The following is a 72,089-nucleotide window of genomic DNA, read 5'->3' as shown; positions in this document are numbered from 1 at the left end:
GTAAAATAAAATTAAAAATCTGTTTTCTCTGTCCTCTACTCACAGATTTAAGCCACATTAAACATTACAAAATCGCCTAATGTTGATGCAATTGCTGATCATAGTTGTGTTAGCTGTTTTAAGGAACCAGACCCACAACTTTGATTTGGAGTCACTGAATCAGACAAATCCAAACACAAATTCAGCCTTGGTTGCTTTATGCTGGAAATGTGGCTCAGGAAGTCACCTCAATAACCTTGTCTATTCATTCGTTTGGCTTTTGTGAATGGAAATCAGAGATCTGGTCTATTTTTTATAGAGGGCTGATTGGTTTGGTGTGGGTGTTTTGTTGGGTTTTTTTATTCTGAACAGAATACTGCATTTCCTACTGTGGACATTTATCTGATTTTATATAACCTGATGTTATTCAGATTAGGTCAGAGTATCCTGAATTTGTCTGTAAGCTGACCAACATAAAATTACACAGAGATTCAAGACCATGCTTTGGTATCTTTCCATGTGTACTTTGTGCAGATAAATATCGTCTAAGAGAAGGACAACCAACTTCTACAGAATTACAACATCTAAGGTTTTACTAGAAATGGAAACTGTGTTTCAAATAGCCTGGTTTAGTTTTACAGAAAGTTGTGTGTTTATATGTTATTGTTCAGTTACTTATTTCCCTGTTGTCAGGCATTTTATTTTTTATTGATAACATCTGCAATTGAACCCACATCTGTTTATCAAAAGACTACTTTCTTTCATGTTGTCTGTTCATAAGAATTTCATCCCATTTTGCAAGTTATGGTGTATTTTACACACAAAGTCAAGAGCTTTATCTACTTGCAGGAGAAAATATCTATTCCGCTACGTGAAGGGACTTACCTAAAAACCACAAATATTACCCTTCAACCAGACTGCTGCAAAATGAGTTCTCCTTCACATTGTCTCCTCTTGTATTTGAATATTTCATTCACAGTCACACAGTCTTGACAGAGGGAAGTATCTTTCAGCCGATCTCTTCCCTTCCCATTGCTCTAGCTCAAAACCAGACAGGGTTCAGCCTGGTCATTTTCATGTGGGAGATGGGAAATAAGTCAGACACAGGACTATCGATCTGCACTTCTCAACTCTCCCCCATTATCATTCCTGACTATCAGAGATTTTATATAATAATTATGCATCATTTTAGCTATTCTAGTCACTCCTAACAAAGCAGATTTTGACTACTGGGAAAGCCAAGGTTTAGGGTCTGAGGATAGGCTTTTTCTCACCTAGCTTAGCTGCTGAAGAATTAGGCACTTTCTTTAAATGATCACTCAGGTTCCTCATGAAAGACTCATCCAGACAACCTTAGGAAGGGATGAACGGTCATCAGCAGTGTCTACATTTCTCTGTTGAATAGTGAGGGAGAGTTTAAGTGACCATCTTAGATTCAAAACCTAATATTACATATACAAAATTAGGAGAGATGAACTCAAGTGTGAGAAGCATATGCCAAAACTACTTAGCAGCTTTTGAAATCATAATTATACAAGTAGCATGAAAACCTTCCCCTAGATGTAGATTAAAACAGCTATCACTTTTCTGTAAATCTACATCTAAAAAAGTTAGAAATAAATATCTAACCTAGGATGTTAAAAATCAGTGTGCCAGGTGTATATTTAGACATCTAAAGAAGTGGTAAGAACTTTTTTTAAAGTGTGATACTGAGTAGAGCCGTATGGGCTGGAGGAGAGCTACTAGTGTTTGGTGCTTTTGAAATGCAGCTATGTGTTGGAAACTTCAAACTGATGGAGAAATCTATTTTATGCCATTACTATTATTGTTATTGATTTTGGTCTAAAGGGGTTCTTTTGTCCTCACATAGGTCCACAGAAGAAGAACAAATTTTGTTGCTTTGTTTTATATTAAAATCAAAGGACAAGATTCAGATATCCTGAAATCTTGCCTTAGGTGGGACATACAGAGTCAAGCACCTCAGCCCAGGCATTCATGCTTATGTTTGGACAGGCAATTCTCCAGCACCATTACACTGTCAAGAGATAAAATTCACTGTGCAACTCACTTGTATGTGCTCAGAAACACCCCAGCCTGCAATGACTGTATCTGAATTTTGCCTCTGTTCATCTGCATACTCTGAACTCTGCAAGAAGCTGTGGGAGCACCTTGTACAAGTACGTGTGCTCTGAATAGCCCTAATAAATAGTAACATCAAGGGAGGATGTTGGCAGGAGGGCAGCTGGTGGAAGTGGGAATCAGCCCTATCTCATCCATGCTCTTGAGTAACACTAGAACTTTCACTTGAAAATCTCAAAACCAATAATGGATTATTTTTGTCAGCTTCCAACCAGTTGTGTAGAACAGCCTTCATGAGGAAGAACACAAAACATATTAAATGTTTTTGCATGTGTGTGAGCATGTACCCATGTTAGAAGTAGCATTTATGGTCTGTGTGGAGCTGGACTAGGTGTTCTGAGGTGTTTTTTCTGGGCTTCCTCATAGAAAACAGGGAAAGAAAAGAATGAAGAAACCCATTCAGTGCTCTTTACCTGCCAGGTGATTAAAAATTGCACATCTATCCAGGCAGATAGTAGATGCCTGTCCCAGGAAGCATGCTTCTTAAAGCATGAATTTGGAAATACCATGAACCATTGAGGCTCCCGGAGAGCCTTATAATGTAGTCTTATAATGTATGTAGTATAGAGAAATAGAGAATTGTCTAGAGACAGAGCAAGAGTTTTCTGTTCTTGATACTACCAAAGGTTTGGATCTCTTAAACGATAGCCAGTGACAGGAGCCAACTTAACTTGGATGATAAAACCCTGCACTACCAGAAAAAACACCAAAACAACAAGCACGACACTCTTAGGACCAAAAAATAAAAATAAAGTATAACAGGGTAGATGGGGAGAGGTATTTGCCACCTCCTAAGAAGGTTTTTAAATCAAAGGGGGACACTGTGATTAGATTAAGGCCCCAGAATGACAACAACTCAGCTTTCTCTTTGAACTCAGAGCAGCTCCCAGGATGAAGTGGTGTTCAAAGACAATTCCTTTGCATGAATAATATGGGGGAGGGTTTAATTACCACCTCCTCCTCTCATTCTTCATCTTCTCTAGCCAGAAAGCTCAGGTTTCAGCAGTTTTGTTTCTCATTGACACTGTGGCAGACTGGGGGAAGGGAGGGAAGGGAGGAAACACTACAAGGCTGGGAAAAAAGGGCAGTAGCCAGTGAGTTGTAGCAAAAAAGGACAGAAAACAGAATAAAAGGATACTACCCAATCCAAGAAAGAAAGGAAGGAAGAAGGAAAGAAGGGAAGAAGGAAAGAAGGAAAGAAGGAAAGAAAGAAAGCAAGCTATCCCACTGGTAAATCTCTGGAAAAGGTAGTGATAGAAAGTGCAACTTTTTTGAAAAACAATCCTGCAGCTCAAAACTCATCTCACTCAAAGGTATCACAACATAGCTATATGGGAGCCATGGTATATACTGAGCAGAGATGCTTCGAACCTGATTCACTCTGCCTAAGTCAGCTTAAGTAAAGTTATGACAGATCCAGACTAAGAGTGAGTAAATATTAACATTTTCCTGTGGGAATAAAGACAAAATTCTTGTTGTCTTTACATTTGTTTGTCACTTATCCAATTTTTAGTGGATATGATACGCATTGCTAATGTTATTGGCCAGTAACACTGAACAAAGAGAGAAATGTGAGTCTGTTTTTGCCAGATTTCAGATCTTTTCAAATACGATTTACGTGAGCTCATATAATATTCACAGCTTAGAGCAGAGGTAAGAAATTGTCTTAGTGAATATGATTAATAATTTATGATCAGCCGCGTTATCCCTTTTCTCTCCAGACCTCTTAGTATATCTGCAATAAGAGTGCCCCCTCTGGACAAAAAGGTAAGCTGTCCACATGTGTTGGATAGAGGGAGATCTGGTTGCATTTCCTCACTCCAACCAGCTCAGAGCTCTCTGTAACACTTGGTGAAAAATCGCTTCTTGCCGCTCTCTTCCCGGCTCTTTTGCCAGCTGAGGACCTCTGAAATGTGGTGTCCCCCATGGTAGGAGCCACACGCCCTTCCTGAAGTGAACTTTCCCTTGCCAAGGCTCTGCCGTGAGTCAGTTGGAACCAATTACTGTGTTGTGCAAAGCTCACGTTAGGCAATAGCAGCTGCGTGATGAAGCAGATTCCTCCCAGGTTGCTCCGTTTCCAGTGATTTCTGACTAACCTCCCCTGTTCATGCCAGGCACTGATGGGACATCCCACCAGAGGGAATGGCTTCATTTGCTCTCTTCCAGCATCTCTCTTGGGTGGAGGTGAAAGGGAGCAGAGTAGGCAGTTAGAGTGCACTTGGTTGTGTCCACCCAACCTGAGGGCACCCAAGGACACCTGAGACCAGGAGAAAAGATTGTCAAATGCCTGATGTATAAATTACTGAGTAGAAGCAGCCTAGAGTGTCAAGGACACTCTCAGGACCTCAGTCTGAGCTCAGGTTTCCACATCCTATCTGATCTTGTGCTAAACAGCAACGAGTACTCCTAGAAAAGCCCTCGGGCAGCTTTGCCTGCTGAGCAGAGGTCATATGAAGACTCAGCACAGGGACATTGAAGCTTTTAGCCAGGCACAAAGTGCTGGAGTCGATCTGCATGGTAGGCAAGTCCTTCCCCAGCCCTCCAGGGCTTACCTGGAGAAGCACATGGGTCAAGCCAGAAAGAGTCCCACAAGCGGTCATAGAGGCAAGAAACGGGCAGAAAAAGAACTGACTCTCAAGCCTGGTGTTGGGACTATTATTATCCTGTAGAAGTGGCCTGTGAGCCCCTTCTGGGTTTATATAACAAGGCAAGCCTAACCGTGCACCACACAAGGTGCTGCTTGGGTGATTATCTCCCCAGCAGAAGGGTGAAGGGTAAGCGGGAAATATTCAGTGGGGCTGCTGGTTTCTGTAGGAATAGAGGAAGACAGAAAGTTAAAAAAAAACCAAACAAAACAAAACTGTAAAAAACCATTTACATGTTACTTCAATGAAAGATTTCTCTCCGTTTCTGAGAAAGAATTAGAGATGAGCTGGTATAACACATCACCATGAACAAGCTCTGCTCAGCTCCACACTTTGGGGGATTCAGTTGTTGATTCACATTTACTGAAACATTCCCTGGCTGCTGAGGGGTTTGATAAGCCACCCAGAAGATGACGAAACAAATAACACCAGAGGAGACGGAGGTTTCCAGTGGCAGACACTTTGCCGCCACGTCCTCCCTGCTGCGGCCAGTTCGAGCAGCCCACACAACTGCTGAGCTGCTTTGGGGAACACTGGCTCCTGGAAGAGAGAAAAAGATAAAGAAAGAGATGTGAACAGATCATCAAAGATTAATAGCGGAAAAAAAAATGAAAGCACTTGTAAGGGGAAGTTTTTGCTATGCCAGAATCATTATTAATCCCCTGCAACTCCCTATGACTAAGAGCTGTTAAACGTCATTGGCATTTAAAAACATAGTTATTCCACTGCACAGGCAAAAAGTGGCTAAGATATTGGAATATGCAAAGGAGATTAACTGTAGTGGGCTTTCTCATTCATGTTTTAGAGTATTATTTCAAAAGTGTTTATTACATTGTCTCTTTAATGTCTGGCAAGATGTTCTTACCTCAGCTATTTTCAACTTTTTTAAAAAAAATCTGTCAGTGTTTCTTAGCTCCCATGCCAATTTCTATGAAATTAATCAGAGAGAGAGAGAGGTTTCAAAAATACGAAGGTATTCCAAGCACTCGGTAAATAAGTGTCAAAAAAAGACCAAAATAAATTCCTTCACTGAGATAAACATGAGCATAACCCCTAGTAGAAGCAAGCCTTGACAGCTTCGGCATCGATTTTTTGATACAAACTGATACTTATAGAATTTTAATTTTAACCTCTTTACGACCTTTTCTCTTTGGGGTCCTGTTCACAGGTAAATCTAATGTGGCATCTTTGTCTCTCATTGCTTTGCACAGCACGTCGTTATTTGAGCTACCTGTGCAAAACAAGACTGGCATTCAGGTTTCTCATTTGTTCAGCTGTAAACAGAGACCACAGGGACAAGGATCAAATCTTTTGCCTACTGGGGATAATATTAAACAGTAGGCACTACCAGGTTGCTTCTACACTACATGCTCCCAACTCAGGCATCCCCAGCAGCTCTCGGCTGAAAGGCCCACCCTGCTTTTGGGTGCAGAACTGTCCCTGTGGCTGTACAGGGCCACCAAAGCACCAGAGTGTGGCAAACCCTGTGCAGCTTTGGCTTGGTGATGGGCAAAAAGCTAAAGCCCCGGGAGAGGCAAAAGGCTGAAAGGTCCATCTGTGGCCTCAGACACCCATGTATGAATTGTCATAACTCCAAGCTTCCTCAGCTTTGGTGTGCTCCTGCAAACTCCCTTTGAACACGCAGGTGATGGTTTCTGATTTCTTTGCTACCTCCTGTAGGTAACACATGATACTGCCTCGTGAATCTTCACACTTACATTAACCTTAAAATGTTTGTCTGAAATAGGGTTAAGAGGTACAAATCCATCTCTTCCAAAGCAAATGCTGCCAGTTCATTGTAACACACGGCCCTTTACTTCCTCCATAAGAGAGGATCTAGAGCAGCTAAGCAAACTCAAAGGCAGGATACAAGATAAAGGCAGCTTTGAGAAGAAGGATTTGAGGTTTCGTTTTTCCATTGCCCCATTCTAGAAATAACAATCAGACCTCAAGAAGGGGTGAGGTGGCACCCCTCGTTATGGACTGTGAGTGTAGGTGCACAGATGCTACGGAGATACCCTCAGCTGGGGTGTGGACATGAGCTCAAGCAGGGAAAGCCCCTCAGGAATGGTTCTGTTCTTCCCAAGGAAGCAACAAAAATTGTATAAGTCTCTGCAACAACTGATGTTTGCCTGCTTTTACAAATCATTTCTTGACATTCACATCAATGCTCACATTTCTTGAACACACGAAACAAGCAACATCCTCTTTTTTTCATTGTTCTGAGGATTTGAACTAAGGGACAGAGACAAATTCCTTCTGTCCTAGGTTCCAGGAGAGAGAAAGCTTCAGTATATGACTGATATGGGGACACGAGAGAGCGTGGATCTAGGAAAAAACCACCAACCCTGCAGATGAGTCTGGAAGAGAAGTGGGAAATGAAATGTCTGTTAGCTGTGACTTCCCTTGGGCCAGGATGCAAAGAGCATCAGCAAAATTTTCTCTTGAGAACAGAGATTTATGAGAAGCCCTGCCCTAATGTAGTTCTGCTTTTCTCTGCCTCCACTCAGGACAGGTCTCCTTCCAGTGAGGAGTGCAAATCACACAGATGAATAAAACCCCCGATCTTCGAAGGGCTCCAGCACATCACCACAGTGCCGTCATAGCATGGCTTAGCCCCATCTATACAGGCAAGATCAAACAGTATCCTGCAGCGTCAGGATGCTATTGCATTACAACATGATTCTTCTCCATGACAGATTTGGCAAAAAGCCAGGCAGCAAAATGGGTCTGCTCAGAGTGAGTGGACTTGGAGTGTTAGATAGCAGTTAGAGATTTATGCTACTGCAGTTGCTTCAATCTCCAACGTACATCAGAAATCAGATCAAGACACTGTCCCCCAGTATTTCAGGCTTACCCAGCCATCTGCAAACCAGGAGTATGAGCTTTGTGCCTTGAATATCATCACTGAAGCTAAACATCTTGCACTTTTCCTTTCAAAAATGTATACTTCAAGTAAATTAATCAATAATAATTAATATCAGTTAATATTAAACTGCAGAAAATGGAGGGGGGGAAATCCTTTGGGAATATCGCTATGCGAGCATATGAAGAAATCATGCTATGCTCTCATTTTCCAATGTAACTGTTCATTCAATGACAGCTTGATAGAAAATTGCGTAGATCTTTTTGGTGGCACTCGGCTGTCAAGATGTTTTAGTGAAAAGGAATCAGCAGGAGCCAGTAATCTGAATTACCAAGCAATGCCACAAAATACAGAGGTTTTGTGAAGAGATTTTATCTGTCCTTCTTCATACATGTGTACCCTTGATTTTGGCCTGGAAGTCATAAATGTATTTCTTATTCCTTGCAGGATGCAGGGTGGATCCACCAACACTGTGGATAGGAGAGGGGAGAGCAAGAGAAATGAGACCCTTAGGGCTTGGTGAACCTAGCAGGACTAGCACAGGGACTAAGGCCCTTAATACATCTATGTTAAAAGGCCTTGTGTCTGCTGTAATCTGGAATATGCCAAATGTTTGCTGCCTGTATGTAGGACCAAATACAACAAAGTTTGTGCTGCATACCCAGCCACCACGTCTGAGATGAGTCACAGCACATATGCTTGAACCCATTGCAATGAAAAAACACCAAGGGATTTATGCAAAAACATACATTAGCATGGCCTGAATGAGTGCATTTGCTTGAGTCAAGCGATGGGCTGCAAAATCTTAAAATGCTGTAACTCAGGTTCCAGCAATCATATGCCTAATATATTACGAAGTCTGTGTCTATCCCAGTAAATGAAATTTATTAGTCTGCCCACTGGTTCTGAAGGGCCATGTTATGGTTTGTGTTCTCATGATTGGGCTGGAGCCTGCAGCTGGTTCTGCCTGGTTTGACACAGTGGACAAAGCCTGACGTTGTCAGGTGAGTGTGTTTAAAAGAAAAAAAAAATCTTTCTTGAGCTCAGAAAACTGAGACCTCTGCAGGTGCCTTTAAATATCATGGGAGGACAGTACTGTCTCCAGTAACGACTTGTGAAGTGTCATGCCCAACAGGACCCTGAGTTCCAGCTGGATAGCAGGTGGAAGGTGGCACTTTTTACCACCAGTCACAGAACATGAGTGATCACAGAAATCACTGTTTAAACAAAAGTATCAGAGCATTATGCTAAATCGTGTGTTTGTCTGCACAGACCATTGTGTGAGACGCAGAGGGTTACTCCAAAAGATTAATAAAATCAGCAGCGTAAGTTATGTTTAACTTCTAGAAACAGGCATGTGCCAGAAGCACTGAAGATTCTTTAATAGCCAGATCCCTGTTGTGTCCTCCAGCCACAGCAGGGAAAAGCCACTAAATAGAACACAAGGAGATGTGATGGTGGGATGTCTCTTTAGCCATGATGCTCCTTTAAGAGTCAGTCCACTATAGCTCTGAGTTACACCCTGTAGGAAGCTGCTATCCTCCACTGACTATGGAAAGGGCTTGGAAAAACCATCCAGCCTTCGCACACCCTCCCCTCCTGCCCAGCTCGGGGGTCAGAGACACGGTGGAGGCCAGCAGCCCCCAGTGGGGACAGCAGGGTGACAAGGCTCATGGATCTCCCTGGCAGATGAACATGGAAGTTCATGCTGCTTCTAATGGCATTGTTTCCACTTCTATGTTGATCCAGAGGATTTCCTCTTCCCGTGGCCAGCAATGGAAAGACTTTCTCTCGCCATAGGCCAGGCAGTCGATATCACTTTAGACCGCAGCAAGTAGCAGCAGGAAAAGCTGAACTCTGCATCGGCGCACGTTAATGCTGCCAAATCTCTGTCAATTCACTGCTAGCTCTGAAATGTCACCTATTCCTGTGACTGTGGTTAGGAAAAAGACCACCTAATTGTCAGGGCTTCGGTCTGACAACAGGCATCGAAGAGCAGTGTCTTTGAAATCTGCCCTTGTAACTAGAACTGAAAACAACATTTTCAGTAAAAGATTAGGAGAGTAAGTTGAGTCAGCAGGCTCTGCAGCCTGTCATCACCCGCAGGTTCGCTTTGTTATCAGCACGTACATTCAAACACATGTTTGCAAAAGGTCTATGGCACAGTTGCTGTGTTCAAATCATGGAGGAAAGCAAGAAAATTATTTGGTTTGTGTTTGCCTGTGATGAGGTCTTGCCTTCTTTGTGTGCAAGCTGCTGGGGATCATTAGTACTCTCTGATATTAGTTCTTTGCAAGCAGTCCTGCTCTCTTCAGGTTCATTTCCTGCTCCTCAGTGCAACACCACTGGACATTTTCACACACTCTGGATGCATTGCGTGACATGGGGCAAAAATCTTCAGCCACCAAGTGACTGCCTGACAATCCAATGAATCAAACAGTTCAGCTGCTGTATGCAGCAACCCAGATTCCTACTCAGGCCGCATGCTGAGAAAAATCCATGAAGGCCAGAGAGCTCCACAAAGTGCAACCTGCACCCTTCCCACAGCCTAACAGCACATCCCAGACAAATAAAAATCTGGGCAAATCCAGGCTTCTGAGGCAGCAATGGGTTGTTAGCGTTGTCATACAAGACGTTGCTGTAGAGAAGTGCAATGGGTCCCATCTTGAGATGTACCCTCTCTTGATGAGGTGTGCATGTTGCAGACACATCGCACAGCCACGACGCTCAGCAGCCAGCTGGGGTGTGCATAACACCACACAAGTGTTAGGTTCACTGCTGGTTTTTAGCTACTTTTGATGTAAAATGACCTGCTGCTCAGATATGGGACTTCCAGAGAGAGGAACAAGACACATAAATGCCCTTTGATTTCTGGCAAATTTTGATACAGCACAGCCAGAAAATGAACCTCCAAGTTATATGAGTGCAGTTGCACCCCTTGGGGTCTTCTGGGACAGCTGTACTCAGATGCTTGCAGGATGGTGACCCATCTCTCACTGAGCTGGTGACAGTAGGGAGGGGCTGTCATTTTAATAGTATTCACTTTCCTACCACTGATCTGCAACATGAATCATGTTGTTGGGAAGTGAGAAAGAGACTATGTAATTACTTGTGTAAAATGACATGTCATGGTTGACACGGACAAACGACATAGACCAAGTTCTTCCAGGATGAAAGTAGTGGATGCCATTTATTGCCACAAGTGCATTTTTATACAGTTTTACCAATTCATGTGTCTCTTCACTATTGGTTACAAGTTACAGCAGTAACATCTCATTGGCTAATTTTGCTATCATCAATGTTACTATTCTACTCCCTTTTCTCTCATGGGTACATCACTTCTCTCTCACGGGTACACCTTAATATCTCCGGATACTCCTTTACTCCCATCTTTCTCATGGGTAGACCTTAATATCTTCAAGGCTGATCTCTGTTCCCATGCTCTCCATCAGGGAATCCATGGATCCACCATAGTCCTCCACAATGACAAGTTTGGGTGAACTGGTTGGTAAGTACCAGCATCAGATAAAAGATCATCCTAAAAATGAATTAAAGGGGTGTCCTGAGCCCCACCCTAAATCTCATATGCTGCTCTAGGAAAATATCACTCTGTTTTTCTTTCAGTCACAAAAAATTTCATTCCATTGAAGTTTGAAATTCAATGAAAATGTAAATGTCATTTCAATATATTATTATTGTTATTGTTAATAATAATAATAACAATAATAATAAGAAAAAAAATAATAATCCCCTTTGAGGGTCCAGATCCCTGTGTCTTCATTCCCACGTGGCAGCTGAAGACGACTGCACTGTCTCAGCTGGCAGCACAGTCGGAAGGACAACCCCAGACTTCAGGCTGGGAGAGGCCAGGGCTATACTGCTGACAGGCTGTGACCAGTTGCTCCACCTCAGTGTCTTGCCCAGGCAGTGGGGTGATTAATAAAGGCAACTACCTCCAACTAGTCATGGAGGCTTCTAAAAACCACTGTGCTAGTGGGTGTAAAAAGCACCATTCTGTCCAGTTTCTCCACCTGACGGCAGCTGGGAATGTAGAAGAGTATGCCCCCATCCTGTGAGTAGCCCATTAGAGGTGAGAGCCCTGACGTCCTCCCAGATGGGGAACTGGTCCTCTTCAGGGATGGTGGGGCTCTCCAGACTGGTCAGGATCAGCCCTGCCAGGAGCTTGGCAGCAGTGAAATAGCGTGGATGAACATGTGCCAACCTGGAGCCACCTGGCTCAGGTCAGTTTAGTTTACCCAGTCATTGTTTGTAGATCTATCTTTCAGTTGCACATGCTCTTTATTTTCTGTGGTGTTATCCATAGAACCTATACAGAATATAATCTTGCTATTTAAAAATAACATCAAGTCATTCTAAACTGGGCTGTCACTACTGTCATATTAGACTATAGGAATGTGGTTAAGTCATTTCTCTTAAATTAGACTTCACAAAAGAAACCTCTAACTGACCCGCTTTTACTTCTGCTCCATGCTGGTTAAACATTAAAACTCGTTACTTCAAACCATCCTGAAGGGCATTTTTGCTGACAATCACCGCCCATTCCAGCCAAAAGCACTGGGCACTTTCAAATGTGTATAACTTGTTTCTAGTCTGAACCTGTCTGCTCTTAACTTCTAACTGTTGCTTTGAGTTACAGCTTTCTCTGCTATATGAAAGAGAAATTGTGGGGAAGATTCAATTTTGCATGAGTGACCTAATTTTAAAGACCACTGGTTTTCTCCAGATCCTGTAAAGCTTCACTTATAAATAACCCTGGATTTAAATGCCCAGAATACTGGCAGCCTCTATAATGGTTCTGTATCTAGAGTTTTAGGTCTGTCTGCGCCCAGTCTTCATGAGCCTCAAACTGTCCACGACATTTATATTAAAATCTGTAAGTGAATTCTCATTTGCTATAAAATCGTAATTTAGGGAGTGATTCTGCTTTCTCTTACACCCCTACCAGTTTCTGTAACTCTCTCACTTCCAGCAGAATCTGCTACATGTGGAAATAGGTGTGGAACACACCTGACATGTCAGTCTGGTTGTTGGTGGTTTCATGGAGTTTAGGGATAGAAGAAACTGCTAGATCACTTAGTCTGACATCCTCGTTATGGAAATCCATCCAGCTATTCTTGTACTGGGTCCAATAAACTGCACTGAACTAAAATGTAGCTTCCAAAAAAGCATCCAGAGGATTTCAAAACATAGGAATCCACCACTCCCCTTCATCGTTCAGACAAATGTTAAAGAAAGCTCACTATTAAATGCGCCTCATGTCTAGCCTGAATATGTCTACCTTCTATTTCTAACTTTTCACCGTTACATGAAAAAGATCCTTATTGTCTCTCATTTTCTCACTGTGAAGACAACCATGCATTGCAAACAGTTTGCTTCATGCTTTTCTTTTGATAAGCTCTGCACAGTAGCTGATCTGTAATAAAAGACTGTGTGTAAATCCTTACTTAGAGAAGATGCGAGATAAGAGCTATTCAGCATGGATGGGCACGGCCACCTCAGCTTGGCTGAGGTGCCAGGTCTGTTTGTATTTTACTGGCAGCGATACTACTGAAGATGCTGTTTAGGGCAGTCCTGCTGCCAGCTACCACCAGCTGCTCATTTCCACCTATGAACATCCCCGTTTCCCTCACTCTGGGCTTTCCTTGCCCTGGACAGCTGAGGGACATAGGAAATGGCTTTCATGCTTTGTGTCTGCCTTCAACAGTGATCAGTTCACTGAAGCAACCAGTTAAGCACTGCAACCTCTGCTGCTCCAAGCAAGGGTGTAGAAGGGCATGTCCGTGTGTGTGGTGTATGTTGGGAGGGAGGATTGACGCATTTAAGGGTGATAGGAAAGAAGAGGCAGGAAAAATGCACATGGACCCATCCCCTCAGGATAAAAGCAAGTACTCAATACTTGCTGAAGAGTGGCTAGCATACCATCAATTCATCCCCTAATTTGCTCTGTGCTAATCAATTTATTTAATCATAGCCTATGTTGAACTTCTCCCAAATTATATTTTATCTGACCTCGGTCAAACAAACCCATTGACTCATTAGAAAATGAAGTCAGGTTAGTTTATTAAAATTATTCTCCTATGGCTAGCGGTCATCTATGCCAGTGAACAGTGACAGCCAAGTCCTTTTTCCCCACTACTCGTGATTATAAATCTCAATTAGAAAACAGAATTGTTTGATAATGGTAACCATGTAGATGTAACATAACATGTAAATGTGATATACTTCCAATGAAACACATCTACATCTGTTTTCTATAGCACTGAATGGATTGGCATTAATCATATCCTCCTGCTTTTAATTCTTTCCTGGTAGGCGAACCTAGCTTCAGCGACCTACGTTATCCTGCTTGCCTTGACAGCACGATCACACAACATGAGCTATGGCTGAGAAGGAAGTAGCTGTGGACATGAGAGACTCACCACTCCCATTATGTCATTTTCTAAAACAAAGTTTCAGTGTGATTTAAGTGCTGCTATTGCTGCCTCTGTAATACGAGCAGGACACAAAGATCTGTGCCTCACCAGACTCTCTCTCTTGATCTCTGTTCAAAATAAAGAGCATGAGATTAAGCCAATGGGACACCATGTGTTTCCAGAGTAATATACAGTCATCAATAGAGGAGACGTGCTGCCTCTACATTTAAACTATTAAAAAGTGGAATACTAAAAAAAAAAAAAAAAAAAAAAAAAAAAAGTTGGTTTGTAACAAACTCTCATTTGAAATAGTTCATTTGTAACATTTGGTTGCAAGAAGAAAAAAACAAACAAGCCCCCTGCAGCCCCCCAGAAAAAACCTCATTTCAGAAATGGTACTAGATGTAAAGTCCCCTGTGAAGGACATTTGTGTCCCTGAATTAAAGCAAACAAGTGCCCAGGGAACCCAAGAGATACTGGAAGCAACAGCTCCCCAAGGCAGAGCTTTGGGGGTTGCCATATTCACACATGGACTTGGGATATCAGTGTTACAATCTAATCTTCTCTTGCCTCTGCCAGCACCAGAGAAAGTCTGATGTCACTAAATCACGCCTTAGGACTCACTGATGAGAGACATGCTGGGCCCTATAGCAGGAGATGCTACAACACAAACTGTTTAGAGATGGCCGGAGTACGGAAATGGTGCTGCCTTGGGATGAAGGCCTGAAATGGAAGAATGCCTGAAAGCCCTACCAGACTTCATGCTTGCTAAGCCATGCTGTCCTTTCAAGAATGCTCTAAACCATTGTAAACCAGATTGCTATCAAAAGCAGTCATCCTGCCTTCTCCCTGCTCAAGTTACTTGTTCTTACTTTTTTTGCTGCCTCCTCTCCCCAAACAGCTATTTTTTAACCTGGGTCAGTTCTCCTGACACAGGGAAAGGGACAACGCGGAGGCAGGAATGAGGACCTCAAAGCAAGAGGAAGGTGAGACAGCTGGCTGCTCTCCCTAGCATTGCCACGTTAAAACAGCCGCAAACCTCCAGCTTAAACTAAAGACAGACTTATTTTTTGAGGTGGACCAACTTCTCAAGGAACTCAGCTTTGATCCACAACCTAAAGCCACTCTTCGCCTTGGCAGCAACTGAACACCCCTGAAAACACGACCACTTCCCTGAGGCACCCAAAAAACTCCAGTCTAGGTAACCAAGGACTTAAAACCATTTCTTGCACATGAGGAGGCCCCAGAGTGCTGTGAAGTTTTCCCATGCCAGAAGGTTAACGACGGGTGATAACTCGGATAGGAGTCATCGCCAAGTTTCCCAACGGTGTCTGGACATAGTCCCCTTTGCGGGCTCGATGCCTCCAAGCAGAGACCTTTGTGGTCCTTGAGGAAATAGCACAGGGCAATGAGAAGCTGACTCCCCATCCTTCCTGGCGGGTCCCTGCCAGGACACAGCAGCAGCGTCCGGCTCGGCTTGGCGCAGCCGCCTGCCCCGGCCCCTCCGACCGCGCATCCCAGCCCTGGGTGTTACCGGGCTCCGCGCTGCTCCGCTCACTTCAACAGTGCCACCTAGCGCCTTTTTTAAACCATTTCAAGTGGAAGCGGAGGCTCGAAATTGGGGAAATCCGGATTTGAGGGAGAGAGGAGTTACGGAGAGAAGGAGCCGGTCGGTGCGAGCGAAAGCTGCGGGCAGATGGTGGGGTCTGCTGTGGGGTCTGCTGTGAACGGCTGATGCCCCTGCCCGCCCCTGGCTAACTAAACTGTCAACAGCGTGCAGAGTGAACAGTTCTGGTGACACCCCCACCCCTCCGGGCCACCCTCCCCCCCCCCAAAAAAAAAAACCCAACACACAAAAAAACCCACCACACACACAATGTTCCAGTTCTTAAATTGTCTAACATGTTTCCTTGGTCGTTTAAAAGCAAGTGGCGTGGGTATTAGTACCAGTGGGAACTTTCTTGGGTATTTACTACAGCAAATGTTTCCGAGAATGAATGGGTAAAGCAGGATTGGAAACTGCAAAGTTCATCCATTCATAGAGGCAATTCCCTTATTAATAAAAACCAGCAGCAGCAAAAACTGTCCCAGACGAATAGTGGCTGTGGGAGGAACCAGTCCCACACCCCAAGCCTAGAGATGAAGGGAGCAAGGAGAGGGGAAAGTGGGGGTTTCCCCTAATTGCCGAGCATGAAGAGGAAATCAGATGGTGGCAACATATGTGTATTGCATTTCTCTGCAAAATTTGCAACTTAGCTAATTGAATTCCTGACGCTGAACTGCTCCTTGACTGAGATCATTTCAATGGGCAGGGTTGGTTTCTTTTTTTTTTCCTCCTTACAGGAGTTCCCTCCCCTCCTTCTTCCCATCCTCCGCCTATTAAAACAACTCAAGTCTCACTTGTTAAAAGACCCCATAACGTGGAGGAGGCAGAAAAGCAGCAGCAGGAAAGAAAAAGACGTCTGGAAAATATTACCCGTTTGCTGCTGCTGCTGCTGAGAAACCTCATTGAAACAGTTACTCGGTCAGCAAAGGCATCACCAAAGAGACTTTATCTTATACTATACATCTCTCAAACTTTCAGACGCTGCCTTGCAACTTCTCCAGGCTCCTGGCTAGCTGGGTTTGAAATAAGATCTTCAGCTTCGACCACGAGAAACTAACTCCTAATTTATTACTTCTAACTTTTTTAATTGTTATTGTTATTATTTGAAAAAGAAAAGAAAAATCCCGCAGCTTTGAGCTAGAAACTGAAGCAGAGAAAGACAAATACATATTAATTGTGAAAACACGTGGGAGAAAATGAGTAGGACTGAATAGCCTGAAGCGATTTTTTTTTTAAATCTTCATTTTTAATTATTTTTTATTTCTGAGCGTCTCAATAAGTCCATGAAAAGTGCGATTTGATCTTTTACCTCAAACTTGGAAACTGTTCAGCGGGAGCAACGGTACGTGAGACCACACAGCTGGCTGGAGGCCCTCTATGACCAAAGGACAGAAGGACAAGCAAGGTAGGTGATTCATGATTATGCTTCTGTCACCTCAAGAGCGAAAGACCCTCTTTTCCCATCCCCACTGTTCAAGGGAGGAAAGCTGAAACAGATCCCAAAAATACGAGTGGGGCTGAGGGAGGATCTTACCGGGTCTATGCTACACCTATTTGAGTAATGAATAGAACCGCAGTGAGGATGAATGAGGTTTTCAGCTTCGACCCCTCTTCCGTGTAATCCGTTTAAAATATTGCTGAACTTTACGATTTGCAAAAACAAACAAGTAAAGAATGAGACCCCCCAACCAAACCTAAAAATAAAATCAAGCAACAGGTTAGGCAGCCGCTCCCCTGAGCCCAGCGGAGGAGGCGAGAGCCGCTCACAGCCCCGGCTGCCTTCTCCCCGGCCGTCCCCTGCTTCTGCATCCAGAGCGGGAGGGGGAACGTGACAGCAGCGGAGGGAGGGATGGGCCTGCAGGGAGGAAGGCGAGGAGCCGGCCGGCGGGAGGAGGGCTCATGTCCCGCCTCGGAGGGGAGAAGCCGAGCGGATCGAGCTGCCCGGGCGCCGCGCGGAGCGGACAGGGCGGTTTCCCGGGGGAGGGACGGGAGAGGAGGGGTGCGGTGCTGCGGGGCGGGAGCTGCAGGGCTGCCCGCGAAATCCAGCGCTGCGCGCCTTGAGCCCGGCCCCGCCCCGTCGGGCAGCCCGCCGCACCCGCCGGCGAGACCCGGGCTGGCGGCGGGCGCCCGGCGGCTGCGGGGGCCGGCTGAAGGAGGGTCACACCGCGGGGCCGCCGCCGCGGGGGGCGAAGGCGGCTCCGGCGCAGCCTCGGACGCCCTCTGCCCGGCCGGCGTCGGGCGGGGAAGGCGCCGCCGCCCCGCTCCGCCCGGCTGCCCGCAGAGCTCCCGCTGCCCGCGCCGGCCTGGGCACAGCCCGCGCTCCGCCCTCCCCGTGACGTGGCAGCGCGGGGGATCCCCCTCGGCGCCCCGCCCACCCGCTGTGACGCAGCAGCCCCGCCCCATTGGCTGCGCGGCGGGCCGGGGATCCCCCGCACGAGCAGCCCCGCCCGGGCCGCCCGTCTGTGCTCCCCCGCGGGAGTCGGTGGTGCTGGGGGTGCTGGAAACCCCGCCGGTCCGTGTCCCCCATGGCCCTTCCCTGCGCCTGTGCCGTGTCAGTGGGACACGCCGAGACCCAGCTCTCCAGTGTCTTAGTGCCCTTCACCTTGTCTTGTCAGACTCCGCGGCGATGCTGGCAAAGAGGGATGAAAAAGACCTTGAGAGACAATTTACCCCGTTTCCCTGCCCCGAGAGAATCACACAGAGTGGTTTGCGTTGGAAGGGACCTTTGAAGGTCATCTAGTCCAACCTCCCCGCAGTGAGCAGGGACATCTTCAACCAGATCAGGTTGCTCAGAGCCCCATCCAGCCTGGCCTTGAATTTGGCATCTACCATCACTCTGGGCAACCCATTCCAGGTTTCATCACCCTCATCATAAAAAATTTCTTCTTTATATCTAGTTTAAATCTACTCTCTTTTAGTCTAAAACCATGACCCCTTGTCCTATTGCAACGGGCCCTGCTAAGAAGTTTGTCGCCATCTTTCTTTTAAGTGTCCTTTAAGTACTGAAAGGCTGCAATAAATATTTCCCTGTAGCCTTCTTTTCTCCAGTATGGTGATCTTCATCTTTCTGAAACTCATGGTATCTTTATCAGCATGGTGAGAACAAGAAGGGAAAAAGAGTACGCACTAGACCACTGCTGGTAGGTGTTGTCTAGACCTTTCTTCAGGGCATTCAATGACCCCACATCTCCCAAGGCCTAGCTCTGCATCATGGTCTCCCTCCTTATGGATCATCTTTCCATAGACACACACACGTTTTTTCTCCAGCAAACATTGCATGTAACGTGGGTGCATTGGGACTTGCTGAAGAGAATGGATAGGTCATTTCATTTGGGGGTGGTGGCAGTGAAATGTGTTCCCTTCCCCTGAAAAACTGCTCAAAATCCAACCCACATCAAGGTTAGAGGAGTTTGTCAATGTTGTAAATAAAGCCAGGATTTTGTTTCATGATAGTGAATCTTCCTTATCATACACACAAGTGCAGAAAAACCTGGGAAAAGCTTTCCCAGTGGGAAGAGAAGCTCTTCTGGATTCAGCAGTGTTTCCCATGCTAGTTTACTAGCAACAAACTCAGCAGTTCTTATTTACAGCGTGCAAGCAAATATGCTTTATTTTGTTGGTCTTCAAGTTTAGTGTATAAAGCAGCAAATTACTCCTCCATTCAGTGTGGTGGGACTTGACAAAGTCAAACAAGATGTGACTTGTGATTTATAAACAAATTGCAAGATAATAAGCTATGAACAACAAATAAATAATTATTTGCTAGAGTAAAGCACAGAGTAGTCAGTTTTGTGCCAAAAGCACCATGGACTTCATACCCAGCAACCATAAAATATTTCTAAACTAGATTTTTGTTTAACTGCAATCCAAAATGTCTGAATACAAATATGATTTACTTCTTGATTTATTTCCTAGAGCTTTTTTTTTTCCCCTTCTTTTGGTTAATTTATCAACTAGTGTATCACTGTCTATATTAGGGACAAATTCAACCAGCAGCTGTTAGTTACTCAAACCTGTAAGAGACTAAATTTGGGTGGTTTAGTGGGAAACATGCATTGAGCAGACAGGAGATTCTTGATTTGCTGATCAAAGTCTGCGAATGCAGATACAGTTCACCATCATTACTAATCCTGTTCTTCATTTTAAACCTAACCCCAGAGTTAATTTTAGTCTTATGTGAACCCTTTCCAGAAGATCAATGGCATGACAAAATCTGGAAGTGATAAATAACCAAAAGCACCAGATATGGTAACTCTGCTGTAGTAAAGATGTACAGATGTAACATAACTTTTCAGTTTCCTCTCTGCAGGCTGTAAAATAGAAGAGGGAGTCTGGACAGCTATTTTCTGCTTGTAATTAATGTGTACCTGGAATCATTTGTACTTCAAAGATAAATGATTTATTTGGCCGCCAAACTAAGGCTAATAAGGAATCTAAATATTGGTCGAAAAATTGTAAGGCTCAGATACAGTTTGTGTGCACACACAGACCATATGTGTATAAGGCCACATACAGCATGTGTCAGCCTGTGTGCATGCACGCACACATGCACTCAAACACACTCATGTCGTTCGAGCAGCTGCTATTACTCTCACAAGTAAGAAATGTTTTTTTTAAGACTTATAAAAGATTATACTCTTCTTTGGTTGTGTGCAAAACAGCCCTCGGTAGCTGCATGCACATACACCCACGTGTGTCAGCTTTTATGTTGCAGACCTCACTCATCCCAAGGATCACGCTGAGTAGGAGTTGTGTGTTTATTACAGACAAACCGCTACTGGCTCTACCTTCAGGTGAACATAGGCAAGGAAAATAGGAAGTGGTGTGTTTGAGGAAAACCAGTTGTATGGAACTGGAGAAGCGCTGGGGTCCCATATCACACCAGAAGAGAGTATCATTACACATATCAGTAACTGAAGCCTTATGAAGGGTTTTGTAGCTCTCCAAGAACCTCTTGTGTGGTGATGATTCCCATTTTACAGGTGAGAAAGCTGAGACAGAGAGAGGCAAATTCACTTACCTGAGGTCACCCAGCAGATGAACAGCAACACCAGGAACAAAATCCAAATTGTCTGAGTCCTGGTCCTCTCTTAGATTCCCTAATGTAAGAAATGCAGTAGTTAAGCAATGACCCATCTGACAGCCTTCATAAGGGAGATTAATCTGTATAATAAATGTCAAATGTATGTCTACATTTTTGTCATGAGTATCCCAGAAATAGTTTCACAGAGAAACTTTTTTTTTACACCTGTGCTACAGAACTGCAAGATAAGTTATCCACTGATTTCTCTCTTCAGCAAAATACTGAAGTGCACAGTTATCTTTAATGACATACTTACATGCTTTGCTGAATCCAAAGCCTCAGCACTGAGGTTCAGCGGACCATGACTAGTAGACATTCAAAAATTCAGCTTCTATACAGGCATGTGAAAATGAGACATTTTCAAAGGTGTCAGCTCAGCACTTCTGGTTGCACCAAAGATTTGCAGAGAAGTCTGATGTATGAATCTCGTACACGGGGTGGGTTTGTATTAGCATTTCAGTTTGAATCAGGAGTGTGTTGCCTTCCTTCAACCAAATTGCTTGGGTTTGTATTGCAAAGTGATCGCTGGGCACACTTATTGAATGAAATCAATTGCAAGATGTACCCCTGGAGTGTTCTTTTCAGACACTAATGAGTTTTTGGTGCATAGGGTCTGACTAAAATGAGATCTGAGTAAAACATGAGAATGGATGGAGGGTGGAAGTTAGGCCCTCAGCACCAGGCATTCCTTCTTACAGATCCATTCCTGTAGTATTGGACTGTTTGCTGACATGACTGTAGCCTGAGATGTATAGAGAGAGGCACAGCTCCTTTGAACCTTTAGAGGTGAATGAGACAAAATAAGCACACTTGTGATTGAACTTTTACTGCTGTCTCCTGGACAAATATTGACTTTTGCAGTGTAAGTTTTTTTAAAAAATGTGTTCAGATGTTTGGCGTTAATAAGCACTAATTCTTTCAAACAACCTTCCAAATTGTTACATTTTATGCATAAACTTCCTGTGTCTCTCTCTCTTGCTTTTTAAACTTTGGAGGGAAAGCTAGCCAGAAGTACTACACAGCAGTACGTTTGAGTGTTGTACATGAGAGACGACTTCTGAAACAGATGATGTAGTGAGCTGCATCGCATGTGTTGTGAGCAAGCCTAACTTCAGCTTGACCTCTGCCAGTCACTGGTTCCACATCCTGTGTGAGCAGCTGCAGGGGACAACTCGATCGCTTCCTTAGTCCTCGGGGCAGCTACACAATGGCTGGTGCACAATAAGTGAATGGACTGCAGATAATATTGATGTGTTCAGACACCAATATGCGTGAGTTTTCTGGATATGTATTTGACCCTATTCTCTTTATTGCTTTCTTCATGCATTAGTAACAAATCAAGCTTTTTTTTCTCTTTGCCTCCTGACTTTGCAAAGGGATGAACTATCTCCAGGTCCTGTTACTCTCAGTGATGCGTGAAATCTGAGTAATAACCACATGGGCAGACTGTGCTATATGATTTTGAAGTGTGGAAAAGTGGTGCTTTACCATGGAAGTCAGCAGTGATCTTTACTGAGTAAAGTCCAAATCAGGACAGATGAACGTGCTGAATTTCAGTCAAGTGTCTAGATCTTATTAAAGTTAGATCTATATACCATAACTACAGTTAAATGCTAGCATAAATATTTTTCAGAATAGAGAAAACTCAAGCATACCTCGTTATGTTCTTCTAATTTGAAATCCAAGGCATTAATTCAGAGAAAAAATTGTGATCTCTAGTGCTACAGAGTTAATAACCTAGTCATTGCATGTACCTTGTAGGTATTAGTCAACTCTTTGTTAACCTGAGATTTTTTATGAAAATAGTGTTAGAAGACTACAACTTTTAGTTACGCCAGTTGTTAACAGTAGAGCAACTTCTCCTTCATCATAGATGTGACCAAAAAAATACTCTTTGTGTGGCTTTATCAAGATGCCAAAAGACACAATGCCAAATAATTCACTAGGTGGACTCTGATGTCAAGTACATGCAAGGGTTCATTTCTTGGCCATGCTTTTCCATAGGAGCCTCCAAAGAGAGGCATGCATTGCCTCCTCCTGTACAGTTGCCACAAAACACATGCATACTTGGGACTGCTTGGTGTATCAAAACGTGTCACTGAATCAGCAACAACCTACATAACACTAGGATTTAGCATATGGCTTTCATATTTCATTTCTACTAGGTGGGCTGGTTCGCACTGACCAGGTCCATCCATGGAAATAAATGGTTGCAAGATCGTGACAACAAATTGCTCAGTAGTAGACTTTGAAGATGCTCTACATACACTCATCTATTGCATATAAACCTTGACCCTGTTTGCTGGAGGCTGTGTAAGGCTTGTACTGGATTCAGCACTATGGGGTTAGGTGAAGGTGCCAATAAAGGATTTAGGTGGCCAAACTGCAGAGTAGAATTAGCAATCCTGTCTCAGGCTTCCTGTGCAGTATATGGTAGACATAGGCACCTCCAAAAAGAGTCTGACACAGACAGTGCAATCTTATTGTCCCCTGGAAATGTCCTTCAGAGGTAATGCAAAGCAATGGACCCTTCAATTTCATTCAGTACTACATAGCTTTCACTCTTAAAAAAATAATAAGAAAGAAAGAGCATTGCAAGTAGTATCTTCCTCCTTCTACTTTACAGAACTGGTTAAAAAGCTGCTCAGAAAGCGCAAGATCCAGGTTTGACTCCAGAGACAGTGAGGTAACCCACCAACTCACCTTCTCAACAGGTGAGGAGCTCTGTCCCTCTCCTCACTCCAACACCTCTTCCCATGTAGCAGCAGTTCCATGTGTACACAGAAGTGACCTGCAATTATCTTTGTTGATCCAAGAATATGGACTGGCTACATGTCTTCCATGTGTTGAGCACGTCATCCCTAGCTCAGGTGTTGCTTTTTTTCTTTTTTTACATTCTACAGTGCCCATTTCCCAGGACACGCTTACTGGGTTAAATCCCTCAAGGAGTTTAAGATCCTTTAGGCTGAGAAATAAACATAACACTAAGATGTGCTGATCACACAAGGTGTCTACAGTACCCTCCATCTGTTAGTCAGCTGTTGAGTAGGTCTGCAGCGATGGCGACTTTGGGTATAAGCAACTACATTTTGCAGAAAAGCTATTGCTAACACTTAGAAAGAGTGTTTATCAATGAAACGACTGAAAAATAATTGTGCCTTTGAAAGTTAACGTGGGTGTTTGTCCTTCACCAAGGATTTGACACATATTGACTCAGCATGGTATTATTTTAGGCTTACACGGTTAAAACACAGATTTGTATGCTGGTTCTCTGATAATACTTGGGTTTAGCTTTGTGTGACAAGTTCAGGAAACTTCAGGAATGGATTTTAACTGATGTCTTATGAAGGATGTTCTTTTACATTTCACTGTGCTAGGCCAGGCTAGATACTCATAACAGCACTGTCTGACCTTGAAATATGTGATGCAGCTATTCCCTGCCCTCAGTCCTCTTATTTGACTCAGCAGTTCGTTTTTGGTCCCAGACTTGTATAAGCGTCATTTCCTTTTAAATTCTTGGCTCAATTATTGGAGAAGGGTGGAGAGCTTTTGGCTTCTTTGCCATTGTTTGGGCACGCTCAAGATGATAAAGATCAGTTCTGCTGGGCAAGTTATCAATAGCTCACGTGCTATAGCTTGAGAATATTGAGCAACTTTTTCCAGACTTACCCTGAGATTCAGTCAGTTAAAAGACTATACATAAAAGCCCCAATTGCACATATAAAGGGGAAAGTTTCTTTGATGAAAGCCAGGAATTTAGATCAAAACATAGTTTATTTTCCCAAGGTTGACAGTGAAAGGACAGAAAAAAAATGCTGTTTTATTAAGACCAGAAATCCATTTCTTGATCTTAAAAGACTGTAATTTTTTTTTTTTTTTTTGCGAGGGAAGGAAGCTGTGCTGTAATGACAAGATCAGAGAATTCATTTTTCTTCTTTTTTTTTTTTTTTTCCCCTTTTGTGCAGAAACACTTCATAGGAAGAGAAAAAGCAATAGTAAATTAATATAAAAGAAGCTTGGTAGAGTATATAGTCAGTCAAACGTAAACACCTCAGATCTTAATCTAAATCCTCTGAGCTCTACCCATACAAGTGGTCCACTGAATTCAGCCATATAATTCTTAATGTTAGCAGACTTTAGCCCCTACTCACTAATAGGAATTTTCTCTTTCTGGCAAGAGAAGAGAAATAGTGGACCCCAAATGGGAAAGTGGAGTACAACTGCCCCGTTAATGAAACATTTACCCTGATGTTTGTGACCTTCTGCATGCTTGAGGGATTAATAAACACACAGGCTGTCTGACTTCAAGGTAATCTAGAGGGTATCCATTACTTAATCTTTTTTCTAAAGTGAGTCTATTTTGGACACTGAGTTTTAATTCACCTACAGTGGTGGTGAGTGTAAACTATCTTTTATTAGGCTTCTCCATGACCCCTGTTGTGAAGGACTTTCAGACAGGCCAGAGCAGAGACGATCCCTTTTGCTGGTGGGTGATTACAACACCTGTCAGAGCCCAGCCATAAGTATTCAAGGAAGTCCTAGAGATAGGGTCCAATTTCTTTAACAGTGTCTCCAAATATACATTTAAGAGGCTTCCTCCTGTCTTGAAATTTAAGACTCTGAATAGCCAGTGGAAAAAAGCATAGTCTTCGTAACTTCAGACTTTATGATTGCATGGTTTATTTTTATTTTGTAAGTGATTCTGTGTTGACTTTTTTTTTTCCAAGCCTGTAACTTTTCAGACAGAAATATAATTGTTGACAGCTATGTTGCTGTAGCTTGGTAGTATTTTTTCAAGAAAGAGTTAAAGACACATATGATGTAAGAAAGTGCTGTTCCAACATCAGCTTTGGCCAACAGATGGTGGAACTGACATGATTGCAGACGAACAAGATGACAGCAGCAGGGAAAATATGAATGATAGTAGGAAAACACAAGTCCATTACTCTGAGAGCCCCTAATTCAGCAAAATATTAAAGCATGGGTTTGAGTTTCATTGATTCACAATGGGGTTGCTGGGTTGGCCTTAAGCAGATATTATCTGGTTTATGTTGTTAAGGTCAAATACATCAAGTGACATAAAACATTGTCATTCACTTTCCTGTAATTCTGAGAAAGCTGTTGCATAAAATGGTTAATTTGATTGTCAACAGAAAGCAGCTAGGCAACACTATATTCTGCCTGTCTGCCTGCCTACATGTTTGTCCGCCATTTGCCTCAAAAATACCAGAGGACCCTCCATGCCAGCCAGCTCCTCCATAACCCAAAGCTTAGGTTAGAAGATTTCACAGTCAGGTAACCTAAATACACAGAGTTGTCAGAGTCAACTGATGTACTAATGAATTTCTCAGTCCAGGGTGGAGTCTTGGCTCTCCTAAATTAGTGCATACTTTTGCCACAGACTTAATCTCAGTCAGGCTTTAGCGCTATATACACGTGGTCACACGTGCATGTATCTATGTACACAAATGTATGAATAATACATTTTTGCAATGGTATTGAGAAGACCTTTTAGAGCAGATGTCTGATTATATAAATATAAATTGCAAATATAGTCAGACATCTGTTTAAAAAATTATAAATACATTCAGACATCTGTTTTCACAGAATCACAGAATCACAGAATGTTAGGGATTGGAAGGGACCTCAAAAGATCATCTAGTCCAATCCCCCTGCCAGAGCAGGAAAACTTAGGTGAGGTTACACAGGAAGGCGTCCAGGCGGGTTTTGAATGTCTCCAGAGAAGGAGAATCCACAACCCCCCTGGGCAGCCTGTTCCAGTGTTCCGTCACCCTCACTGAGAAGAAGTTTCTTCTCACATTTAAGTGGAACCTCTTGTGTTCCAGCTTGGACCCATTACCCCTTGTCTTACTGTTGGTTGTCACCGAGAAGAGCCTAGCTCCATCCTCGTGACACCCACCCTTTATATATTTATAAACATTAATGAGGTCACCCCTCAGTCTCCTCTTCTCCAAGCTAAAGAGACCCAGCTCCCTCAGCCTTTCCTCATAAGGGAGATGCTCCACTCCCTTAATCATCTTTGTGGCCCTGCGCTGGACTCTCTCCAGCAGTTCCCTGTCCTTCTTGAACTGAGGGGCCCAGAACTGGACACAATATTCCAGATGAGGTCTCACCAGGGCAGAGTAGAGGGGAAGGAGAACCTCTCTGGACCTACTAACCACCCCCCTTCTAATACACCCCAGGATGCCATTGGCCTTCTTGGCCACAAGGGCACAGTGCTGGCTCATGGTCATCCTGCTGTCCACCAGGACCCCCAGGTCCCTTTCCCCTACACTGCTCTCTAATAGGTCATTCCCCAACCTGTACTGGAACCTGGGGTTGTTCCTGCCCAGATGCAAGACTCTACATTTCCCCTTGTTATATTTCATTAAATTTTTCCCCGCCCAACTCTCTAGCCTGTCCAGGTCTCGCTGGATGGCAGCACAGCCCTCTGGCGTGTCAGCCACTCCTCCCAGCTTGGTGTCATCAGCAAACTTGCTGATAGTACACTCAATTCCCTCATCCAAGTCATTGATGAATATATTGAACAGTATTGGTCCCAGAACTGACCCTTGAGGCACTCCACTAGATACAGGCCTCCAACCAGACTCCGCCCCATTGATCACAACTCTCTGGCTTCTCTCCTTCAGCCAGTTTGCAGTCCACCTCACTACCCGATCATCCAGTCCACTCTTCCTCAGTTTTGCCATGAGGATGCTGTGGGAGACGGTGTCAAATGCTTTGCTGAAGTCGAGGTAGACCACATCCACTGCTCTGCCATCATCAATCCACCTTGTTACGTCTTCATAAAAGGCTATGAGGTTGGTCAAACACGACTTCCCCTTGGTGAAGCCATGTTGACTGTCCCTGATGACCCTCTTATCCTTGATATGTCTTAAGATGGCACCAAGGATAAGGTGTTCCATCACTTTCCCAGGGATGGAGGTGAGGCTGACCGGTCTATAGTTGCCCGGGTCCTCCTTCTTGCCCTTTTTGAAGACCGGAGTGATATTTGCTTTCCTCCAGTCCTCAGGCACCTCTCCCGTTTCCCAAGACTTGGCAAAGATGATGGAGAGCGGTCCAGCAATGACTTCAGCCAGCTCCCTCAGCACCCTCGGGTGCATCCCATCTGGACCCATGGATTTATGGATGTCCAGATTGCTTAATTGCTCCCTAACCCAGTCCTCATCAACTGAGGCAGACTCCTCCATTGCCCTGCCTTCCTCTGGGGCCTCAGGGGTACGGGGCTCCTCAGGACAGCCTCCGGCAGAGTAGACAGAGACAAAGAAGGCATTCAGTAATTCTGCCTTCTCTGTATCTTCTGTCACCAGGGCACCCACCCCGTTCATCAGTGGGCCTACATTGCCTCTGGTGTTAGTTTTATCTGCCATGTATTTGAAGAACCTCTTCCTGTTGTCCTTGACCCCTCTCGCCAGGTTTAACTCTAAGGAGGCCTTAGCTTTCCTAGTTGCCTCCCTACATCCTCTGACAACAGCCTTATATTCTTCCCAAGTGGCCAGCCCCTCCTTCCATGATTTGTAAACCCTCCTCTTCCACTTGAGTTTGCCCAGCAGTTCCCTGTTTAACCACGCAGGTCTCCTGGCTCCCTTCCTTGACTTCCTGCGCATCGGGATGCACTGATCTTGAGCTTGGTAGAAGCAGTCCCTGAAAGTTAACCAACTATCTTGGGCGCCTTTACCCTCAAGCAGCCTTGCCCACGGGATTTCCTCCAGCAACTGTTTGAAAAGGCCAAAGTCGGCCCTGCTGAAGTCCAGGGTTGCAATTCTGCTCGGTATTCTGCTCCCACCACAGGAGATTCTGAACTCCACCATCTCATGGTCACTGCAACCAAGGCAGCCCCCCACCTTTACTGCTTCGACCAGACCCTCCTTGTTAGCGAGGACGAGATCCAGCAGCGCACCTCTTCTAGTCGGCTCCTCCACCATTTGCATCAGAAAGTTATCGTCAATGCACTGGAGGAACCTCCTAGACTGAGGCTGGCTGGCTGAGTAGTCCTTCCAGCAAACATCAGGGTAGTTAAAATCCCCCATAACAACCAGAGCCTGTGACTGTGAGGCCACGCTCAGCTGCCCGTAGAAGGCCTCATCAACTTCCTCACCCTGATCTGGTGGCCTGTAATAGACACCCACAACAGTGTCACCCCTGCCAGCCTGCCCCTTAATTCTCACCCACAGACTCTCAACTCGCTCCTCAACCGCACCTGGACAGTACTCTATACATTGCAGTTGCTCTCTCACATAAAGAGCAACTCCACCACCACGCTTGGCTGGCCTGTCTTTCCTGAAAAGGGCATAGCCATCCATGACCACATTCCAGTCATGTGAGCTGTCCCACCATGTCTCTGTAATTGCCACCAGATCATAATCTCCTGACCGAACGCAGGTTTCTAACTCCTCCTGCTTATTCCCCATGCTGCGCGCATTGGTGTACAGGCACTTCAGGGAGCGAGCCGAGTACACCGATTTCACCCTAGGGGCCTGGGGGGCCTCCCAGTCTTTATTGATTCCAGTGTGCTGCCCCACTGATGCAGGCCCAGCTACAACCCCATCCCCCTTCAAATCTAGTTTAAAGCCCTGCAAATGAGCCCTGCTAATTCCTGTCCCAGCATCTTTTTACCCCTGTGGGATAAACCTTTCCCACATATCACTGACCAGACTGGTGTCTTATAAAACCAGCCGTTATCAAAGAACCCAAAGCCCTGCCTGTAGCACCAGTCCCGAAGCCAATCATTTACGGACTCAATTTTTCTATTCCGTCCCACATCATCATCCGAAAATGGAAGGAGGGAAGAGAAGATAACTTGAGCCCCAGACTCTTTCACCATTTGTCCCAAGGCCTTGAAGTCTCTCTTCATTCCCCTCAGACTACGGGATGCCGCTTCCTCCCCATCTGTCTGAAAGATCAGTAGGGGGTAATAGTCCGTTGGGCGCACCAGTTTGGGGAGCGCCCTGGCGATGTCCCTGATCCGAGCTCCAGTTTTAAGAATGTCTTTCCAATATTCTTGCAAACACAACTAAGAGACAGAAGCAATTCAGGGTGGGATGCAGTCATGACATGGATGGGGGATGAGGAGGGACTGCCCAGACATTCAGCTGTTCTGCTTGCCTGTGACCATGTGAAGTGAATGGTGACCCAAAAGCCCCTTCTCCAGTTCTCCCAGGGTAGTATGACAGAGCATCTGATTCAGCAAGCCCAGGCTGCCAAAATAAGATCCTGACACAAACACCTTCTGTGAGGATATTACAAGTAGTAGAAAACATCCCTGATACATTAAGGTGTCTTTAAATCTTACTTTACACAAAGGAAGTGCTGCAAAGAGATGCTGAATTGAGCAAGGTGATGCAGTAAGTCTGTGAGACAGCCAGAAGCACTGGGTGTATCTGTTGATGCTGAGTTCTATGTTGAAGCCATGCACACCCCTTACGAGGTCTTATATCAGCAAGTGGTGGCTCTGCTAATATTTTCCATGCTTCTTTGCAGATGCATTGTGAGAGGTTTATATGTATCCTGAGAATACTTGGAACCACGCTCTTTGGGGTGTCCCTCCTGCTGGGAATCACCGCTGCTTACATTGTGGGCTATCAGTTCATCCAAACAGACAACTACTACTTCTCCTTTGGACTCTATGGTGCTATCCTGGCATCACATCTTATCATCCAAAGCCTGTTTGCCTACCTAGAGCACAGGAAAATGAAGCGGTCACTAGAGACTCCAATCAAGCTGAACAAAACAGTTGCCCTTTGTATTGCTGCCTATCAAGAGGATCCTGACTACTTAAGAAAATGTTTACTTTCTGTGAAAAGATTGACCTACCCTGGAATTAAAGTTGTTATGGTCATTGATGGGAACTCAGAAGATGACGTTTACATGATGGACATTTTTACTGAAATCATGGGTAGGGACAAATCTGCCACTTATATCTGGAGTAATAACTTCCACGACAAAGGTCCGGGTGAGACGGACGAGTCTCACAGAGAGAGCATGCAACATGTATCTCAGCTGGTCCTGTCCAACAAAAGTGTTTGCATCATGCAGAAATGGGGTGGAAAAAGAGAAGTAATGTACACAGCATTCAAAGCACTGGGGAGAAGCGTGGATTATGTACAGGTAGGTATTAGAGCACCAGGTCAGTGCCAATTCAAACACGTTTTGAAAGAAAGCAGCTTTTGTATATTTTGTGCAGCATGTTAGAGGCCATCCTAGTCCCTGATGAACACAGTGCTCCTTTCAGTCTGTTTGGAAACAGCTTGACCGTTAAAAGCTTATTTTGCTACTTTTTAAAATGGTCAGCCTATCTGTGAATATGTTAAATCTGTGCACCAGCTACTGGAGAAATCTGAAATCCTTCCTCAGACTTCAGTACTGCCCCCTCACCCAAATGGTTTTGCTTCAGACAAAGCCAGTGGCCTCCTGAAGACCCCTTCTCTGCTCCGGTAGGACAAGATCTCAGCAAGGTTTTATTTTGTGAGGTTGTTAGCAGCCCCAATGTAAGCAGACAGGCAGGTATTTAGTGGCACTAGGGAATACCTCAGAGCAGTGGTGGAGTCTGTAAAAAAGATGGGGATATTTTAAAGCCTTCGAAAGCTGTGCAGAGTATTCAATCAAAAGGTCAATGTGCAGCCTGAAAGATTTCTTCAGCTAAAGCTTGAAGGAGCTTTTGCTTCATCACTTACAGCTGTATTACCTCACTCACCGCGACTTGGCCTTTAAAGCCCTTATGACACTATTCACTTAAAAATGAATTAGGCTGGGTCCTCTCTCCCTGTTTCCAAAGCAGCAGAGACACATTTCTTTCCAGCTGCCTTGGATCCCGTGAAAGATTTTCTATGTTTCTGCCTTACACATGGAAGCACTCCTCCCTCCTGCAAACAACCCTGCCGACTGTGGGAAGGGGAAGAGGTCACACGTGGAGGAAAGCGAGTGGGATCAGGGTCTCTGGCTGGACGCTGAGGATCGTTCCTTATCAGTCGAGGCCAGCAAGGCTGATTTGATTAATCCCACTGAATAGAACGATTTAGTTAATAGACTCATAGAACAGTTTGGGTTGGAAGTGACCTTCAAAGGTCATCTAGTCCAACCCTCCAGGTTGCAGTTGCAGGGACATCTGCAACCAGGTCAGGTTGCTCAGAGCCCCGTCCAGCCTGGCCTTGAATGTCTCCCGGGATGGGGCATCTGCCACCTCTCAGGGCAACCTGTTCTAGGGTTTTACCACCCTCATTGTAAAAAATTTTTTCCTCATGTCTAGCCTGAATCTCCCCTCATTTAGTTTAAAACCATTACCCCTCGTCCTATACAACAGGCCTTGCTAAAATGTCTGTCCCTATCTTTCTTATAGGCCCCTTTTAAGTACTGAAAGACTCCAATAAGGTGTCCCCTTATGAGATCATTTTCTTAATATGAGATGATCTTCTTAATTAAGTACCATCAGCCCTTCCTACCTTCTCCTGACCTCAGAGCATCCAGTGGTCTCCTTCAGTGGAGCGGCAGCTCCCTGTGAGATGCTCTTTTCTGGCTTAGGGCAGCTGTGTGGCTGAGCCAGATATGTTTGTGGGGTCCATGCATGGCCTTGTGCTGGGGTGTGCGTGCACGTTCTGCATGGCCCAGTGTCCATGGGCACAGTGTCCGAGCGATACGAAGAGGCTGCCAGTAGCTGGGGTGAGAGCAGCGAGTCCTCTGCACACAGGAAGGGCAGAAAACGACGTGTGCTGGGAACTGCTCTTGTATTGGATCTGGGAGAGTAAGGCAAAGATTGAAAACCCATCCCCTACCACTTCCAAAACTGAGACTGATTCATTCGCTGAAAACAATGGGCTTAAGCTCTCCATTGTCTGCACTTTGGTTCTTTGCTATGATGGACTAAGATGGGGCAAAAATGCTGATTTTCTCTATTAGCATGGTTTTATAATCACTTTGCTTAGAAGTATCAGATTGCAGAGAGAGAAGGCAGAGAGGAAATAGATTCATTGCAACTTTCCTCCCTCAGTCCGGCCCTTGCATTTGTTCAGGGAAGCTGGAAAAAGTGTTTCAACAGTCATAGCATAAACTGAGAAAATGGAAGAGATTTTTCTGATCTTTCAGTCAATTTACACTCCTGACCTGGCTCTTAAGTCCTGATGAATGTGTCAAGGACTGTAATGCAGCTGCAAGCTGCCACCAAAGGCTGCACTAATGATTGATGCCACAGTCACATGTGTATTAGAAATGCAGCACCTTGGTGGCCTTGGCTACTACACAGTCATGAAGCAATGCAGCCGAACTGTGGCTCTGGTTTATGAATGAATGAAAGATGAGATTTTCCAAATGTTTTTTTCAGGGTACCCTGGGTAAACTACTTTAAACAGGGCCAACATTTTAAGGGCTGAACAATCTACATCAATGATCAAGCACTTTAAGAAGTCGACCAGTCAGCACCATTGCCCACCCTTGAAACTGTGGGCCTCAAGGTTCTTAAAAGACACCTTGGGGTTATAGACAGGCAATCATAAGCAGTCAGAACAATGCAGATAATAAGCTGTTGCTTATTGGTGGCATCTCATTAAATACCTGAAACTGTCGTGAAGGCTTATTTCCATCCTGGAGGAGGTTAGGAGGGTGCAAGCAAGCAGGTAGAGAAATTAAACTGGCAGACATCAGTGTGGAGCTGGCTGGAGCAGCCAGGGTACAATTCATCTTGACTTGATGGAGGTACCTGTGTGAACAGTCCAACACAGCCTGAACTTCTCAGAGCAGCTTGGATAAGCCACCACTGGTTACATCACAAGTATCTGACCAGCTCACTTAGGGTCTATGACCCAAGGCAATAATTTCTAGGTCACTCAGCCCTTATGAGAAAAGATGGCAAATCGACTCTTGGGCTGTGCTGGACCACCTCTGTCTGGGCAGACCTTGGTGTGTTTTATTTGGGTTCTTAAGTGCCTGTCTTTCTCTGGGCATGTCCTCTTTTCACCTGCAAAAACCTCGTCTAGATGGAAAATAATGGCTTCTCAGGTTTGCCCCAGAAACCTAGACATGTTCAATGCGACGACATGCCCAGAACACATGCTGGAAATTTGTAAATAAACCCAGTGTTTTTGGTATTCCTCATCTCATATTAGCAGATCTTTTTTGCTGTAGATAAATGCATATAGACAAAATGTATCAAGTGACAGGCACCAAAGGGAAAGAGGGGCTGGGGAGGGAGCTGATCCCAGCCCACCACTCATGGTTATAAGAAATGAGTTGAGTGTTGCTGCCTGAGCCCTGGGTACTCAGCAAACTACAGATTCCCCCTGCAAAACACTCAACAACAGGTCTGCCCAGGAAGCCCCAGACAGAAATACAGGCATCCTTTCGCCTCTTCAGAAGAATTGTTTTTCTTCCTTTCTATCACCGCTGTCACTGATGACATCTTCCCACCAAAGCTGGAGGGACCCTTTGGCCAGGATACAGAGCTGCTCCTCAGGAGTCCTCCTCTGAGGAGAGCTGCTGGATGCATCAAGTTAGCAGGAGCTAGAGATGCTTGTGGATTTTCTCCTCATGGAAATATGAGACTTTCCACTGGCTTTCTCCTCTCATCCCCCTCCAAGCAAGTGTCGGGAGGAGCAGACACTCAGCTGCATCCCAAGATACGCAGCCCAACTATCCTGGGCCACCTCCCCTCTGAAACTGGGTCCATAGCAGAGCCCCAAAATGCTCACCTCACCCTTCACAGACTAGACATGAAGGTTTTTGCTCCCCTGGAGCAAGGGGGCTTAAGCTGAGTTGAAAGGCTGGATGAAAGGACACCAAAATTAGGATACACAATATGAAGCCTTACCAGAATGTGACTTTATAGGTTATTCATGCAGAGCTACTGACTTTTGCCCCTCCTGTCCCCATCTGAGATCACAGGAATTCAGTGTGGGTTTAAAGTGGAAGCAGTATGAGGGTTTGTAGAGCAGGATCCAGCCGGCCAGGAGGGTGTTTCTGGGACAGCCTCCCCTGCTACAGTTTCTGGGCGTCTGTGAAATGAGTTCATACATGATGGGGGCACCGCTTTTAGCACCAGCTGTGACAAGGAGACACCCACTTGTTTTAAACAGGCTGCAGCCCGTGTCATTCGCCTCCGAGCAAACGAAAGTGATGCCAGCTGCCTCGGCCAGCCTGTCTGAGCCCTCCTCCCACTCTCCGGGGGAAAGCTAGTTCCTAATGTACACAGTGTTTAGTTGACTAGGAGTGTTTGTGTGGCTGAAACGCCTTGTGTGTGTCATCTATTTCTGCCCTGGTCTTGTGGAATGCTGCACTTCGGGACTCACTCCTACTGGCCTTACGCATTTTTTATAAGAATGCCGGAGGAAAATAGCCAATAATTTCTATATATCAAATGTCAAATCCCCGCACTAATAATAACACGCCACACATCTAAAATTATAAATGAGTTTGTTCTGGAATTCAAAATACATATCTTACATGAATTGCTAAAGCCTTCTGTGAGTGAAAGAGCTATTAGGTTCCTTCCCAGACTCCTAGCTGACTTTTTCTTTTTCTTTTTTATAACAAGTGTCTGGAATTTAACTTCTCACTCCTTCCCTCATATGGCAGTGAGAAGCATTTGACCACGGTGCTCCAACCATGCAGCCGACGCAGAGAAACCCTATGTCAGGGCTCAGCAGGAATCTGCCACATACCCACAAACATCGTCTTGCTCTGCAGTGCCCCATCTCTGAGAGCATATCTCTTATTCAGAGGAGCCAGCCCAGTGTGCCAGTAAAACAAATAGAGCTAATACAGAAGAGAGGATTGTTTGTGTGCACAGCACTAACAAGTGCTCTGTTTTGTTCAGCACTGCTCCTTGCTGCCTGATACAATTGGCCTTTAACAGAAGTATCAATGCAGACTCCAAAGTGAGATTTAATTACATTCAGGAGAATATGCATATAGAGTTCCTACAGTCAGATTATTTTCTTCTCTAGTGTACTCCTTAGCTTATTTTTGTTCTTGTTTTTTCTTACTTGTAGGTCTGTGATTCAGACACCATGCTTGATCCAGCCTCATCAGTGGAGATGGTAAAGGTTTTAGAAGAAGATCCAATGGTTGGAGGAGTTGGAGGTGATGTGCAGGTGAGTACGATGATTTTCAGACTAGCAGAGGAGTTGCAGCAACTACTGGCACCATAAGAGATTTTCCTGACTGGAATGGCTTTGTATATACTGTGATACCATTATAGAGGCTCTTATAAAACCTTAACCTTTCTATCTGTTAAACAGAAACCCTTATTCTGAGACATGAGCACAGTATGGTTTTAACACCCGTAGAAAGCAAACAGATATTATTCTCCCCCACACAAGTGACAAGTGGGGCACTGGCATTTTCAGGACTGTTTTGGCATCTTTGAGTCTCTGGGTATAACTGCTTGCTCAGGGCACCAAAGAAAAGCTACAGGAGAGCACTAAACTGAGAACAGGTCTCCCAAAGCCAAGTCCAGCACACCAAGCACTTCAATTATGTTATTACTGGCAGCAAAGATTGTCGGGAGTAAAAGCCTTTTTGCAATGCGGTGCACTATGCATTCTGTGTGTTGTTGGGTTTCCTCTGCACCCCTGTCAGGCAGGACAATGGAAAGCCTCCAAGTCAGCCCAGCTCCACTTTTGCTAGGATTTACACCGTTGTGGAGTTTGGCTGACAACTACAGCAAAAGGCTGTTCGTTCCTTCTGATACAATTCCTTCTGTGACAATTTATATAGAAAAATGCATATGAATATTTCAACTGGCCTTGGGATTGGTCCCTTGTACTCAGCTGGGCTTTTATGTGAGACAAAAGAGAAAGGGCCATCTATATGGGCAAGCACTTACTAATGAACGCCCCAGTAGTCAGAAGTATTTCAGGCATGTGGCTCTTAACTCCAGAAATTGAGATTCCCACAGAAGCTTGAATATCTTTGCAGCTGTGGGCTCACCATGAACCAGGCATCACACTCACCCTAAACTTGTGAAGATGCCAGACACATGTGAGTCCATCTGGAATGGGACAGTATGAGCTCAACTATGACAGTGAAGAAGGTTCATAAGTATCTGCAGAGAAAGAGAAGGATGTGTCCTCTGGGAGGAAAGGTGGCAAAATGAAGGATCTGGGATTTTTTTTTCTTAATTCACTTTCCAGCATACACCCAAAACATTTGAGTTAGACTTGAGCCTATCGCTGAGCCCTGCTGCTTCTAAAATGCTCTGGAATTAGGTTGAAACAGAGAAAAGTTTGGCCTTTGGCCTTCAAACCTGACAGAAGTCAGGGCCATTGGAGCAAACCACCTTTTTTTTTTCTAGTTGCAGAATACTGCTTTCCAGTTGTAGAAGGCCACAGTTTCCCCTGAAAATCCCCCCACTGAGAAGAAATGGATGCAGAGCTGGCACAGCCACCCTGCTACACACTTCTTTGCCACATTCACCAGCACGAGGTGTGTGCTGAGAACATGGATGTGGAAACATGGACTTGAGTATCTTCATGCACTCATGCCTCCATTGACTATTCAGACTTCTAGAATATGGCTATGTTGTATTTTAAGTGTAGGCTTGAGCTTCAGGTGAGCTTTGGAGCATGCAGAAGAGAATGACTGACACCTTTAAACAGGCCAAAGCATGATGCTACTGGAGTATCACAACAGGTCTTGAGGCAACATAATATGGCTGGTACTGCGAAGACAAATCAGAACAGGTTGTTCTTCAGAGGGCCTAATGTCAGATAGGGGGACATAGTTCAGGGTCAAACCTCTAGAGCAAGCCTTATGATACCAAAAATGTAAGCCAAAGACCTACAAGAAAGAAGGAGGAGGCCACATTTGGGATTCTACCGTCTCCTCTCAAGAGAGGCTGAGGCCAGCAGGTCCTTAACTGGGGATGAAGGGGAAGGAAGAATGAGCCAGAAAAGAAGTTGGTGGAGGAGAGGAAAGTTTGCTAGGAAAAAGTGAATGTTTTGGTAGAATAGACTTTTAAAGACTTCATCTCATCCTTCCTGTCAATGTCCTGGACTGTACAGGTAACTCCTGGATTTGTCATGAGTTGGACACAGGAGCAAGGTTCCCCGTATATTTTAGCTAATGGTGCTCTAGTTTCTGCAAATTCCTTATTGATCTAATGTGTGTATTTTCTTTCTCAAGAGCCCATCTAAAATGAAAACTTCTTGTATTTTCAGATTTTGAACAAATATGATTCCTGGATATCCTTTCTGAGCAGCGTGAGATACTGGATGGCATTTAACATAGAAAGAGCCTGTCAGTCCTATTTCGGCTGTGTACAGTGCATCAGCGGACCTCTGGGAATGTACAGAAACTCTTTACTCCATGAATTCGTGGAAGATTGGTACAATCAAGAATTTATGGGCTCCCAGTGCAGCTTTGGAGATGACAGACATCTAACTAACAGAGTGCTAAGTCTGGGCTATGCAACAAAATACACAGCTAGATCCAAGTGCCTTACTGAAACACCGATAGAGTATCTCAGGTGGCTGAATCAGCAGACCCGCTGGAGTAAATCGTACTTTAGAGAGTGGCTTTATAATGCGATGTGGTTCCACAAGCATCATTTGTGGATGACCTATGAAGCTGTAATCACTGGATTCTTTCCTTTCTTCCTTATCGCCACTGTCATTCAGCTCTTCTACAGGGGAAAAATCTGGAACATCCTCCTCTTCTTGCTGACAGTTCAGTTAGTGGGCCTGATAAAGTCTTCCTTTGCCAGCTTCCTTAGGGGCAACGTTGTCATGGTTTTCATGTCACTCTACTCAGTGTTGTACATGTCAAGTTTACTGCCAGCAAAGATGTTTGCAATTGCCACGATAAACAAAGCAGGGTGGGGCACATCAGGAAGAAAAACCATTGTAGTTAATTTTATAGGACTCATTCCAGTCTCCATTTGGTTTACAATCCTCCTAGGTGGCGTAATTTTCACTATCTACAAGGAATCAAAAAAGCCATTTTCTGAGTCAACACAGACAGTTCTCATCATTGGCACAATACTCTATGCATGTTACTGGGTTATGCTTTTGACTTTGTACTTTGCTCTTATCAACAAATGTGGCAGGCGGAAGAAAGAGCCACACTTTGACATGGTGCTAGATGTATGATGTTTCCTTGGGAAGTTACCCAGAGAGTTGTAAAGCAACCCAACGACCTTGTAGTATCTGTGGCATCAGACGAATGTTGCCAAGGGAAATGGATCATTGCTGCTGGGAATAGGACCTTTATATTCCTCTGGGTTCATTTTCATCCTGCCAAAGCAAGAAAAAAAAAACAATAAGAAAAGATTTTTTTTTTTTTTTTAAATTTTATTTTTTTGTATCGCCAAGGGGGGGCAAACACAAACCACACAGTTTCGACCTGTTCGCAAGAAAATGGGAGAACTTCTATGTTTATGCACTTTTTTAATGTGCATATGCCTGTCAGTGTTACGTTCTATATACCTCACTGATCATGCTTATGTGTGTGGACAGGAATGAAAAGAGTTTGGAGAATCAAGAAAAGGATCTTACAACCCCTTGCAACCTAATTTATGAACTTCTCTTTTTTATAGTTCTGTTTATAGGAAGGGTCTTTTTTGTTAGGCTGCCAAATGTAATGCCAAAGGTAAATTTAAGAGGCCATTGGCTGAGCTGTATTTTTATATTATTGTATTATTTGTGTGTGTGTATTTTTAAACCAACTTTTTTTGTTAAATCACATATTTTATATTTTACTATCTGCCAAAAAAAGCTGCCTCCTGAACATTTTGTTCTTTAGTCTTTTTAAACATATTTGGAAAAAAAAATCCTACTTCCTCCCCCCAAAATTGTACTGAATTGATATTGTTCACTCCAGAAAGAATAAAAAAAACCTCTCTGCATTTTTGCAACTGATGAATGGTTATTTCTGTGAAAAAATGTTTAAATGTGCTCTTTGAAGACATTTATTAGGAAAGGCCCAACACTGTCAGTTTTTGAATACAAGCACATTTGTGCATAAAAAAAGGCCAAAGGGGTAGACATGTGCAATTTGGGGTTTTGTTTTGGATAACATTGTAAAAGGGAAATTTGCTTCTCTGCTGACAGCATAATATCCCTGGCATGCGCAATAGCCATAAGGCAAGGCAGGCCTTGATGCCATTGGAAAAGACATCGCTATAGGAAAGCTCCCACTGATTTTTCATGGGACCTGAGGAGTCAAAAACTTCTGATCTGGAGAAATATTGGACACTCAAAACTACTATTGACTTTACTGATGGTCATAGGTGTTCACAATCTGCTAGTATCAAGCAGATAGTTCAGATTTTTGAGTTTAAAAAAATACATGGAAGGAAAGCTTATCAACACATTGAAACAGTGGGTGTCTTACTATAAAACATCTGCAGTGCCTTTCACAGAGTTTGAAGAAAATGCAAACATCAGCTCTGCAATTCAGTATAATACAGACCCCAGTACTGAGCCCAATAATTTGTGTTTGACTGAAGCATATCTACCAGAAATTAAGCCAATTTTTTATCAGAAACATCAAGTCTTAGCAAATCCATCACTTTCTTGGTGCCTAATAATCAGTCCTGGACATTTATTTTGGACCATGGTTTTGAGAAATAATATTCAGGACTAAATTCTGCAATCCTTCACCAGCCAAAGGAATGTGGCATTGAGCCCCATTATACTTTATAAAGAGCAACAGAAAGCCAGCTGCATACAGACACATGCCCTTTTTAGATTCTGGTATTAAAAGCACTGTGGTAAAGCAGAAATCAACATATGATGCTTAAAGAACTTAGAAGCATTTTCAGCTTCTCTTTTTTTATGCAGACATGAATAGATTCTGCTGTAGAATGAACTGCACACACACTACCTTATTTGTCTGATTATCTTGAGGTACATGATTGCTTGAAAGTCATACTAATGTGTTAATGATTGGAGAGTTGATTCATGTTGATTACAAAATAGAACAGTATTAAAATTTTAAAAAAAGCAAAAGAAACAATAAAAAAAACTTGACTATGCCTTTTAACTATTTATGATGTAAGTTAAAGCTTGGGTTAACATTCAAATGTCAAATAAATCCTCTCATTCTATAAAAAGATTGAATTAATTGCCTGTATTTATTCTAGCAATTATTCAATGTACTTCCAATATAGGTTGTATAGTATAATTGTTACTTTCATAAATAAAATATTTTTGATAAGATTATGACTAATTCATGGTATTTCTGATCAACAGTTCTGCTTTGAAGCCACAAATCTGCACAGTTTGAAGTATATTGTTATACTGTCCCCAGCCAGATTTCCACGTTGCCACGGCGTAACAGAGCAGTTGGAGGAGGCAGGACAGGTCCCTGCTGTGAGAGGCAGCTCAGGAATCGGGAACCACAGGACCCTGGGTGCTGGTACCCAGCGCCCTGATGGCGCAGTGTATGGGCAGTGCTCAGAGTCTCTGCCTGCCTCTGCCAGCAGCCGCTAAATGAGTTCGATCAAACCACTTCCTTCCCTTTTTCCTCAGATTCCTGATTTGTAAAACAGGAATGGCAATCCAGCCTCCTTTTGGGAAGTGCTTTGAAGTTTATGGCCAAAGCACTTTACATCAGAGCTGATATTTTCCAGCCCTCCTGTCCACTGGAAGTTGCTATCCTCCATAGCTGGGGAAGCAGAGGAGAATATGTACCTGGCCTTCTACTGCTCCTCATTACTGCAGTTTCTCAAACCCACATTGCCCTGGCACAGGTAAAGTACATAAATGTATTTTATCATAGAATCATTTTGGTTGGAAAAGACCTTTAAGATCATCGAGTCTAACCATTAACCGAATACTGTCAAGTCCACCACTTTAATCATGTACCGAAGAACCTCATCTCTGCGTCTTTTAAACACCTCCAGGGATGGTGACTTAACCACTTCCCTGGGCAGCCTGTTCCACTGCTTGACAATGCTTTTTCCTAATATCCAATCTAAATCTCCCATATCACTAAGGGTGACAGGTAGCAGCCACTCGCAGAGGGATAGAGTGAGCAGGGGGCAAAGTGACATGTCACACATCTCTCAGACCATGACAGGCTCGTCACAGCTCAGTTACTTAGGTGACAGCTTCTCAGCACTCCATGCTTGTTACTCTGTGTCTGGATACTGTCCCCAAATTTGAGTTTCCCAGTACAAGGAAATCATTGATAAACTGGGGTAAGTTCAGCGCAGGGCCAGCATGATGGGTTGGGCTGGAGCAGAGAGGCTGAGAGACTTGGGCCAGGTTAGCAGGAGAAGGAATGATTTTAGGGGGAGGACACCTAAGGTCACCTCTAATACCTATAGGGAGGTCATCAAAAAGATGACTGAGAGAGTTAGGGTTGTTCAGCAGGGAGAAGGCTCCGAGGAGACCTTATTGCAGCCTTTCAGTACTTAAAAGGGGCCTATAAAAGAAAGATGGGGACAAACTTTTTAGAAGGGCGTGTTACGATAGGACAAGGGGTCATGGTTTTAAACTAGAAGAGGGGAGATTCAGGCTAGACATGAAGAAGAAATTTATTACAATGAGGGTGGTAAAATAGTGGCCCAGGTTGCCCAGAGAGGTGGTGGATGCCCCATCCCTGGAGACATTCAAGGCCAGGCTGGACGGGGCTCCGAGCAACCTGATCTAGTTGAAGATGTCCCTGCTCATTGCAGGGGGGTTGGACTAGATGAGCTTTGAATGTCTCTTCTAACCCAAACTATTCTATGAGTCTATGATTCTATGGAGCCAGGCTTTTCATAGTGCTGCTTGATGGGAAGATGAAAGACTCCAGGTTTAAGTTAAAAGGGTTCGATCTGCGTATAAATAGGGACTTCTTCCCCATAAGGACAGTCAGGCATTGAAGCAGGTTGCCAAGAGAGACAGTGCAGTCTCCGTCCTGGGAGAGCGTCAAGACTGTACTAGATAAAGCCCTGAGACACCTGGTCTAACCTCAGAGCTGTCCCTGCTTTGAGCAGGAGGTTGGGCTGGAGACCTGTGAGGCCCCTTCCACCATGAATTCTCCTGTCATCTTTTCTGAAGTAGGTGCTGACAGTCTGCTTCCTACTGACAGCTCCCGCCTGCATGGAAGCTCATTCCCGTGTCTGTTCCCCACACATCCGCCGTGACCTCGGGCACAAATAGCTCATCAGCAGCTGGTGCTGAGTACCCAGAAAAATCAGAGCCTTTCCTGTGACTCTGTGTCCCCACCGTGTTTACGGCTGTGTAAAAAAAAAAAAAGGTTTCACCAGAAAACAAGACTACAATACAGTTCTTAATGAAAACGTTCTTAGACAAATTGAATTATTCAATAACACTTCCTCTGCTCATTTTCATCTCAAAATTATTTCTTTGTATTTCCAACAACTTTTGTTTTTTGGAAAAAAAAATGTGTTTTTCATTAATAGCAAATGTAATTGTGAGATCTCTGTCAAAAGAACAACAGATGTTAAAAGAAAAATTCATGCTTTATTTTGAACACAGATATTTTTCAGCCATCTCTGATAGACAGATGGTGCTGAATGCTGTAAAGAACTCCCACAAACTATAAATTCTACAGAGAAGTTAAAAGAAAATCTTTCAAAAAATACAATGTATCTGCAATATCTCAGGTTATAACCCGTTTCCAGAGTAGAATAACTTGGGTCTAGGAGCATCTGTTTGCAGAGACCAGGTGTGAAGCAAAACCTGTGGGAATCAGAGGTGCAGCAGGAAGGAATGAGCCCTCCTGTTCTGTCTGCTGACAAGCTCTGGTTTGGCCAAGAATCAAGTTTCTTTCAATGGGAAGTGCATGAATATTTAGCAGAACTTTTCTAGGAGATGGAAAAAATGCTGTCAGACATACAGTGCCAAACATGTCCTGATGCACAAGCTGTTGCAAATCTGTCTGTTAAAAATTTTCGTTTGAGTTTGATTCTTAGCAAAGAGAAAAGATAGTAAAGAGAAGACAAAATATTCTGAAAGCTCTTGATGAGGTTTGGTATTACTGAGGCTTTGCTGGAAATGCCACTTTTCTCTGCAGTTAACACGATTAACTTACACACAGTACGATTTTTTTTTCCCCAGCTTTCACTTGACCTAAGTTTGCTGTTTTAGTTTCTGGTCTAATTGTTACTGCTCCTTCCAGCTATGGTATTTCATATAACAAAGGATTCTGTCTCTCCCAAAGAAAACCAGTTTGAGATTTCTTCTAGAACAGCCCTAAAAGTTCTATAATTTACCATGAATGCGCAGAGGAAAATGGTCCTGTAGTTACATTTACACTAAATAAACGCAATAAAGGCCATGTGTCTGAGCTCTGGTACACAATAATACTCTGTACTGTTCAAGTATAAACAAGGTCCATGGCATGTTTTTGCCATGGGCCAGATAGTGCTGCCTCAAATGATGTTGGACACAGGTAGGAGAAATGCATGGAGTGGAACCCACACTGGTTTGAGGGACTGTAGAACTTAGGCGTGATCTCTGTTATCAGCTGGTCCCAAGACGGGAGAACAGTCCCTGGTTTTGGGTTTTGTTTTTTATTTTTTTTCCTGGATTAAATATAAGCTATTGATACCCCACTGAGGAGAACAACGTATAGTCAGCGCATCCCTTATGGGACATCATGCACATGGCATCTTACTCTCAAGAGATCAGTGGATGTCGTTAGCTCTGCAGCTCTTGAAAACACCTTCTTTCTTCCTTCCTTCCTTTTTTTTTTTTTTCAGTTAAGAAACACCACATGCTTTATAATTCTTTTGATCATGTCCAGGAAGCACGAACTAGCATCACCCAGGAATCAAACACCACTGTAGGCACAGCGCTCGGGGTCTAGGACCCATTACATGAACACTTCCATAGCTGCTTTTACAGCATCTCTTCTGGGCTGCCTTTCTCCTGGTGGCAATCTACTTCCATTTGCTCCATGTGTGACACACCCTGTAGAAATTAAATGGTTATGACACAACCTTTTTTGTCTGCTTCCCACAATGTTCACTAAGAACAGGGAGTGTGAAGGGCTTGCTTGTGATCGGTGCTGTTTTATACTACTCAAGAGAATGATATCTGGAATTTAACATTATCAGTCACATTGTTACGCATTAGAGAACCCACACAAAGAGCGTGCACAAGAGTGAGAGCTAGCAAGTGAACCACAGGAAATTAGATTGTGTAAGTAAATTCCTCTGCCCATATAATTATTTATTTTACCGTTTCCAGGAGGGAAATAATCACTTTTAACTATTCCTTGACCCTACAGCACTTTAGGCACACATAAAACACTGTAGCGATGAAGAACTGAGGCGAAGGTGACTAAAAATAGATTAAATGGGCAGCTCGTTCTCAAGTAATTACAAAATTGTGGCCTGTATCTGTTCACCAGAAGTGCTCTTCAGTTTTACATGCTGATTCTTTTTAATGAATGTAGTTTATAGGCTGAATCCATCCAGTGAGTTGATGCTGAGGGCCACAAGTGATTTCTGTCTGCTCTCAATCTTCTTTGTCTCCCACAAATTTGTACAGCACTTTACCAGCAGGAGCTGGTGCTGGCCTGGTTTCTGCCAGCTTCCATGATACCTGTATAACCATGACAGCAATGTGAAATGTGTCAGGAGATACCTCAGCATTGAAAGAGAAAGTCTGTGAAAACCATAGGAGAAGGCTCCTCCAAGAAATATGAACTTCTTAATAACACAGATAAAAAAACCTAGCATTTCACAGCACAGAAAATTCTATCTTGACAGATAAGTTGTGAGAGAAGACATGATCTGTGAGACTACAGAAAGAAAAGAAAACCAGAAACAGCAAATTAAGATGTAGAAAAAAGGTAATTGCTTTTATTTATAGGGAGAACTTATCTATGTGGAAGCTTAACTTCCATTCAGACTTCAAAAGACATCCTCAAACACAGAATGGGATGAATTTCAGTGACTTTAGATACCTCCAGCAGATACTGCTACCTCTGTGGATATTACTGAGTTTCTTTTCTAGGCAATGGAAAGAGCCCTGACTGGACACAGCTCACCTGATGATGGCTGTTTCACACTTACACGGTCGGGTGACGGACTTCTTTGCCTACAAGTGCCTGTTTCTCTGCTGACTATGGAGGGAGGCTCAGTGACCAGTTCAGATTATCGGCTCACAGTGTAACTCAGGTTAAAAGGACCTCAGGAGATCACCTAGTCCAACCTCCTGCTCAAAGCAGGGACAGCTATGAAGTAAACACAACTAGAAACAAGATGCAATCATAGCATAAGCACAGCCTTTCCTAAATGCTGACTTTTGTAGAAGCTCACACTTGGTCAGATGAGTCCTACCTCAGCTGTCTCCAGGCAAACAACGATGTCTCGCTCCAGAGGCTGAGCCCAGCACCCCGTGCATCCACCCGGCACTTTTGCACTAGCAGACAAACACCCAAGTTTTGGGGCAAGAATCCTCGCAAGAGTTGTGGCTGTTGCTGTGCCATTTCTCCCAGCCATCAGCTCAACATCTTTCAAATAGTACTTCTCTCCTCAGTTCTCCACCATACATGGGTTCATATACATATATCCATCTATACCTATATCTATATCTATATCTATATCTATATATCTATATCTATATCTATATCTATATCTATATCTATATCTATATCTATATCTATATCTATATCTATATCTATATCTATATCTATATCTAATCATTTCTATCTCTATCTCTATCTCTATCTCTATCTCTATCTCTATCTCCATCTCCATCTCTATCTCCATCTCCATCTCTATCTAACTATATTCCTTCCTAGGTCCTAGGACTGTAATAGTCTGTTTCTCACACTGAGCCAAAATCCTGATGGATAGGATATTTTCACATGTGTTGAACCTGCACACTGCAGCGATGCTGCAGATAGAAGTTTTTTTCCTTGTTATTTTTATAAACAGCTCTATGTATACTTGATCTTGTCTTCTTTAAAACGACCACCAAGGAGACTTGCTGGCAACTTTTCCTGGAGGCAGAGGGAGGAGGGGAAGTGGATAATTAATGCTCTGACCTGCCATCTGGCTGAGCATATCATGTAAAGAGATTAAATGTTCGGGTACAAAATTCGTGGTACTTGATTCCAGCCAAGAGAAAGTTCGAACAAAACCACCTAAAAGGGGTATCTGTGTAGTTCTTAGCACAGCTATGTCCCAGGATTTTAATGTAAACTAGGTACGAGATTGGAATTAAGTCACATTTTTTAAAAAAACTTATCCATTTGCATCACTGTACAGTTCTATTTGGACACTTTTATCCATTAAAACCTCTCTCAAAGATAAAAGCTAAACAGATATAAGACAGGTTTACATTGGTGTAAAAACATATGCACTGTGAAAGCCTTGTCGACATAAGAAAGTTTACCTGATGTAACCAAAACCTTCGTGATTTTACTTATTGTAGTATAAGTGTTTTATTTGGTTTGTTTTGATTTACATTTCTTAGGAAATTATGCTGATAACTGTAAAATTGGAACTCCTGTTTACTAGCTTGAACAAAGAAGAAAGTTTCACTTGAATTATGATAATAAATTGGTTTAATCAAACTGGCAGGGAAACATGACACTTTTATGTCGATCTATGCCAGATATATTTTAGTTCAGTCTTGCATGATTTACCTTAAGATAAGCCAAGATGTGAATTTACAGCACTTCAGACAGTCCATAAAGACTGCCCTGGGCAAATCCTTGCTCTGCAGTAAGTGTGAGGCTGCTTAGCCTGCAGCATCAGAGTCACGGGTTACATTGGATTTGCCACAGAGTAAGAGAGGAAACACAGACAGATGTGTGATGACTAAGGCAGTGTAAACTCATGCCCTAGGCTGCTCAAATAAGCTTTTAAATGTATCTGTACCTTTAACTAATCAGGACTGCCTTCTAGGTAAACCAGGGGCTGTGTACACAAAGACACCCAGGAGAACTTAAGTGAATTACGAAGACTTCAAGCTGGCTATTTAAACTGTGTGAAGCTTCCATCAAGCATGTGTTTTCAGAATAAAAGCAACTCTGCTTCGATTTAGTAACGACCCTGATTTTTAGATAGGACTTCAATACAGTTTACCTCTTTTACATTAAAAGTCTGACCAAGATGTGCTCACACGATCACAGGCGTACTGTAAGAAGTTGCCCTCCTGCAGGCTGTGGAAGAAGATACTGAGCACATACTGTCTACCGCAAAGCAAATTAAACTGGGGCAGTTCTAGGTGTGCCCCTGGACATGCACCCTCTCTGCCTAGCGCAAGACTTTGCACAGGCCAGAGCCAAAATTGCTGTTCCTGCTACGAGCACCCGTTTTCCTCAGGCTGCTCTCGGCTGAACAAGGAGCAGGCTGTCAGCAGTACAGCTGCATATGCCCTTGCGAAGCAACTCCAGTGCCTGACAGATGCATAGGTTGCCTACATGATGTACCCAAGCTGTAAAACAGAACATGCTGTATGTGCAGCAAACCCATATTTGCCAGGAAGTGCTGGAGTCGGGTGTGTAAGAGTTCTGGCAGCAATGGAGGGAAATGAAAGGGTTTCATCACTAAAAGCAGCATAAGTAAACTGTAAATATGCTGTCTCGTTGCATGGCACATCCCTTTGTGGGCAGATGACCATTGCTCCAGCTGCTTTGCCTGGAGGCATTGGCACATCAGCCTCTTACCCCAGAGGAAGAAGAGTGTGAACCTATAGTGCATTATGCTGGATGCACTTGCTACAGTGCACGCTCTTGACTTTTGGCCCACTGGAAGCAGTTTACTTCTCTTTTGCTGACAGACCAACTGCTTTTCACATGCTGCAAGATGAAAGCAGCTGCCAGATCCGTTAATTACCATTTTTATAATTATTAGTCTTTAATTCTAGTAACTAATTAATTGATGGCCATTTGGCTCAACTCAGTTCCAGGACTAAAACACGTGATGTAATCATTTGGGTAGCAGTGTTCCTTGTAAGTGTGGTTAAAATGCTTCAATGGAGAATGAATCACCCGCATGCCCCAGGCAGAGCGTGCTCCCCAGGCAGCAGGAACGATCTCACACACATACGTATACCTGTTGGGCAGCACGTGTTTTCCACAGCTGCCAGCTCAGGCCCTCTTTTACTTTATCACTGATCTGATCGCTCCTTATGTTCTTAATTAAATTAAAGGAGTGTGAGGTTCTGGCCAAGTTAATAATGGCTGGGAATCAACGTTCATATTTCTCTTGCAGCTTTGAAGTCTGTCTTATCTATCCTGTTATCACCATAATATCTGAGATGTGATGAGGGCTTTCTAAGTACACAGATTAGACAGATTGCAAAGTTAATGGGGACATATGGGTGTTGTTTCTTAGCCATTATTCTTTCTGTAATTGTGGTGGAAAGAATCTGTCAGCAGAAATGCACTCTCCAATAATACATTTCTGCAGCATGTGGGTAAATCTTGGGGAGAGTGCTGGTCTGCGAGAGCGTGCTCTGCACACATGATCGATCACTCCATATCTTTAGCTTTTTCTTCTTTAAAACACCTAACCAGTGATGGAGTTATTTCAAAATATGTCTGGCAGTGACTTCAACTTCCTGAGCACTGTATGCAGTATTCTGATCAACCTGGTGTTGAAACAAAACAAAAAGCTTATTATCTTCGTGGGTTTCTGCCTATGAATTTTGGATTTTACACTATGTGCTAATGAATAAAGCCCTGGGAAACTCAGCATCATTTCACAGGACACCTGCATCCTTTTGTTTTCCAGCCACTTCCTCAAATCTAATTCGTTACATCTCTGTTTAAATCAGCACAACCAGGCAGATATAAAACTAAAGTCTTAACCAACCGTAGCAGTTACACCTTATGTTTCATGAGATTAGACAGGAAGCACTCCATAAATTCCAGTAGTTAACACTCTTCTTAATTGAATTGCCCCTGAAGTTTGGATGGAGCCGGTATTCCTCTGCTCTGAACCATTGTGTTTCTCAAAACATGGCTGCATAACAACAAACAGATGTTTCCCAAGGCAGACAAGGCCACATTTCTAGTGATGGTAAAGTGATGCCTCTGTTTCTCTCAAGCACTTCTGCATCTAAAATAATTGGAAAAAAATCCCTTTTGGCTCAGCTACATTGAATCCATTGGCATAAGCAGAAATTTGAAAAGATCTACCAATTATCTGCAGTATAATGGACGTTAAATAATTTGATCTTGATTTGTACTCTTGTCCATAGACAGGACAAGTCATCAAGATGTAGGGAAACACAATTTTCTAAGTAAATCAGAAAAGCAGAAAATGCATCATTCCTTAGATCCATTTAGGCTGCAAAACATGCTGTGCTATTGGGCTGTATCACAGCAGAGCTGTGTTTACTTGTTTGTATGAGGTAAACCACTAAAATAACTTGCCTAGGACAATATTGTGTTCTAGCAGACTAGCGTCTAGACTGTCTTTACATATGAGATACTTCAGATTGATTTAGAAGTAGCTGAGGCATGGAAGATGCTCCTACAGTTATACCTGCAGTCACAGGAGATTTTATGCTCTGCATGCTCACCTGCTTCAGCACCAGATCAGCCAGGTTAATGCAAACCATGTTTATCAATGGTAACTTCAGATAAAATATTTGAATAGAGACATTCAGGTGAACAGCACTCTCAATCCCTTGTATGAGCCCAGTCGTGGAGGCGACAGCAGCCAACAGCAAGGGATGTTTGCTTCTTCGAGGGCTACAGCTACAGCAGGAAGACACTGTCTGTCTTTGCCCTGGTACGTGTAGGTTGTAATCCAGCTGGCATCGTCCTTTGCTGCTGCTGCCAAACCTCTGAAGGGGAGGGGCTGCATATTTTAAAGACTTGTCTGCACATGTCAGTTTATTTAGTATATGCTAAGTCATTTATTTTAATCAATTATAACAATGAAACTCCTGGGAGTTTACTCAGACACACCTGTTCTGCCTTTTTTCTTTTAAGCCAAATCTTTGGAATCAAAGACAAAAAAGCCTTTCTTACTCCACAGTAAGTCTATCGAAGAGTAGAAGAGTCCTCCCCCATGGGTTGTCCTATATTATTATATTTATACAAACAGTAAAATTCAGACAAGCCACAACTCATTACAAACAGGAACATACCAACACTAAAATGCTAGAAGGAGCAGTCTTACATTACTTACATAGGGGCAGTACGCTCTAGAAAAGTAGTTCCCAACCCACAACTCTGACAGCCCTCAAAAACTGGTTGTGGTCAGAGGAAATAAGTTAAAGATGAGACCAGCAGGCAGAGCTGAGCTTTTAACTTCTGCAGTTTTGTTTGTAACTTCCACCCATGAGCTAAACACATGTTGAAGAGCACTGAAGTTTTTTTTCCATCTCTAGTGGCTATAATCTCACTGTTCAATTTCTTCTTCTTAAATTCATCCCTATTTATGCTTGAGTGTTCAGCAGAAACATTAGAAACTCTCAATTTAAGAAACTCTGAAGCCCTGTGAAATTAACTCCCATTTAACACACTTCTGGCAAGAATAAGACTCCTCAGAAGTTGTTTTCCACTTAAAAATCTGAAGATGTTTGTCAGCTCCATAAATACAGATTCTATGCATACAAATACTCAGTGAAATCATATTCCCTCCAAAGGAATGCTAAGATTTTGGGAACGTTTTATAAAACTGGATGAAAAGTTTCAAAGATGAGTTGACAAGCATCATCCATGCAGAATGATGGCCAGTTTGGGTTCAAATTCTATGGCACCATTGCCATGTCCTAGAGTTTGAATAAAATTTCAACCACCGTTTGGCTGATCCCCAAATGCCATGAATGTAAAATGGATTCCAGACAGACATTGATCATGTCCTTGCTGAGACACTCACTTTGAAATACAACCTCTTCTTTCAACTCTCATATAATTGTCGTCTATATACCATATACCTTGCAATGTTTTGCCTGACCCCTTCCTTTGGACTGTATGTCGTTAGTTTGTTCAAGACATCGTTCCGTGAAATGTCTTGAAAGTTTCATAAAAATGTGAAATAACATGTCTACAGCTTCCCCTTGTTCTGTTCTCACAGAAAAGCCGTTGAATAGTTTGACAGAATTTGTTCCCAGAAAAGACACATTAGACAATTTTATCATTTACTATTTTCTATCTTCCTTGCTTTTCTACTACCTTCCTTTTTTATGATGTTATTTCTTTGCCAGTCTCCAATCCACTGGAGCCTCCCATGTCCCAGTAGTCCACAGAAAATTCTGGGTTAGCCCAATGACTGCTCAAGTCCATGCTAACTTGCATACACAGCTTTTTCAGCACAGTCTTTCCTTTTGGCCCAGACTGTACACATTGGATAAGAGGCAACAGAAGGCACATAAGCTGGGGTATCTCCATTCCTATTATACCAACTGTGCCATGTGCCCTGAGCTTTGGCTAGTTCCTAAGCAATAGTTCAGAGCCAGCCTCCAAATCCAGGCAAATACAAGCACCACAACCATGTCCAAAAAGATAGAAGTGAATAACGATTTTGAGGCTTTCTCCATCTGCTCTCACACACCCCAAACGATTTTAACCTTCCCCTCTACATTTACTGTGGCAACTGAGTCTTTAATTTCACCCCTTCTCCCTGACAATCCTGTTTTATTTCAGCTGTTGGTTGCTACAGCACAGTTTGGGGTGGTTCAGAGCACTTTACATCATCTGTCTAAATGTATTGTGCAGCAATGAGAAACTGAGCCTGTGCTGTTGTTAAACCTTGAATATGTTCTATCTGTAAGCTAGAAGAGAAGGTGGGTCTCTTCATTTTCTTTTCTAGACCAACATGGGACTCAATGAATTCAAGATGTGTGTATTCCAAGTCAGCAGGGACACTAGGGTAATGGGAATTACCTAATTGACACATACCACCACCCACACACTTCATAAAAAACAGTCTCAAATTGGCTACTATTACATTCAGAAGTCGTCTTTTACCAATATAAGTACATGTAAAACTACTACAAGTTTCTGGCCCAGTGTAACATAGGTATGGGTCTAGTCTTGTGGAGTACTAAGCCCATACACCTACTAGCAGAGGAGGCACCAAACTCGCCTACAGTTCTAAATTCAATGTGTGTTTTGCCTGAGGAAATAGTAATTATTATTATTTTTTATATTACTTGTTTTAATAAAAGCTCTTTGAAATGCAAATTATTCTTCTGCTGCAACCTTTCTTCTTGGTATAGGCAGAATGTACTGCTTTGTGATATTTCTATCTTACCTATTTACTATTTTCTAATGAGCAGCTTACTATGAGCAATTCATTCCTTCATTTGCTCTTTTACCTTCCTGTAGCAAAATTTGAGCTCAGAGTGGAAACTTCCACTTCTGTGCTGGAAGAGATCAGACAGTTGAAGGAATTTTTGCCAAGGTATGCAGAATTTCTACAGGGGCTTTTTTCTGCCTACTTAGCTATTTGTAGCCTACTCGGTCCTCTTATACCATCAGTCAAGATACGATCGGTACTTGCAGAAAGGGTGTGGTTTTTTAGATTTGGTGTTGAGAACAGATTTCACAAAGCCCCACAAATTCTGTTAGTTGAGCTGCTTGCCATAGTACAACATATTTTAGCAAGTGTCTTTTATGCACTTCACTAAGTGTAACAGTAACAAGCATCTCAGTGTTCTCCATAATGAAAGGATTCTTTGAGAGTTAAATACTCCTTTAGTTGTTTTTAATCAGGCTTAATATGTGTGAAATTTGTGGGAACGACAGTCCCACAGACTAATGGCAACAACAGGTACAGCCAGAAATCCTAACTTGCATAATGTATCTTTAACATTCCATCGGTTTTCTTTGCTTTTGACCTACTTGGAAGACCTTCTTGATCAGTTTTGCTCTCATGACCATTCAGTTGGTGTTCTCCCTGCTGTCTTTCAGCAAGGATATCCACAGGCGGCTTTTTGACATATGAACTTAGGGAGAAGGTGTAACATACCACCTGGTTTCCTTACGCAATTTAATTCACTATGGTACCCTATCTAGGCTTTCACAGCTGGCAAAATGGGCAAGACCATTTCACAGTTAACAGTGCCATGTTAGCCACCTGCAATTATTTTGGGGGGCTAACTTGTCAGTTAGATAATCAGATTTCAATAAAGAACTCCCAGCTATGAAAATCTTCGAGCAAAAACACAGAGCAAGTGGGGCAAGTTTATATATTTGTTCCAACTTCACTTAAAACAATAGGCTTGAGGTGTTATTTGCCCTGCTCATTTCAAAGGGTTGTTAACTAGATGCCCAGTGGTGATAAATGTCATCACGCTATGTCCTTTTTACAGTATGTTCCAGATCAAAACCCTGAACTGCTGCACATGTACCCTCCTTGTGTCGCCTGCTTACAGAGCAATTATGTCCTAGACACATTTCAGCCACATCAGAGCCAGGTAAACTCATCTTAGGCTGTCTATACCAGGTGAACTTGCTTTAGGTTGGCTTGGGAGTACTCAAAGAGCATGGCAAAGGTGAGGAAAGGAAGAGATGGGGAGTCCTAGGAAACTCCAGCAAAGAGGAATACGAGCAGGAGTGTCCAGCAGTCTTTTCCAGTGACATGACCCACACAGAGTGTTCACTTCTCGATGGGCCGCACTCTGCTGTATGGCAGAACCAGTATTATATAGTAAAGCAGGTTATATTCACAGCCCATTCAATGTTACAGCTGCTCTTATAAATCTGACTGCAGACGTAATGGACTGACAAATGTATTCCAAAGACTGTACAACAACATAGCTTGAAATGAATCATGACTGCCATGTAAATCAAATGCAAAATCCATTTTAATGCTCTGAACTGTATCTCCCCCTCCTTTTTTTTTTTTTTTTAATCCTGTTTCATTCCATCTGTACATTAGACTCTCTTCTCGCCTTGCCAGAGCAATCTCCCAGACATAGGGCTGTCTTCTGTTGTTTACTCACTCAGTAGCAGTGAAACATTTTCAAATAGCTCCCTCCTTGGTGACAGACAGTTTAAAATGAAGTAGCTTTGAATTTGTTGTTTAGTTTAAAAATACATAAGTACATATATGCGGAGAGAGGGAGACGTGTATTTGTATAGAATTTGTATGATTTAATGAAAGAGGAAGAATAGGTATCACTTTTCCAGCTGTAAATCAATAATGAACTGAACATCAACCGCTTTTGAAACCTGAAATGAACTAAACTCTGCAAGTTTCAGTTTTTCTGGTCATACTCTATCTTATCCACCCCAGTGATCGCTCTCTCCCATCACTGCGTTCTCACCACACAGAAGCTTTAGTAAGGCTCATTTGTTTTCAAACACCTGGTAAACTTTTGCTTGGGTTTTAAAAACAAAAGAAAAAAAAAAAAGTTCCGTAAGCTGTTTTCACTCCCCAATTCCCTAAATGCAAGAAGTGGGAAAGACATATGTTCTTAGTAAAACCACACAGTCCTGAGGGACAAGGCCTGGACCCCTGGAATAGCCTTTAGCTCTCAGCAAGATGGATCTGCTCTTTGCTATCTGTTCCACTGTAAAGGAGAGGTTGAAGTGAATTGCTCTGCATCATTGCTAAAGCAATGTGAAGCAGCAACGCCCCACTGTATTCTTTCCGATTTCCAACCCATTTGATCAAAATCTAACCATCAAGACTCACTGAGCTGGAGCCCTTCTCTTTAGTTCCTCATCTCCAGCTTGAATGATCCCAGATTTTCCCCAGATCTTCAAACACATCCCTTGCCACTCCCTAGCCTGTACAGAAAAAGGAAAGCTGGCAACTTCAAGAGCATCGGCCACTCCTCCCGGCTCAGAGGCCGCTGCACATCTTTGCTTTGATGTGGCTGACCTCCTCTGAACTGGAGAAGGCTGTTGCTTCTCAACTCAGATTTCCCCCTGAGGCAATGAATTATCCTGACAACCGACCACTGACAACCGACACCTCCCCAAAGGGCTCCGTCCTACTGTGGGAACCGGCACTTCAATGGGAAGCTCCGACGACTTATATCCCAGGCTGGAAGTGGGACACTTGGTGCTTAATGAATGTTTCTATTTTGCTGAGAGATAACCACAGGCTGGAGGGTCTGGGCTGGAATCTGAAAGTTTGAAAGTGTTTCAATGTGAGGGCTCAGCCGGTCTCGTGACAAAACAGAAGTTAATTGTGAAATCTTGAAACATTCCCAAATTCCCCAAATTTCTAAGTGGACATTGAGATCAGTTTGATGTGGAGCTTCAACATTGAGTCTCCATAGATCGTTGGTTCATGCCTCCCTTTATTTTCTCTTTTATGCCACCCTACCCATATTCATCTTCTCCACTTTCCACTTTAAGAAAATAAGAGTTTATGAAATGATTATTCTTCTTTACCAAGCTCTGTCAGTAAAAATTTTGCAAAAATGAAAAGCATTGAAAACAGTGTTCTTAGTTATTTCTAAATTAACTATGTTTTAATGTTTTTGTCCTGCTCAATAAAAAAATCAAACTGCATAGGGAAAATCTGAAATGTTAAATTATTTTTAAAGTCTTACATGCTAAATCCACTCACGTCCTGTCTCAGCTGCAAACTTGCACATGTACAACGCAGTAATATATTCAAAAGACTATTCACAATTTGTGATTTAGGGCTGGTCCATTACATGGACTAGGGTTTTAGGTTAAGAGTACTTTTGTTTAGTCCATAAGTAAGTCTGTGTAGTGCAGGTGGCTTGGCAGATCAATCAATCCACCATAGCCATAAAATATTTCCCCTGGAAAGAAAAGGAGAATTAAAAGGCATCGATAGTGTCCTGGATTATTTTGATTAAAAGCACAAGATGTTCCTTAGACATTGAGTGCCGATACATAAAACCAAAATGCCTCCCTATTTGCGATCATGGCCTGGGACACAGTTTCTTCAAGCCTCAGATTTAGTGATGAGCGTAACCTTGAGCATGTGAGGTAGGTCAAAACATCTGAGAGTAGAAGTATTTTGTAGTACCATTAAGAACATCCTGTCTATCAGGTGTACTAGGACTAATTCACCAACTTCAGATATTTTTTAATTAATAAATGTAAAGAAGCATTAAACAGGGCACACCAGAAGCTATATCCTCAGTTTGTATAAATCAGCCTTGGTCAGCAGGTTTATGCTGGTTTACACCAATTAAACACATACTGAGTTTTGGATTGCATTCTACACAATATTCACACAGATTTAGAAAACTTACTATATTTTTAACAATACCGTTTTTTTCCCCCCAGCAAACCAAAATGGACTTGAGTTCTGCTTAAAAAAAAAAAATGTTCTGCGTGTTTCAACTTTAAGAGTGTCCCTTTCTTCATTGTCACTGCTGGGTAGCAAGTGATTGCAGCTGATGGTATCTGCTAGCCAGAGGATATGAATGTGCTAATCTTACTTCCAATATAAACAACAGTTGGGGCAACTTTTTGCAATGTAAATGGCTGTTGGGTGCATTTTATGACACAGCTTGTGTCTTCACAAGCACTGGTCATTGTTTGCTTTTCTTTAAAATTAAGTCAAAGTATTTCACAGCCTTGTTTGGCACCAAAATAAATTAGGTCCCTTTGTGTACGATCCAGGTGCAAGTATGCACGTAGGCATTTGTGCTCCAAAGGGGATGCAGTTTACGAGAATTCAGAAGATGTCAACTACATGTAAGGACTTAAAGAAAAACAATGTAAGGCTTATTTTTTTGCTCCCCAGTTTTTGAGACATGCACTAACATTGTATTTTCAGGTTTTTGTTTGTACCAAGGAAAAATGGACATTTACTCTGGTTGGTTACTGTTGGCTTGAAAGCGAAACTTTATTTTGTTCAGATGAATTTGAGACTGTCCACCCAAAACAACTCCAAAACCTTCAAGTCAGAAAGACTGGATTTGAGTCTTATTGTTTGTTTGTTTATCCATAGTAATTTAAAAAGACATTTAAAAACTGCCATTAACTGAAGCGAACTTCACATTTCCAGTCACTGAGCTCACTTGGAGATGAAAGGCTCCTCCTGGCCATCTTTCCCTTCGTGCTGCCCTGTCCCACCATGGAGGTTATTGACTTTTTACAAGCGCTGCTCACATCCTCCCTTTGATGGATGGCGCTAAGCTTGTATTTAGATTACAGGATTTCCCAGCAAGTCTGTTATGTTGTTGAGGGAGAGGGAACTTTAACACAAGACAGTTTTTCATACCGACCACTTGATTTTACCCATAAAAATTTGCATGGGGAATCTGCTTCAAGGACTTTTGTATCAAATCACACCGAGGCCTAAATGCGAGGTTATGGGTGCCCCAAGCACAGGGTGCAGTGGTAGGTTTTGGACTAGTCCTCCCCTGCTTTTCATGTCCATGAGGTGCAAGGGGGCTTTTCCCCATGGCTTTCAAACCTGCTTTCTTGCAGCTCCCACCGAGATGCAGGAAACCCGAGGTGACTCGCGGGAAGACTAAGGGAGAGCAGACAATATAGGGGCAGAGAGAAGGGAAAGAAAGCACCCTTTTGCGCCTCTGAAATCCTCATCCTCTTTCAAAGTGGAAAATAAAAAAAAAAAAAAGAAAGAGAAGGTGGAGATGGAGGCCAGAGGGGAAGACATTTCCCTGCCACCTCATTACTGTCTGCTCACTGTAAACTCCCAGTTGTGGCCAACCTGGCTCCCGCCCTTCTCTCCCCCCTGGCCTCAGCACCTAAATTTCTCACAACCTTCTTCCCAGCTGGAAATGTAAATCAAGACACATTCAGGTTTAAAAAAAGAAAAATCTGAGTGAGAATGCCCCATTCTCATTTATGGATTACGTAGGAGGGAACCTTGTTGGTCTTCACCGTCTGTAACTTCTGTGATTTCTAGCTGAATTTTCATGACTCATGAATCCACTTTTCTGGCTAAAAAACTTATTGGCTTAATTTTTTTTTTCCTCAGTGGAAAAAAGCTAACACCAGATGTTTCTTTAGACCCTTCCCTGTCTTGAGTGAGTAAACACCAGAGACAAACAGGCTGTTCTGTCGTCTTGCTCCGCTCCAGAATACCAACAGTTTTATCACTTAGTTAAGAAAAAAAAAGCTGCTACCAACTGCATTTCCAGCTGAAGATATGTAAGCCCTCAATCTTAAAATTAAATCAAAGTCTTCACACATGAATAATATGACTGTTTATGAGCACTGTGGTATGATGCACGGATACAATAAAGCTCTTGTGCTGCCCAAGCCCTCTGCTCTGACGAGCGTGTCTCCTGGCCCAGGAAAGCAATGGCTCTTTCTAACAGCCGCCCGTCAGTATTTTTAAACCTCCTCTCTTAAAATAACATGTCAATGTTTGCCTATCTGAACATACAGGAAGGCTGAATGAAAATTTGCGGGCACACCACTGTAAATGGATTTTGTCACGGTTTTTATGATGTCATGAGATTATTTATCGTTCCGTGCTGAGAAAGTGAGTGAGAATTGCACTTACCCTGCAGCCCCTTCTGCAGGGATCCTCTCTGAAGTGATTTTTGAACTCTTTTAACACCTCTGAAAGTCGGGGGGTTGAAATTGTGGAGAGCAAACTACTCCTCCTGAGGTGAAGGTGAGCGTGTTGGATCTGTTCCTCCAGCTGGTGATCAAGCATGCCATATTGCTTACAAATGTATCCCAAAAGGAACCATAGAAAAACAACCACTTAGACAATTTTGATTCCTTCCCTGTCATTAATGCCACTACATTTGTTTAGCAGCTGAGCATGGCAATGTTGTGCTAGCTGATATTTTCTCTTGTGCTGCTGGTAAAAATCTACTTACTTTGTATCAAGAAATTTGAGAGAAAGAGAAAAGTAAACAACATCTCAGGTCCCAGGATTTTTTTGTAGAGAGACCACTACATCTGCAAATTACAGGTCTTTTAAGCTTTTTCAGTTATACACACATAAAATATGAGATCATTGCATGATTAGTTAATATTATTGTAATGTCACCTTTCATGTAGAAAAATGTAGGTTCCTTCCAAGTTGGTCTTTACTTAACAAGTAATTCAGAGAACAAATCTTGGGTGTAGGAGTTTTCTCACCTTACCATAATTGTTTAAAATTAGGTATCACTCTAGACTCCTTCTGTAATCAGAGGATAGAGTTATGATGGACCTTCTGGAAGCTACTCATCCATGCAAAAACAAATGCCTAGTTTTATATTGACACTGAAACACAGGTAGACTCCTTTCCAGTAGGATCCTGGGGTGCCTTAGGGCAAGACCTAATTGTGTGAGTGAGTGTTTTTGATTACAGACCATAAAACACATTGATGCATATGTGCATGTTGCAACACGAAGTGCACCCATCTGTTTGCGTCACAATTTCCAGAGCGGGGTCTTCACCACACAACCCCAGGGTTTTTGTTTGTAGCACTGGGGTGGCTGGCATGTGTTTGTAGATGGTGGGGAGGGATTTTGGGGTGCAAAGGGCTCTGATATAGATCTGGGGGATGCATGGGAGGAAGCACAGTGCTGTCTCATCCATACTGCATGTGGGAAGCTGCCCTGGAATAAACCCTCCCAGAACAGTAGTTGGGTTATGTCTCAAGGGAAAGCAGTCACTTGGTGCTGAGAAAGATCCTGAGGGACAACTAATGGAAAAGCACTGCAGGTGATGAAGAAGGAGGATGAGACAAGGGAGAGAGCAGAGGAACTAAAATAACCAGGAAGTCTGTCTGGAAACTGCTGTTTCTGTGGTGCCAAGATCATTAACTTCATCTTAAATCTGATTTCTCCTTTGGTCCCCAGCGACCTGTGCAATATAGTCCATCCTGTAGAGACCATGTACCTGAATATATCTCCTAGTTAGTGTGTGTTTAAATAACTTGCATAATGAAGTGGCAGGCGTGGGGAGGAGGACAGCTTCTTGGACAAAGATATTTGTGAAACATTAAGATAGAACATGATAGTCTTCGGAACTGCAGCAGGGCTGGGTTTTTGTGGCGGGGTGTCAAAAGTTGTTCCCGGTATTGTTTTGGTTTCCTTCTGAGCTTGCAGAGCTGCCCCACTTCCTTCAGTACTGCAAGCCATCCAGATGGATTGGGGCGATAAGTGGTGAGAAATTGCTTTGCAATTTAGCCACATATGGAAAACATGCTTTGGAAAATGTATTCATTTTTCTTCTTAAAGGTAAATGTAGAGATTTTCTAGTCTGAGGCATATTTCTGTGTCTTTAGTTCAATTTCCCAGTACAGATCTATGTCTTGATTCCATCAGAGTTAAATTTAAGAATATTATTTGTTTTGCAGTTGGGAGAACATATGCTTTAGCCCTGGTTGTTTCACATCTCTGCACCATCAGTTCCCAGAAGACAGGGTAAGAAGGTGACTTTTATGTTGTTCTCTTCCAGTCAGGACTTTGTAACTATGGCAGATGGAGAAGTGAAGACTAAATCCTGTCCGCTCAGACAGGATGAGCCACATCTATTCTCCAACATACACAGTCAGACCACCTTATTGCAGCCATCTGGCTCTGAGTCACCTATTGCTCTTACTTTAGTGTTGAAAGAACCAGGGTCTGACAGACTGGAAAGCTCCATGGTCTAAAATTATTTTTTACTTTGGAAGGATGGCAACATCTAAGTGGGTGATCTCAATGCAGACTACAACTCTGATTCTGTAGTTAATCACTACATAGAGAGCTGTTAAACACTAGTTTAACTTTGGATAGAGACGCAAATTCTTTAAAGATTAGTTTCCTAAAATGAGTATTTAGAAAGAGCATATTATTATAATCTGATGTCACAAAAGTGCAATGAGTGGCACTAGTCCATAGGCAAAATGAATAATCACACACTAAAGCAGATGAAATTTTATAAACCTGTAACCTGCTAAGCCTGCATTTCTAACAGTAAGACACCTCATACAAAGGTGCAAAGATCTTTTAGTCACAACTCCAATCAATTAATATCAAGATGTCAGAGATTTTTGTCAGTTTTCTTGTGTTTCTTTATAGCCTGGCACCATATTTGTTATTAATTTTATTGCCTAAAATGTCTGTTACAACATGATACATCGCTATCAGTACCATCAGCCTACAGACCTCATACCCCATGACATGCATAAAGCCACTCCTTTCACTACTCTGTGTGACTTAATTTTAAATCCCATCTGAAAGATATCACCTCCAAGACTGGCTCCATACAGGACTAGTTTAGAGGAGAGGCTTCTGTGCTACCAATGGAATCACCTGTTGTAAAGCACTGAGAGTCAGACGCAAGCCACTGACCTTCTCCATTACCCAACAAAATATCCATACAGTGAGCGATTTCACATAAGAGCAATCATCTGCTAGTTTATATAATTACTGCGTAAACCAAAAAAAAAATCTTTTGGGAAGAAAAGTTAGCTTCTTTACAAAACCAAACTCAGTGGCTATGCACTATCTTTTCCGGGGTGAGTTTCAGAGCACCAGAGAAATGTCAATGCTCTCTTGCTCGTGAGGCATTAATGAAGGTGGAAGCAGTGCCCAGGCATAATTGTGCTGGAAACTCGTGCTGTTGTTCCATTCTTTGTCATTTCAGGAGGTGCTGGTTCTTACACAGTGGAGAGATGGAGTCTTCTTCTTGTTGAAGGCTGAATAGGCTTTTTGAGCACTCTTGGATGGCCACAGTATCAGGCAGCACAGTGACATACACAATTAGTACATACACACAAAATATGGCCACAGGCCTTACATAATGAAGGGGTTGTATTATCTGCCTATGGGTTGTAGGATTCCTATTCTATAGGTACAAGCCTTCTGGTCTAATGATAGTTGTAGGCATTTTGTGGGGTCTTTCACAGTGAAACAAAGGGTAATTGATGTGTCTGTCAGGAAACTAATACACTGAAGAGCATCCAGGGTAAAATTACTGCTCTTCAGCATTATTGCGCTCAATGTTGCCAGTTTCAAGAACTGATTTAATTTAAATACACAAATTTAGAGACTTAAATCAAGTTTATGATATTTATAGATTTTCCTTGTAAGGCTGATAAAGTCTCTATGGTTTATTATTCATCTTACCTTCTCTCAGTTATTCTTAATTTTCTAGATGCAGTTGACACTCTAGTTAGAGTACTTCAGATTCCTACCAGGAAGACATCGCATTACAGAACTTCTAACTGCAAGATTATAGATCAGAGCGGGGAGGGTGGTATTAGAAATATGGTCCACACATGCAACATTTTCCCTCAAGATGTCTGAGGTTACATTAATTAATCAAGCATCCAGGATAGGAAGCATTAATCATTTGTCTCTGCACGTTGCTGGGATTATTCCAAAACCTTCTTCCTTTTCTCTGTCAATATGAATAAAATAAAGACAGAAAAAGAAAGTTTAACATGTGGTCAGAGATAGAGAGCATGTCCTTTTCTCCAGGAGCATACATCAAAGATTTACACAGATAGGGCTAATTCATTAGCAATGCTCTTAGGCCAAGATAGAGTCAAGGATGTGAGTCAGTCACAAGCAATGTGACTCTAAACATCCATAAACAATTTTTAAAGACAAGACAATAATTTATATTTTCCTTGCTCTGCTCCCTCATTCAGAATTCTGCTATAAAATATTCCCCTTGTAGCAATTCGTCCTGCCTTTATCTCCAAGACACTAGGAATAGCCATGAATATGAGATCCTGAAAATCTCCATTCTGGGGCAGAGTCCAAGAATCAAACCCAAGAAATCATATAACGAACCAGGTTGGAGCCAGGTGTTTTGTCAAATCAATGTCCTGATGGTTTATGTTCATGGTGTTGGTGATGTAAGGAAACTGATAATGTTATGATGTTCTTGACACGCATTGCCTGTTCATGTCAGGCACAGATGACATTTTCCAGAAGAAATATAGCAAGCTAAGGATAAGATTGGCAGTTCCTAGAAAGATCAAGCTGAGTGCCAGCTGCATGGAACGTTTTTCTTCTAAAAATAATAGTCATATTCTGTTCTCAGCTAGGCAAGAGAAGCCCAGGTAAACCAGGAGAGTTAATCCAAACAGTGGTGTAGATGTACTCAATTTCCAAGATAGTGGTGCAAGCCTTCTTAATTCATTCCCCTTTCTTCTCTTGATATTCTCAATTCCTAATTAATTCTTCTTAGTTTACCCTTTCAAGCTGTAGGCAGTAATTCAGGTTTCCTGTGCTTTAGGGGTTTTAAAACACCGGGACAAAGGATCTAAGCTATCTGATCTTTTCTTAAATCTAAATGACATCATCAGCATGAGTTTTCTTTCTATTGTACTGTTCTTAAGAGCAAAGCTATCTTGAAATTATCTTCATCTCTAGAATTGCATGGTCTAAATTAGTCATAGGCCAGAAAGGTCAGTCAAGGCCACAGTGGAGGTGGGCAACACACGTAAGCTGTAGCTGTAATATGTCAATTCTATAGCTTTCTTATAGTATGCAAAACTTTGTACCAATCTTCTCTCCAGGGAATGCACAGAAAGGAGTATAACAGAAACAAGTTGGGGACAGAAGATTCACTCCTGCTCTCTGTGGAACTACAAGGAATTAGAAGACTAAGTATCAGATAATTAAAAGGAACAACAGTCTTTGAAGGAACAGAGAGTCCTATGATCAAAAGGCTGCATCGTATCCAAAGCTAAAAAGATTTTCTGTTTATACTTTTTAAGTTAAGCCACTTGGATCTGCTTTTGTAAATGATATTCCACGGCCCTGAAGGACAAAAACATGTGGGAAAAGACTAATGGAGATTTTTGTGCTCCTGCAGAATTGCTGCACCCTTGTGCAAGAAAGTCAACTGTTCTTCATGCCTGTAGCGTAATCGTTGGGCCAGCCTTTTGGTTTCAGCTGTCCCCTGAGGTATTCAGACCATATCGGCAGTCAGTTTACTTTTGCAAACGAAAATGAAGAAAGAGGGTGGTTCCATTAGTCAAGACCCAAAATCCACACTGAAGTGACAGCATGCCAAACTGCACAGATGCTAGTGAACGTATGCGTAGTTTCAGTATTGCTTTGGAAAAATGTCATGTAGCTCATTACCAATCTTTCCCACGAAAGAAATTGCATTGAAAAATAGAAAACAAACATGTGGCTTTAAATGGAGCTGCTAATTTTTATGTTACTTATAAGTAAAAACCAGATCACACTTGCAACAACATGGATTTTGCTTCACAAATCTACAGGAGAAGGGAAGTGTTTATCTGCTCCCATAAGAAATATCGAGCATTCGGCATAAATTACAGATCTCCATCTAAATCTTTTGTGCCTAGTGAATTCTTTTCAGTATGATACACAGATAGAGAGGAAATTTTAGTTAGTATTGGTTTGGAACAAAAAAAATTAGCCATTTTTTAAGTAAGTCATTTTGGAAACAACCCCAGCTGTGCAGAAATCTCTGTCCTGCCTCATCCTGTTTTACAGAGTTCCCGTTCTGTGCAGATCCTGGCAGAAGTTAGCTTGTTAATTCCCAATGACAAGAATTAGCCAGATAATGGTTTTTATGGAACTGCTAAAACATTTGACTCCATCAATTGGCCAAGAATATGTTTACACTTAACCAAATGGCCTGCTTAGAAAATTCCCGAAGAATAACCTATGCATTGAAACAATTTTTTCAAGAGAGACAGACTCTTTTTCCTCTGTTTCGGGAAGCTTCGCATGATGGCTGTTGCCTCCATGCATGTGCGTGCATGCATGTTTAGGACCTAGGGGACCACACCAATATATGGAGGCGCTTTAAGACAGAAGGAGGCAGAATTGACATGCCTAAGTCTAAAACTACAATTCACAAAAAGCTATGTAGCCCTGAAAGGGATGAAGAAGGCCACAACCTCTGATCTTTTCCCCCATAAAGTTCATTAGAGGCTTCCAGTGTTTGACAGCCTGGTCTGCTGTCATTCCTCCACAACTGAGCATTTTGTTGCCTTTCTTATGTCTGCAGCCCTTTTGGACTTGCAAAATGGATGCTCCTCCACCCGTGTCCTCAAGGATCCAGTCTAGTAGGTGTCTTCTGGAAAGGCTGGGTGTGTATTGACAGCACTGACTTCTTCATAAGCACAGCAGGCCCACTGGGATAAAGTCCTGCACCTCGAAGGGAAGCAGAAGTGTTGCTTTTATCTAACAATTTAGAGGTTTAAACCGTTTACTGAGGACGCTCGAGGGTCTTCTCCTCCTCAGCCGGAAGGCAGTTCCAGGTCAGATCTGCAACCTCTCACAGGAGCACGGGGAAGAAACACTCTCCTCTCCTTCTGTCAAAACTTGTGTGGCCAAGAAAGTCAGGAAGAGAGTAAGCCACAAATAGTGTGATGTTGTCCTTGTGCCCAGGAAGCACATGTTTTGGGCTCCCTTCCTCTACCACACACTGAAGATCTCAAAGAATTTTAACTCTTTTAAATTAGAGCCACGGTAAGGGAGATTACCCCCAGCATCCACCTGCTGTCTTTCTGCTGTCTCAACTACTTATCAACACCATTCATTTTAGACAGAAGACTCAAGGTAAGCACTTGTCAGTTTGCAGGATGCTTGTTAGATTTTGAATTAGCAAATTAAAAGCAAATTCCTGCAAAGAATTTAGTTTCTCATGAGCTCTAGGGAAAAAAAAAGAAGAACTGAACAGAGTATATACCAGGTAACCTTACATCTTCTTTTCTTTAAACTCAGATATTTATTATTTCTTACTTATTCAAAATTTATTAAAATAAGGGGTGCACTTGAGCATCTGAAACAGTGAAGTGACTGAGTTCCATCTTTACATATGAAAGGTAGAAATGAATTCTTTTATGTACAAAAGAAAACAAAAATATGTGCCCACAAATTGTTTTTCATCAGAAGTGTTTCATCTGATGGCTTCTAAATGACTGATTATACTTGCAAAAAATTCTCCTCCTGTTACAATGGAAAGAGATTAGTTATTAAAATTTGTCTTGTATTGGTATAAAGTACCTCTGTGGTGTTTTCTAAAATAAATTGAATATAGTTTTGATGTTGTATGTAGAGTTGGAAGACTGTTTCAACATGCCCTTTTCTCTAATAGACTGAGAAAGACATTAAAATATCAGTACCAGTCATAAAGTTAAGGAAATAGTGACAGGCAGTAGTGAAGATTCTATTAAAAATCAGTTTTCTGATATACATCTCTTTTTAATCAATGGAAGAATTATGTAAAAGTCAGTGCATCTATACGAAGATTTTCAAGAGCAGATAGCATTTTTGACAGCTCAGCTCACTTTGAAAGTTAATTTCATGTTGATCCCTTTGAAGTTTTGGAAACCCATTTCTACTTTCTACCCATCTATTTCAGTTAAATAGCTAACTTGACTAGAAGAAGTAAAAGTAGCCTTTTCTATGAAATCTCATTCTGTAGCCAAAAGCAGTTAGAGCAGTGATTTTCTCATAAAAAAGATATTTTTTTCTTCACAGAGAAATGGGTTTGTGCTAATGACCTTTATGAGGAAAAGAGTGACTTCAAAATCCCAAAGGATCCTACTTTGTGTGGGTTTTTTTAAGGAGGAAGTTCATAAATCATTCTTGCATATTACATAAATACATCTATATGTGTGGATTTAATTATCTATTTTTCAAAACTCAGATCAAATACTGCAGTCCTTAGTCCTATAATACTCAGCCTAGAAAACTATTTTTACTATTAATACTTAGAAAATGGATAGTCTGGATTTTCATCTCTGAAGTAAAATTTATACATGGAAATTACAGGTAATCTGTGGAAAAAATTGCAATATTCAGAAACTAAGTAATGTCATAACAGATACATTTACAAAATAAACTTTTCCTTGAAACTAGATTTTAACTACGTTTTGACAAAAACTTAAATCATATTCTCCAGAGAGGAAAACAGAGGGAAAAGAAGCATATGGAGGTCAGTCTGGCTGTGACATTCATGACCGCATCAATCTAAGCCCCATGAGTCATCTCAGTGTATTTTTTTTACTTATATTGCCTCTTTGAGAGCTGGTGTCCATTGTGGGAAAGGAAAGAGAAGAGGAAAAGGAAGAGGCAAGGGAAGAGCAAGAGGCAAAGAAAGAAGGGAAGGGAAGGGAAGGGAAAGGAAGGGAAGGGAAGGGAAGGGAAGGGAAGGGAAGGGAAGGGAAGGGAAGGGAAGGGAAGGGAAGGGAAGGGAAGGGAAGGGACTGAAAAAATACCCACTGTCTCTGGGAAGGTGACAAGATAGAGGAGTAGGATACAGCATGCAAATAAACTGTTTGCAGTCATGGGCCCTCCAAGACACAGCTCTTATCTGGGCAGGTGTGCTGTTGCCTTGTTGGTTGCTCTCAGGGATCTTGAGCTTAGACGGCATTATTGGCTATTTTTTAAATGTAGTTTTTATACTTCTAATGTGATAACTAAGTGACACCTGTCTCTTATTCCCAGCTTTCCCACATTCTCGCCATTGAAGGGAACAGCCCATCCCCAACCTGGTCAGAGAAAGGATGACTTCATTGAGTGATTTTTTAAGTGTTCATGAAGAGAAGGTATCTGCTTTGCAGGGCGGCTCAAACAAATTGCTCAAAGTACAGAAAAAACAGATAAAGCACAATGACGTTGCACTGGTATGCTGTTGCTGGAATGGGTGATAATATGGGGAAGAGGGGATGCACCAGAATCATCTGCAGTGGTGCACGAAATGGAACAAAAAGAACTGTGGGAAGATTTTAATATCCTTACCTAGAAGCATGTTTGCACCCCTACCTATTGAATTTTGCTACCCCAGTGTAAGAGTCCTGGACCTAGTCAGCACTTTCAGAGAAATGAACTGCAGGAGCCCTGGAAGGCAAGGTCTGCAGCTCCTCCTGCTTTGGATGTATTCCTGGACAGAAGGATGCAACCATAGGACTTGTCACTGGCACAAGCCATCTCAAGTAGAACAGGGATCTCCTTGGGCTCCGCTCTTCAGCATCAAATGAGAGAGTGCTTTTGGCAAGTGGAGATTAGTTACAATACTGATCTTAAATAACGTTTTTGGCTTTAACCTTCGCTTCTGTGAATTTGCTTCACTTGTCTGTGGTACTTCATCATTAATCAGCAACAGAACCTTTTGTAGTGGAATGCCACCTTCTTCCTACACCTTCATGCAACGTTAAGTAACTGTAATATTAATAATAACAATTCTATATGGGAAGAAGTAAACTTCATCCAGCAAGTGACTCTTCCAGAATGGCCACAGTGTTCAGGTTTGGGGTGGCCTGAGCAATCTTTTGGTTTTCATGAAAGGGGCAATTAAGCAACTTCTGTATAGAGGCAAAACTTGGAAAAAACTCAAGCCACTATCCAAGGCACCTGGACCAATATGCCAAAGCTGGAGCAAAATGTGCACAGTGTATTAACTGTGCGTCTCTATAGGAAAGCAGCAGAGGATGAGCATGGGTTTGCAGTGGTCATAGAGCCATGAAAAACAGCTATGGTGGTTACCCTGGCCAAAAGGATAGGCAGAGTTTTAATTCTGCCTTCTCTGAATTGGTGTTCTGGGGATTTCTGAGCAAGGAATTACTGACACTTCTCAGTACCCCTGGGTGAAATAGATTATTATGCCTACTCATTGAAAGTAAACTAGATGACAACAAAGATGACGCCTTGTTCATGACACCAAAGTTTCCTCCTAAAGAGGAAAAAACAAACAGGGTACTGAAAGGTGCAGATTGTTAATCAGATGTTCTTGATATGTGGGGAGGAAAGGCTCTGAGAGGGCTGTAAGAGTTAATGGATTAATTTGTGAATGCTTTGAGATCTGGCTGTAATGCCTGGGGGGAAGCACAGAACTCTCACTCTGTATGTATTTGCAACTCCCTAAACAAAGACAACAGTGCCAGGGCTTGATTTTCACACATTAGTCCACAGGGACCTTCAAGCCAGACACATGGCTCTGAGACAGCAAGGAAAGTAGTTCTTTGCTGTTTTTCAAATCTATCTGATTAGATGAATTTCTACCATATGAGCAACCTTACAGCGAAACAACAGTCACTTCTTCAGAAACAGCAACAAGCACAGCTCAGAGAAACTCTGTTAGAAAAAAAAAGGTAGTGTCTGTCTATGATCACCAAATGGACTAAATCTGTGCTGATTTGGGTTCTGTTTCCCACAGTGGAAGAGTGGGAAAGTGATCTTCTCTTGCTCTTGGGATAGAAATGGTATCGGATGAATCAGCCTCTTACAAGAGCTTTTTGGACAGAATGCAGGAAAATCTTCATATGATTTGAATTTTGTTAACTTGCAAGTGTTATTATTTTATGTTGCTGGCAAACACAGTATCATTAATAATAGGATCTGTCAAATGCTACTACTTTATAGGGCTTATGACAGTTGAATACATGCGTCAATAGCTTGCAGCCTCACACTTGTCAGTGGGACTCATCCTGCCCAGCAGCAGGGACCCTGCACATGGGTGCAGAATATCATCAGCTTCCACACCAGCTAAGCCTGGTCTAGCTATCTCAGCACTTTACAGGACAGACTGTAAGATTTCTGTCCTTTCCAGCAGAACCCTGGGCTATTGAAAAGAGCCAATAAACAAAACAAAACAAAAGCCAACAAGAAAAAAAACATGGTATTTGCTGAAAATGCTGAGCAACATCTGCACTAGTTCTGTTAATGTGCCCTTGAAATTTCCTGCATGTCCTGATGTGCAAATGCCAAAATACAGTGGCTTTATTTCCCCAAATATTAGGGAATATTTTCTTTGGCTTTGCTCCATGCACATCATCATTCTTCACGCCCTGTGTTTCAGAATAGGGTTTGAATAGGACATACCTTGGGAACATTTTACTTACCTACTCTGAGATTTGAGTTTGTACCAAATCCTAAGGATTATGTGAATTTAGCAGAGTGTCCCCATTTTCTCTGTGAACACTATGTGTAACATTGCTTCCCGATAATCAGCTGTTGTGAGCATCCTTACTCTTACCTACTGGGGCAGTACAAGAAGGTCATGTGAAATTGTTTTTCCCAGGCTGTGTGAAGGATTTGGGGTTATGACACAGTGGCTTGAATTTCAACCTATGAATTGAACTCACAACATCAAGCAGGTCTGAGAGCTGCTGGGCTCAGTTACGATGCTGCTTGTGCCATGCAAGGTCCTACTGTCACAAGTCTTATTTTACATTTGTCATTCTTGGCTATCAGCAAAAGAACATGAGCACAGCACGCAGAACAGAATAAGCTCTGTGACTGGAAGTTCTGGGCAAATCTAGTCCAGTATGTATAAAAAGACGCAAGAAGTACCGTAACCAGTCAAATCAGAGACCTGTCTAGCCACGTATCCTGTGTTTGACAGTGATTATTAGCAGATACCGGAAAAAAAAAAAGTATGAGAATTAAGGCGTATAGAGTCCTTTTACTGCCTTCCAGCCTTCAAAAATCAACAGCTTAGTGATTTCCTGAGACTGAAATTACATCCACAGCATAGTATCAAATAGTCAACAAAGCACTCATCCCCATTAATGTGTCAGTCTCTTTTGGAATTTATTTATTTAATTTATTTGGCCACAGTGTAACTATAGGCCACACAAAAAAGTTTTCCTTTTTTTGCCTATTTTAAACTGGGCCTGACAGTTTTATTAGGTGCCCCCTAAGATTTTATGTACTGAGAGACTGTAAATGATCAGCGCCTGTTCGTTTTCCCTGCACCACCTTGGTTTTACAGAACTGTGCCATATTCTGCTTCCATTATCATTTTTTTGAAACTGAGAAACCCTATTATTTTACCAGTAAAACAGAGATACACTAAAGAGGAAAACTTTTGTGATAGAACCAGTTGTGGAGAAGGGAGGAGGTTCTGGAGGTAGGTCTTGCTCTGGACATCTCCCTCACTTTGTAGACCTGTGAAACCAAAGAGCAGATGCTGCATCCTGGCAGCAAGTGAGCATCAGGTTCTGGTGTCAGAGGAAGAAAAGCCAAGGACCGCTTCCCACTCCAAGATTCTGACATTCCTCCCCAGGGCCACCAAGATATGGAGGTGGATGGCAACTGTCACCTAAGGGTGGCAGGAGAACCCATCTGCCACACAGCTCTTAAAGGCAGGCAGAAAAGAAAGGGAGAAGGCATTGTCTTCTCTGATGCATACAACTGCCTGCACCAAGGGTCTGAAGGAAGCTGGGCAGCTGGGTGGCTGAGGACAGGGGAGAATTTTCTGGGTGATTTCACAGGGAAGTCTTAAAAACCACCTGGCCAGGAAGATCAGGCTGATGATGCCTTTTATGAGCAAAGAGGACAATCATCTTAAATGAAGTGTTTGGTGTCAGTGGGAGGATTTGAACTGCTGGGTGGGAAAGGAAGTAGATCCTAGGCTGTGGGCAGATGCAGAGAAGCAGTTGGGTAAACTATTTTGATGCAGAAAGAGAAAGAAAGTTAATGGGAGTAAAGATTCACCTTGGTCTGAGTGTAACACATAGAGAAAGATGGAAGATGAGTCAGGTCATGGAAGTCTTGAAAACAGAGAGTTCACGATCCTTCAAAACCCAAGGAAGGAGAAGATCAGAAAGAAAGTACCAAGTTTCAAGAAGGAAGCCTGGTAAACTCCATGCTTCCATGGCTGAAATTT

The 72,089-nt window shown here is 42.7% G+C and overlaps 1 protein-coding gene across 1 annotated transcript; it reads left to right on the top strand.

The window, feature by feature from the left end:
• The first annotated feature begins 16,495 nt into the window (after positions 1-16,495).
• HAS2 (hyaluronan synthase 2) lies at positions 16,496-40,729 on the top strand. The gene is made up of 4 exons (XM_065628222.1): positions 16,496-17,074; positions 30,254-30,880; positions 35,749-35,850; positions 37,918-40,729. Exons 2-4 carry the CDS (start codon positions 30,254-30,256, stop codon positions 38,845-38,847), a joined length of 1,659 nt encoding a protein of 552 aa, XP_065484294.1. The 5' UTR covers positions 16,496-17,074; the 3' UTR covers positions 38,848-40,729.
• The last annotated feature ends 31,360 nt before the right edge of the window (positions 40,730-72,089 follow it).

This window comes from Caloenas nicobarica, chromosome 2 (assembly GCF_036013445.1).
Source record: "Caloenas nicobarica isolate bCalNic1 chromosome 2, bCalNic1.hap1, whole genome shotgun sequence".
NCBI lineage: Eukaryota > Metazoa > Chordata > Aves > Columbiformes > Columbidae > Caloenas > Caloenas nicobarica.
The sequence above is the reverse complement of the archived record's forward strand: the minus strand, read 5'-3'. Positions and strand labels throughout refer to the sequence as shown.

Coding starts and splice junctions, on each gene's coding strand:
- HAS2 (XM_065628222.1), top strand. CDS start 30,254: ATGCATTGTGAGAGGTTTATATGTATCCTGAGAATACTTGGAACCACG. Junction 30,881..35,748: donor GAAGCGTGGATTATGTACAG/GTAGGTATTAGA, acceptor TCTTACTTGTAG/GTCTGTGATTCAGACACCAT. Junction 35,851..37,917: donor GAGTTGGAGGTGATGTGCAG/GTGAGTACGATG, acceptor TTGTATTTTCAG/ATTTTGAACAAATATGATTC.